This window comes from Protomyctophum parallelum (assembly GCF_964188405.1).
Source record: "Protomyctophum parallelum genome assembly, chromosome: 23".
Taxonomy (NCBI): Eukaryota; Metazoa; Chordata; class Actinopteri; order Myctophiformes; family Myctophidae; genus Protomyctophum; species Protomyctophum parallelum.
This window is the reverse complement of record NC_139715.1, coordinates 13916636-13988724: the sequence shown is the minus strand read 5'-3', so window position 1 is coordinate 13988724 and position 72089 is coordinate 13916636. Positions and strand designations below refer to the sequence as shown.

The following is a 72089-nucleotide window of genomic DNA, read 5'->3' as shown; positions in this document are numbered from 1 at the left end:
CCCTTAAAAAATATATTATTCTCACTTGGGTATTTATCAAAACAATAACACAGGCTATGATTACACAACATAGCGCTGTTATCTTTACTTTGTATTTATTTAGATGGGACATTGCATATAAATATAAATTACATATGAATTCAACCTAAATACAGAGGCTTTAGCAAAGACGCTGCATCAATATTGTTTAGCAGCATTTGTATAGGGCAATACAGATTTGTAACTAAAGTAACTTTGCATAAAGTGCAGTATTGTTTTCAAGTAATACAGGATACTTGAAAGCAACACTGCCCTTCATGCACAAGTTACTTTAGTATCCTGGTCAAGCTGAGATACAGGTGCTTGCCATCCACTGCCACAACATGTATTGTGGTTCAGTATTTGTAATGCTTTGGATATAGAAAAAGGCAAATGCTGTGCATAGCAGAACACATGATATGTACTGCATGTATATGTATACTGTCAGCCAACAGCTCCTGGCAACACAACAGCATTTTTTTTCTTCTCACATAAATGCACTTACACTGCAGAGCACCACGACATTGGCCCGTGTCCAATGGTTGTAAATGGCTGAATGTAAAGCTATGAATGTATTTATTATTCTGTGGGATGATGATACTTGGATGTCCACACACACCTTGTCCTTTGAACGCACTGTGCCAATAGCACTGTGGTAGTGCTAGTGTAGCTGGTGTGATATAGCCTGTCGTACGGTTATGGCCCAGCAGGCCTAGTGTAGCTGGTGTGATATATATAGCCACACACCTCCCTCTGAGGAGATGGCAGTTCTACATATGTATACAGCAGTTCTACAAGCTCGTAGCGCGGCACCGAGTGCCGCGCTACGAGCTTGTAGATCTGCTATTTTTGAAGAAAAAAAGAAACGTGCGCAAATCTATTGAATTAAAAAAAAGTATTTAACTCAAATCTTTGCTTCTGGGGGGGTCCCTGGAACAATTTTTTTTCAGATGGCGGTCGGTGGCCAATTACATATATTTTGGGGAGTCCTTGACGTGAAAATGTTTGAGAACGACTGACATTGGATTTGTAGAATCGTCCTCAGGTCTAAATGGGGTAAACACTTTTTCAACACATCATGTTGTTTGATTATGCTACACAAAATGTGTCACTTTCTTCAGTATTCAAAATAGCTGAGTAATCAATTCATGCATCTCTTTAATACAATCGAACATGGCCAAGTCAGATGAAACTCACAAAGCATTATTATTTACAACACAGTATTTCATCTCACAAAAGCTAAGATTCAGTTCATTCAAATGCTCTCGTGTACTTAAATCTTATTTTGTGTACGTTGTTTCTTGCATACAGCCCTACCAGCACATAGTGATGCATGCAGCAGGGGAGAAAAGTACCATATAGAGGGTATGCGCATGCATAAAGTGAATGGCAGATCGAGTGGCAAAGTGAGTGGCAAAGTGAATTTAATGTTGTTTAAATTTAATGCAATCAAATAGGACTTTTCTGTTTGGATGTACTGTAGGGGCTGTCAAGGCCAGAAAGTAGTTTGCGTTCCCGCATAACTTCCGGGTATGAGGATGATGTCACGCGCATATCACTGTCTCCACCTTGGTGCCAGTGTTTTTTCGTCTACTAAAACTAAGACGAAAAAGTTCATCGACTACCTTTTTTCACAGAGTAAAACTAAATTGAAACTACATGAAAACTAAGCTAGGATGACTAAAACTAAATAATATATTGACAATTTCGTCAGGGACTAGTGCACAAGAGATCCAGTAATAAATGAAATGAAATCAGTACCAGAGCAACAACTCGAGGAGACTGCGAAGTGCCACACCGGCAAACAACATTCGGCCAAAATGTCCTCCCAGTACAGGGCTGTGTAAAATGGAATGGATTTCCTCTGCATATAAGGGAATGTGCTACATTTACCTCTTTTAAATACAATCTGAAAAAATGGTTGCTTGAAAACCAAAGCTGCAACCATTCATGATTATTTTAGGTGTATTTCTTTTGTATGCTGTGTTAGAGTGATTATTAGAGTAAACCTACCCTAATAATAGTTTTATCTAATAGTTTAATCTTTTCTTATTTCTTATTCTTACTAGTCTTATTACGTTTGAAATGTACTAGGTATTTGTATGCTACTGTATGTCCTGTATGTCAGTCCTGTTTGTATTGTTTGATGTTTGATGTCTGGGGACTGCAGATGGAAATTAGCAAGTCTTGCTAAATCTGGTATATTTACACTGCATTTTTATACAATTTGGTTGCCTAAATCAACTGTAGATTTAGTCGACTAAAACCTCACGATATTTAGTCGACTAAACCTAGACTAAACACTAAAACATTCCAGGTGACTAAAATGTGACTAAAACTAAATGAAAACTATGAAACACTGCTTGTGCTTGGTGCTCCTGCGTTTACATTCCTACTAACGACTACATCACATGTGTAAGGCAATAGTGCCGTTAGCAGGTTCGCAAATGGCCGTAAACTGACATCTGTCGTTGTTCTACACAGACTTTGGGGTTCCTGTTGAGCACAACATCAGGACAAAAAAAGAGGCACAGATGGCAACATCACACTTTGATAAAGTAAAACCATATCAAAGTGTGGAATAATGACTGGAAAATGTATAGCATTTTTGTATTTTATCTTTTGTATTTATTCTCCGTTTTTATGCCCTTGGGCACATAATTTGTCAGGCTCCCCAGTTTGTTGCTTGGGTTGGGGGGATGAGACTGTTAGGCTTGGCCAAAGTCCCAGGTGATCCATTGTGGCTTCGTCAGCATCCCCAGTACAGCAATCCAATCACTCAGCCTGAGTCCTAGACCCAGGAGGTGTTCAGCAATGATTGCCTGGTTTCATCCCTAGGGCTTAGCTTTTTTCTGTTTATCCCCTTGTTTTTATTGTTATTCTTATTGTTGTTGTTGTTGTTTCATACATATGGAATGTATTTATATCGCCTTCAACTGTAAAATGTTTAGCCTATAGCCTATGCTGTACTTTATACCTCATACTTGTATGAGGTATAAAGTACGGCAGCCTTGTGTTCATAGATACAACAGAAAGATTGGGTATTGGGTAAGACTGATGTTATGTATCTTTCAGGACCTTTCACTGCTTCGTCTCAACCATTACTCTATGGCTCTGGTCTCAGCGACTGCGGTGTATTCTTTGACATTCCGTTTCTCTCCAAAGTTGAATGTCGCCACCACTGTTAGAGCAGCCATAAAGAGCACCCATAAACTATGCCCAGAACATCCAGATGTTCTGGACATCTTTGTAAAGTTAGTGTTAGTAAATAGCAGGTAAAAGAGAGGAAATACGTTGAATTTGTCTATAGAGGCAATAGCATGCATAAAGTGAGTGGCAAATCAAGTGACAAAGCGAGTTTAACGTAATTGAACGTCGTTTAGTGCAATCAGATAGGACTTTTCTGTTTGGATGTATGGGCTGTCAAGGCCAGGAAGTATAGTTTTATGACACTCAGTAGGCATGCCTGCATAACGTCTGGGTATGATGATGTCATGCGCACCCTCTATTAGGTCTCACACTGGTGGATTATATACATTAGCTTAGGTAATCATTGTCTTTTGTAGCAAACCAAACTAGAAAGAAATCGTAATAAATACAAATAAGTTATAACATAATAATAATTTTGTGTTAATGCTATTGGGCTCACAGCCCTGCAGGCACTTTTTCAATATGTGAAAGACTAGCCTGTGTGTTCTGGAGTTGCTCATCCATCTTCTGTTTGGATCAACTTTAGCCTGCATGCCAAGATCTCTTAAAGTATTGACTTGGCATTACCTATACTGAACCCGATTTCACCACCACCAGCCCGGGCACTTTTATTTACCATCTGGACAGTCCAGCAGTGAGTAAAGCAGCGGTCCGATTTTATTTTTTAACGTATATGTATGTTAACCACGCGTGACATGCAGACTACAGCAAATACTCAAAAGAATTGATAAGATTTAAAGTTGTAATTGACCCAGATCCAGTGGCAAACCTGCTCAATGTGCCTGTGTGAGCCTGTGTGAGTGGGCCTTTTAATAAAGATGAGTGAATGTCCTACGGAGTGTTTCCTCCAGCTCCAAGAAATCCTCCATTCCCAGCCACCACATACCGATTAGCTCATTGTTTTTATTTAGCCGCCACATGCGTTATGTGGCGTTATGTGGCTCTAGTCTAAATGATCTGATTACATTGGTGAATTGGGAACTTTAACCATGGTACAAAATCGCGGAAATGTAAGATTTTTTGATGGTGGGAGGTATATCTGTCTAAGCTGAGCACTGCATACATGCCTTACACAGATATGTACATGCATTCAGACATGCACAATATACAGTATCATAATGCACAAACCCACACTCAACGCACACATGCTGGGCTATGAGATATTTTTATTTCCCAAAGCCGTGTTGGCCTGAGTCCAATGAAGCCTGCCTCCATCACTTTTTACAATTAAGTAGCTGGTCACAGAGAGCAGCTCAAAACTGGGCCAAGGGTACTTTGGCCTATTGATGGAGCGCAGCAAGAACATTTTCTTTGCAATTTCTTTCTTCTAATTTTGACTAAAAGCTCAAATAAACGAGGTTTTCCCATTGTTCACATAGCAGTACATAACTTTGCATTTAATTGTTTTGCCTTTCAATGATATACAAGGCAAACATGACCTCATATCAATATTCACTGCTTATAAGTTGACAGTTTTAACCTCTGTAGGGACTTAAGATGTTACACTACTCTGTTGCTCAGTGTACTTTGTTTCCAGCCTCTTTCGGACGAGGCTTGCTTAACGAGAAAGCAATAACAAGCAATATAGGCTACAGCTGGAAAGAGGAGAGGTCAACTCTGTAATCCAGCGGTGCGGGGTGGATCATTGAGGCTATACACATGATCACAACGTGTTGTAGCCTAGTTGGAAGCTGCTTGCTACATTAAGGACCCATTTTTCTCTCTCCTGTCACTGTCTGTCATGCACAATGCGTCTCCTCAACTAAATGCAGACTCAGAGAACTATAGCTCCCCCTTGCCAGTGTAGATGCGGTGTCAGCCGTTTAGTGCAAGCCACACCAGTTGTACTAAACCCTAAACCCCAATACTTTGAAGCCAAAATAGTGCCACGGTGCTGCTTGGGGAAAATGAAATGCTCCTGTCTTTAGAAGATGGATTCTGATGGGTCTTTTAGTATCGGTTTCACCCAGCATAAAAGGTCAATCATTGGGTCAATATTGGTGTAAATAATTTACATAAATGCTGACCAAAAATGTCTACAGTAGGTAACTTTCACTCCATGTGAGACATTGAGAGTGACTGTATAATTCTCTAAACAATGTCAGATGCTGGGAACCACTATGGAAACCTGCATTTCCTGTTTGTTTGTTTGTTTGTTGCGTCACCCATGCCTCCATATATGGTCACACCTTGTGACATGATGCCTCGTGACATCACGACACGCCTCCATATATGCTCATCCATATCATGCTTCCATATAGTCAGCCTCGTGACATCACGGCCCCATATATGGTCATGCCGCGTGACATCACGTGACATCATGGAGCCCTTAGATCTCCATATATGGTTGTCAGTCCAACCAGTGTGGTTGCCGCGACGCGACTCAAACTTGCAAATTAATCAAGTTGGTACAACCCATGGATCTCCGTATGTGGAGCTGACTATCATCACCTGGATCTCCATATATGAAGATCACAACACTGACCTCATCAAACCCTGGATTGCGATATACATGGTTTGACATAGCCTACTAGATCTGAATATATGGAGCCGGCCAGCAACTCTACATCTGACCTCACGGACACCAGATTAATAGTTTGAATCCTGCTTCTCAACTGTGCCGTATTAAGAAGCTCTGTTCTTTCAGCATGACGTCGCCCCTTTATAGGATGAGGTCGCTTCTCACCTTCAGGGCGTCTTACTGGAATTATGTGATACAGGCTATTTGTGTCTGCTGTGTGACCTATAGTGACATTTAGCAAGTGGAAAATAAATTGCATTATGATTATGATCTGAAATGTTCCTGGGCACAGTCAACAAACGCTGCAGCAAAGTTACCCATGACCTGATAGCCCACGCACATACAGTATAGATGCAAAGATGTTGGTGCACACATACATGCATACGTACTGTACTGCATAAACATAAATGCGCACACATACTGTACACACTATAATAGGCTATCACAGTCTCTTTTATGTTCTCTCTCCATGACTCGCACGCACGCACGAACACACAGTATGTATAATGCAGGCATGGAACGGCAAGCGGATTGCAGGGTTATATCTGCTGCCTTTGTTCTTTTACCAGTAAGATCATATAATAGCAGGAGCCTTGGGGCAGGCATTGATCTCATTGCATATTCATTATAGTGATGTTTTTTATTTTTGTTTCATTATTTTAGTTAATGTGCAAATATCCATTGAATCCGTGCATACAGTATATAGCCTGATCACAGGCATATTATGGACTAGGGATGACAGACAGACAGACAGACAGACTGTCTGCAGACAGACAGACAGACAGACAGACAGACAGACACATTTTGGCCGCAAGCACCGTTTTCCCCTGAGTGCAGATTGCAGACATACCATAGGAACTCCGTACACACTGTCTGGCATTGACGAGTACCTTCCTTTTGTGCTGTGTAGAGAGAGAGAGAGAGTGAGAGAGAGAGAGAGAGAGAGAGAGAGAGAGAGAGGGTGGCAATCTATAAACTGTCACTGTCTCTCCCTTGATGGCTGAATGATGGATGACTGCATCTTCTCTAACAATACCTAAACACTCCCTATGTGGGAGGCCTCACACATAGGGGCACCGCAAGACTGTGCGGGCCCTATATAGTGTGTGTGTGAGTGCGTGCGTGCAGTGTGTGGTGTCCAAGTTAGCCTAGCTGCTTAACTTAGTTGACTGTTGTGCTCTTACACATGCTATTATGACACTAGGGTAATAAGTGTCTCTTATTGTGTGTTGTTTTGCTGTTTTGCCTGTACCTACCTTTCCCCTCAGGTGTGATTGATTGAGTACCAGCTGGTGTAAGTGGCGACTGATTGTGTGGGTGTGTGAGTAGGTGGAACCAGGCTGGTGATTGTGGTTATGGACTGGACTTCTGATGATATTCAGACCGCGGCCATCTTGTCAATGAGGTACTAACTAGGTGCAACTTCCCATTGACAGCCCATTCATGCAAACAGAAAAGTCCTATCTGATTGTATTAAACAGCGTCAAACTCACCAACATTGCAGCTGTGCAAAAAGCTTGAATTATCCTCTTTCAATAGTTTTGTATGTTCGTTTTATAAAAATCCACTGAGGCATGTTATGAGCTACTTCCTGTCAAGAAAATCCTTGCGGGTGATTTTTTTCCTAAGTAGTGGAGTTTGGAAGCACTTGTTTTTAGTAAAGCAACCTCCTGCTTCCTCCTGCATTATGTGCAAATTCAAAACAGGTGGGACGCAGGGCTGTTGAGTGATATCCAACGAGCACTCCCAAACTCTGAAAAAAATAACCTGCATCTTGACAGGAAGTAGCTCATAACATTGGATTTTTTATGAAACAAAAATTCCACAGATTGAAAGAGGATAATTCAAGCTTTCCGTACAGCTGCAATGTCAGTGAGTTTGACGTTGTTTAATACAATCTGTAATGGGAAAATGACATTTCAGTCTATGTAAGATAACTGCTGACAGAGGTAGTAGGGTAAATACTCTTTCACCTTCTTCTCGCAGTAAGAAGGTGTGAATTAGTGTGAATTCTAGCAGACTGGAACAACAGCCATATATAATGTGTTAGCCAGATAAGGCCATGTGTTAAAGGAGTGTCTTGTTGTTTCTCACCATGTGTGTCTTTACTTTGGGAACTCTCGACTTGTATCTGTTTGGACGAATGGGCTGTCAAAGGGAAGTTACACCTAGTTAGCACTTAGCACCTTGCTGGCAAGATGGCCGCGGTCTGATGAATATCGTCAATAAAGCTGCCTGCAAGACCCTGCAGAAGATCAGATGTCTTTGTCTTCCACCTGCCCAGCCTCCAAATGCTATCACTGTGTTCTGTTAGAATGACCATGGGTTCAATTTCTAGATAATGAAATGCCTTAATTGTGAGTGTTGGGTAGGTGACCTCTCTTTTTTTGATACTGCCACTCTAACATGAGACAACTCAAGCGATGCACATTGCTAATCTTACCCCCATGAGAAGAACGTACTGTAGGTTACACATAATGTATAGTACAGTATGTGCAAATCCTGGACGAGGCCCATTTACAGTATGTTGCATCTGGCTCAAAAGCTGCAACAAAGGGAGAGATATGGTTATCTAATAGGCAAAATAATACATTTAACAAAAAATGCCAAAAAGGATATGATAATGGAACAAATGAAAAGTTGTCTGTCAAGGAGTTGAGAATGCACCTGGTGTGCAGATTGAGGAAGGCAGCCCACATCATCAGGTGAACTCAGTCATCCGTGAACCTAGAACACAAAAGAAGATTGTTCTTTGTGAAATGTGTTTTGTTTTCAAAATAGAGAATTGTGCAAGTTCTGCATGAAGATGTTTAACTTAGCAATAGTGATTCAAGTGGTTAAAGCATATACTCCGTATAGGGCAGGGGTCGGCAACCCAAGATGTTGAAAGAGCCATTTTCGACCAAAAATAAATTCAAAATCTATCTGGAGCCGCAAAGAAAATTACGCATTATAATGCAGCTTGCCAAGCTTTATTATCTCCCGGGTTGCAACGAAACTAGCAGAATTTAGCATGCTTTCCCTGGAAATGTCTTTCAACGTTACTTTTTTTGTTGTTTGATAGCTTCTCACTGCAGATTAAACATACAGGCAGTCAATCTGCAGTGGCTGTGAAGGCAAAAGCCTATGTCCACGAACTGTTAAATCCTCTGTTTTTCGTCGGCTATCTTTATTTCTCTCCGTGTAGAAGCCATAGCGTAGCAGGCAGCAGCCTCACACACCCAGCGGTTTGTTCATAATAGACACCTGGCTGGCACGGCACTGAGTGTGTCGCATGCTATGACGCAAATTTTAGTTTGGTTAAGTTTTCCAATTTTGTAAAAATGTGTAGAATAAATATTAAGAATGCTTGTCACGTTTGGCCTCCTACAGAAACCATGAATGAAAAATAATTTATTGCTACTTTTAATGCTACAGGGAGCCACTAGGGGTGTGCTCTAGAGCCGCATGCGGCTCTAGAGCCGCCTGTTGCAGACCCCTGGTATAGGGTAAACTATAAAAGCATGCCTGCCTGGGGAAAAAAAGACATAAAGACATGCAGACAGTGAATTCCGATGTATTTCAGGGTACTGAGGTTGTCACAATAATTATGCATATCATAATCTGAGCAAATAAACAAATGTTTATTACTTAATGTACACTTACAGTAGTCAAACGTCATTGTTTTCATGAGCACACATTTGCAGTTGCTCGTAAGAGATAAAGACATCGCTCTCTGACCCCTGCAGCTGTTGAATCCAGTGTAGGCTTTCTTTCTCTCTCTCTCTCTCTGCAGTACGATTGTGGGAGCCACTGGTTTATCAACAGAGGGATATGGAAGTGGATTTGGCAAGAGGAGAGGGGAAATTGTTTCCATTAGATGATCATAACCTCACTCAATTCATCCTAGCCTGTGCCCATGTATTGATCGACTTTAAAGAAAAAATCGATTTAGTCTCTTCTCTTACCTCCTGGCCTATTTTCATTCTTACACAATATAGGTACTAGGTAGAGTGAAAAAGACAGAGTGAGTGAGAACGACCGATATAGAGTTGAGAGGCCAGTAGCCGGAGTCGCATGCGCACGCACGTGCGCACACACACACACACACACACACACACACACACACACACACACACACACACACACACACACACACACACACACACACACACACACACACACACACACACACACACACACACACACACACACACACACACACACACACACACACACACACACACACACACACACACTTAACTGAAAGTTATGCAGCAGCTTTTGGCGAAACATGGAGCTGAAGCAATCAACGGGGACTTAACAGAGTGACTTAATGAACCCTCTTTTCTGCTATGGCTTTGATAGAGCAAAGTCCATCACGCCATGCTGCAGTATACAGCCAGCCAGCTTTTATATAAAAGGGTGGGCGTGCACGCTTTGTATATGTTTTAAACACTTTGCAGATAGAAAGAGGATAATAATTAAAGCTTTTCGTACAGGTGCAATGTTGGTGAGTTTGACATAATTTAATACAATTAGATAGGACTGTTTGGATGTACGGTCATTGGCAAATTGTGGCTAGTTTCCACCGTGCCATTATGGTCTATTGAGTATTCAAACATAAGTATTCTGAACATTTTGAGCATCTCAGAACATCTGTAGCTCCAACAGTTTAGAAGATAGATGCATGATTTAAGTGGTGGTTATTTTTGGGTATTTCATCCCGGATAATTTATTTTTCACAGTTCCTAAGTTGTTCGCAGCGGTCATAATAGCCAAGAACAGTTGAGATATTCTCCGCTAAATGAAGTGCATACATATCTTAGCCTGCAGGTCCTGGAGTATTGCTCAAGGGAACTTTCAGCAGTATTGTTGACCAATCACTCAACCGGCAACTTTCCGGCAACCTTTCGGGTAACAAGGGCGATCCTCTGATTAGGCCACCTCTGCCCATATGCACGGGGACACGTGTACATATGGAATAAGTAACCACCCCATCAAGAGCAGCAGTTTGACAAGCAGCGTTACATTTATCTGCTGCAAGTTGTTCCCAACTTGTCAATCCACCATTTTTGTTGACTAAAACTAAGACTAAAGACTAAGTCGACAAAGGTTTTTCAGAAGACTAAATAGAACAGCAAGACTAAATGGTGTGCTATTCAAAAGGACTAAATCAAAATATTGTGAAGAAATTAACACTAACCAATAGCTGGTATTTATAGCTCTCTCTCTCTCTCTCTCTCTCTCTCTCTCTCTCTCTCTCTCTCTCTCTCTCTCTCTCTCTCTCTCTCTCTCTCTCTCTCTCTCTCTCTCTCTCTCTCTCTCTCCTCTCTCTCTCTCTCTCTCTCTCTCTCTCCTCTCTCTCTCTCCTCTCTCTCTCTCTCTCTCTCTCTCTCTCTCTCTCTCTCTCTCTCTCTCCTCCTTAGTGAAAGGCTGTGGGACCCCAATGATTTCCATCGCTCATCTTCTCTCTTTTGTCCCCTGGCCTTCGCAGCCCCTGCCTGCCGCCTCCTCACCCCCACAGCATCCCCATTCAATCCCTTTTTATTTCCTCCTCAGTTCACTTTACAGACGCTTTCATTTCAGCGCAATCTCTCTATCTTTCCTCACCACCACCCCCACCACCCCCCCTCTCCATAGCCATTCACTTCTATCCTCTTTCACTATAGTGTATACCTGCCCATTCCATAATTAGCTTCCTCTCTCTCTCTCTCTCTCTCTCTCTCTCTCTCTCTCTCTAAAATATGAAATGATAACCAATACTACATTCAAAATGATGGTTGATTCAATTACAGTAAGAACAACTTCAAAAGGAAGTAAACAACTTACATGGCAAGATAAAGTTCAAATTGAATCACGCTCTGAGGAAAAAAAGCCACCAGTTACCAATATTTGAGAGGCAACAATTACTCTAGTTCTTCTATATAACTTGAAGGCACACGCACACACACACACACACACACACACACACACACACACACACACACACACACACACACACACACACACACACACACACACACACACACACACACACACACACACACACACACACACACACACACACACACACACACACACAGTTCATCATCATCTGAATTGGCATAATACATGGAGCACATAGCTCCAAATCATCTGAATTGATCTTTCAATTGCAAACGGGACATCAAACAATAATAATTCTGCCTGATAAATGATGAATATTTGGAGGGGCCTAGCAATGAGGCATATTTAATAATAGGCCGGAAATATGTTTAACATTCTCCAACATCTGTCAATGTTGTAATATGGTCACGTCTTTCCACTAAATAATAAAGAAGTTTTGGTATTGCTAAAGACACAGATTGTAAAGCAGTATCATTCAACAGACATATACACATGCTATGATCACAGTCCCCGTGTGTGTGAGTGGTTACATAGTCCATCGCATTCTGATAGAAGAGCAAACAAGGCTGAAGCTAATGACATTATTTAGTGACATTATCCACACACACACACACACACACACACACACACACACACACACACACACACACACACACACACACACACACACACACACACACACACACACACACACACACACACACACACACACACACACACACACACACACACACACACACAGAGTGATGATAGTGTGTACAGTATATACACATGCACACACGCACACGGCGCACACACACACACACACTCGGACGGATGTAGTGCAAAACATACTCTCCCCATGCAATCGGCTGGTGGAGACAAAGAGTGGCTGACGAATCATAGCTTTACAGTCTTGCGACTGCATTAGTGCACTCACCGATCTTCTTCTGTGACATTCGACAGAAGAGAACCCTTAATAAATCAGCACACCTTCAATCAAGAGCACTTCACACCAAGGAGTAGAAAACCTTAGTGTTATCTTTGACAGGACCTGAACATGGAGGCACATATCAGAAACACCACTAAAATGTCCTTCTACCATCTGAGAAACGTTGCCAAAGTCCGACCATTTCTGTCCCAAAATGATACTGAAAAACTCATTCACTGTTTTATCACCAGCAGGCTTGATTATTGTAATTCTCTCCTGTCTGGCATACTAAAAATTGGTCGGTTACAACTTCCAAAATGCAGCTGCCCGCATGCTGACAAAGATCAAACGTAGAGCACACATTACACCGATTTTAAAGTCCCTGCATTGGTTGCCTATACATTCTAGAATAGTTTTTTTTTTTGTTTTTGCTCTTTGTTATATTTTTGCTCTTTCTGTGAAGCACTTTGAACTGCACTCGTCTGAAATGTGCTATATAAATAAAGATTGATTGATTGATTATTAAATGTGGTTCCCCCAATCACTATCCCCGATTTAAGATCAGTACAGTGTGTACTGTACCAGTGGTGAGGAAGACAATGGTAAGAAAAAAAAGAAGGATGGAGACACAGAGGGAAGAAAGAGACAACTTAGAGCACATCATGTTTCCGAGACTGGAGCTCTCTCGCCCACTCCAGTGAGTGGAAGGAAAGACAGCACAGACTTGTTGGGATGGAGAGAGGAGGTTTTGTCACTGTGTGTCATTATGCGTTGCTGTGCGTATAGCTGTATGTAGCCGTTTGTCGCCGTGTCATGGCGGTTAGGGGGCGTGCAAGTTCCAGACCCACAGGTGCCGGCCCGATTCCGGCGAGCCGCCCCGTGTCCGAAACGGTTGAGAAATGACAGTTACCGTGTGGGGGTCCCTCTACTGTACTGTCACTGTACTATACTGGCACACCCGAAATCACCATATATACAGATAATATGTGTGTGTGTGTTAGGTTACGCACAGGTGGTGAAAAACAAACATGCTGTTTTCGTGCTCAGACGCACCCAGCCAATTCCCCGCCGATTCGACACTGGAGATGGACACAGCATCATCATCATCCCTTAAGTGCAGATGTAGTGCTTCCGTGTACAAACACATGCAAGATGTCGATGGACTGTGTGGTCGAGAGGGGCGATTCTATGGAAATTAGAATCGCGCACGCACGCACGCACGCACGCACGTCGCACACACACACACACACACACACACACACACACACACACACACACACACACACACACACACACACACACACACACACACACACACACACACAGTGATGATAGTGTGTACAGTATATACAGCTGCCAGACAACACATGAACACCATTAACTCAAGTGGAATTAACACACTGCAGGAGAGGTATTGGACACCATTACGCTCCACTGCCAAAAACAAGCCTTCCACCACATTACATCCACGTCCTTGTTATTTCCATCTCCACCAATAAGCATGTTGATTTTTACAATTTAAGGCAGTGCAGAGCATGATGCTGTGGGGCTGACACTCGCATGCTGACAGTGTTAATGAGCGCACACATGTTTTCCAGTGTAGGGTCCTTGTGGGGGTACGCTTCTATATCAATTACATTCCTATGTAAAATGTTCTGTTCTTCCTATACTAGTCTAGGAGTCCCTATTCTGAGGGCGAACATTCGGCTTCGAGTTTCAGTTCTGAAAATTGATACCAGAAGGAATGTGCAGAATGTAACAGATCTTAGATCTGCTTCAAGACGTGGTGGATCAGATGTCATAATAATTAATGCCCAAATGTATGTTTGTTTGCTTGCTTGCTTGTTTGTTATGTAGTCCAACACATGCTCTGAGGGTTTGATGGATTTTGTGGAATTGTGAGAGTGGTTGGTTGGTTCCTGTGGGTATAGACTGAGCTATAAATTGGCTGCAATGAAATTAATCCGATGGCTCTCCTCCTGTCCAAAACTCTGCCATCTGTTTCTGTTGTGTTAGAATGGCTATGGGTTAATTTTATGGATAATGGTAATAATAGGCTTAATAGGCGTAATAGAATAGGCTTGGGAGTGTAGGGGTGGGTGCCCTCTTTGTTTGAGAGGTCACCCACCCGAACAGTTTGTTCTGTTTTTGTTAGTTGATAATACAGTAGGTAAGATATTGGTTTCATTATGTGAAGTAAAAATAGGATTTTTGCTTCTTCCGACTCTGGGTCCGAATAGACTGGGATTTTGACCCTGCTCCGGAAAAAGCTGAATAGGTCCCTCATGGGCTGCTCCTGGAACCATAGCTGCTGGTTGAAATGCTTTTTTCAAGTTCAGCATGCTGATTAGGGAGCTGAGGTAATGAGGCGAGACACTGCAGGGTCAAATTCATCCACCTAACTAAAAGTTTCTGTTCTGCAGTGCCAAGTCCATTTTTGGCTTGAGTATACTGTCACAGTGCGACTCAAGACAAATAGGACCCAAAATGCTGAACAGACAGGCAGGAGCAGAGGAAGGTCAAATGCAATTATTTATTATACTGAAAACACTAGGTGAACAGAACGGGACCAGAACACCATAACAAAACAGGTCAAGCAGGGAACATAAGGAACTATACACAGGTGAACAAAACTAACAATTAACACAGGATTGGCTGACACTAAACGCAGATGTGACTTATATGCATTGGAATGTGTTCTGAGGGCAGCATTCAATTTCATTGGCCCTCGCGTGTGTCCAATCAACTTCAACTAATTGTAGTGAAGTAAAAGTACAACATTTGCTTCTGAGAGAAGTAAAAGCATAGAACATTGGAAACACTCCAGTAAAGCAAAAGTACCTCAAAATTGTACTTAACCCATTTAGACCTGAGGACGATTCTACAAATGCCTTCTAAAAAAAAAAACATGTTTCTATGTCTGTGGTTCTCAAACATTTTCATGTCAAGAACCCCCAAAAATGGCCGCCTACCCCCATCTGAAATTATGTTGTTCCAGGGATCCCCCTGGAAGCAAAGATTTGAGTTAAAAACTTAAACCCTGGAAGATTATATTCAAAGTTTTGCACCACATTTTCACGATTAAAAAAGAATAGCAGATCTACAAGCTCGGTGCCGCGCTACGAGCTTGTAGATCTTCAGCAGCTAAAGTATAACATAATGCTTAAATCACCAAAAGGGTTAAGTACAGTATACTTGAGTAAATGTACGTTTACTTAAAAACTATTTCACACAAAATACAACACCAAAAAGGATTCAATTCAATATTGAAAATAGTTGGAATTGCAAATGGACTTATTTCTGTGCATAGATATATGAACAACATGACTGGTGTAATAAATCAAAGGAAAGACGCCCGAAGGGGACACTGGAGGGAGCTGTTAAACCGAATAACTTATATTTATGTTTATATCTCTGTGCTACTTAATTGTATATTATAAGTGGAAGAGCTATATACAGTAGACTGATACTATATAAGAGTAAGAGAGAGCGAGAGAGCGATGATATGGAGACAAACACACGGTGGAGTGGGATTAGAACACACAGAGAGAGAGAGAGAGAGAGAGAGAGAGAGAGAGAGAGAGAGAGAGAGAGAGAGAGAGAGAGAGAGAGAGAGAGAGAGAGAGAGAGAGAGAGAGAGAGAGAGAGAATCAGAGTGCTCCCTCCCTGGGTTTAGAAGTTGTTTGCACCAACTAAAGGCTGTTAAACATGCATAGGAGCAGGTTTGGAGAGCAAAGACCCAAGTGATAATTGCAGCACATCCATTAAAACCCCGCCAGCTTGAATTGTGGCTGGAACGCGATGGCTCCTCTGTTTCTATTTGTTTTCATCATGCTGTCTTCACCACCACCGTATCCGTGAAGGAGGAGAGATTACTGAACCCTCAGATCGAGAGAGAGAGATTGTAAATTGTTCACAACATAGAAATGAAATAATTCTGGTTTTGACTTTTTCTCTCTCTCTCTCTCTCTCTCTCTGTCTCTCTCTCTGATATTAATCAAGTATGTCAACAGACAATATAAGGTGGGAGTGGGAGAGCGGGACATTATAGCCCCAATTCTTCAGAATGGGTGAATAAAGAGCTGTGGCAGTGTCAAGAGACTCAAGACTGTCACATTGTCCACTCTCATGGTCAGTGTCATGTCACTACCCTCGTGAGAATCATGCCAGTATCCTGGTCAGTGCTGTCATGTCAAACGCAACTATATGTTCAAATAGAGAATAGAGGAGAATAGTGCATAGCGACAAAGAAGTACAATAGGATAACTAAAGAAAAGGGTATGACTGGAAGAGGCTCCATCTTTTAGATGATCTAAAGATCTTAGATGATGATTTTAATTTATATTAGGATACATTTGCGGAGGAGGCTGTAACTTCCGTGCTCCAGGCTGTATGACGGAAGCATTTGGAAATTGTGAGAGGCAACAGTCTGGCCACGCGAGACTACCACAAACGTAGACAAAGCACAGCTCCGAAAATTAAAGCCTTCCTTGATTTGTGCCACCTCTCCTGACAAATCAACATCAACACAAGGTTTGTAATGCTTCCAACATTGGCTGGTGATGCCAGCCATTATGAAAAAGCTCAGACATTTTGTTCAGACAAATAGGGCAACTGTCCCCTCCGTGTGATTCAATTTACTTTGTCGTAAGCCCCAGATAAAAGAGAACACAATGATTGCAAATTACTTTTCTTTTCGAGTGGCATGAGATGACTGCCTCTCACCTTTAGAACTGCCTCGCCATTGTCCAAAAGGACAAGTTGGCTCACATACACGCAGTAGATACTGTACGTCATCACTTTAAACTGTAATGTGTGATAATGGTGGCCTGGATTTCTTCATGATTGAGTAGAGGTCGAGCAGAGCAGTATATTAGTAGGAAAAAAGAGCTTGGATCGTCTGACTCAGGGGTAGGGGGCTGAGGTGTGACAATGAGTTCAGCCGGCCTGCCAAGATAATAATCATAAGAAGAAGAAGAAGAAAGAAAGAAACATATAGCGGAGTTACAATACATGCTGTTATCCCTCGGTTACAACAATATAGAGCTTAGCAAAACAGTTTGTTTGGCACCGACTGCTGAATAATAATAATAGATTATAGTGCTTTTCTATGCACTACGTGCTTAGTCAAAGTGCTTTACAGTGAAGCTGCGAACAGTCAACACAGCATCCTCACTTCCCACATTCACACACCAATGGTGGCAAGGTGGGGTTCGGTGTCTTGCCCAAGGACACTTCGACATGTGGACAGGAGGAGCCGGGATTCGAACCGCCGACCCACAGAACATTGGACGGCCGGCTCTTTGCCGCAGCATTATCAACAGAGTTTACTGCTATAAAAGGGTGAGCAGCTAATATGGTGTAAAATGTTAATCGTGCCTTACGTTACTTAAACGCTCATTGCAAATTGTGCGGAGAAAAGGCCCAACACGCAGCGTGAATTTGACACCACACTGCTTTGATGTTCAGTGTTCACATGTGAGCTTTCTGTTGGGTAAAGACTCAAGAGGAGGTATAAGCTGTGAATGGAGTGTCTAAACATAGATTTCAAGTATGGGGTCCCGTAAACGCCAACGCTCAAATTAAGAAATGCTGCTAAAAACACTATTCTGCTGAAAATCTGGGCATAACGTACATTTCACCACTCTTCTTATCCTCAAATCACCCTTTGCATTATGTGTCATCCGCGACTGAAGGATGTTTTATTGCCAGTGACTTCACAACTGACTTGCACCTCAATCCATATTAATGATTGCAGTCTGCCGTGGCTATTATTACGAGACAAACGTGCACATTTTGTTAACCCCAGAGGCCCGTTTCACAAAATACACATCTATAATTTTAAGTATCATTAACAAGCCTACATGTTGGTCTTTTCCCACTCTGTATCAAGCTAAATGCTTGCTTGCTTTAATATTTAGTATTCTCACGTTTTCCTCCCACATTTGTACGATCACATGGAATATAGGATTGGTCCTGGTCAGTGGTTTGGGATTGGATTAATAATGGATTGTGATTTATAGTTATGCATGGTTTCTGCTAGTCCACTTATGTGGGTTTCTCTATCAGCATATTAATGCCCCTCCATGCATCATCTGTCTTTAGTTGTGCCATTGTTGGTGGCGCTATAACAGGCGCTATAACACACAGACGGGCCTATTATTGTTTCTCCTTCCTTAGTTTACATCATTAGGCCTACCAGCACGTCCGTGCTCAAAGACATCACTGTGATCCTGTTTCTTCCCTTTTGTAATCATGCGTTGTTTGTTTTTGCCATCGACTTAAGAGTTATATACTCTAAAATAGCTGGGCTGTGTTGAAAGCCTGAGATGGGGTATAGGACACAAGAGGAGACTTGCTGAATTGTGTGGCGAGAAAGTGCTACAATGCACAGGTTGATTGAGAAAGTGGTCCGTCAGAGAGAGTGCGTGTGTGTTGCGTGGCATATAGTTAGTGCTTGTATCCCCACACATCTTTTCACTTTTGTAGTTATTCCGTTCACAGCCCTCGAGGTTCTGCATTGCCTCGGGGCCTCATACTCCTCGGCTGAACATCAAACCCTGCATGTGCGCCGTGTGCAGTCAATATGTATGCTATTAAAGTCATCCTTTCAGAGTGTTTTGTGTGTGTGTGTGTGTGTGTGTGTGTGTGTGTGTGTGTGTGTGAGTGTGTGTGTAGCGGCTGTAGCCTACCACATGAGTGTTTTTGTAAATTGTGGGTGCCATGTGCCCGCACTCGGCCATGCACGCACATGCACTATATATCTCGACGAGTGCCTGTGTGAAGAAGATCAAAAATCCACACCAGCACAGTTGATCTCCACTTTGACTCTTCTACTCTGTTCTATATTCCGTTTCATGCTATCCGTCCTCCTCGTAAGATCTAAGCTGTTGGAATCGTGTGTCTGTGAAAGTGAGGGTGACACACATCCCCATGGGTGGCCCTGCTTATATACCCAGTGTGTGTGTTTCTAAGACATATAAACGTACAAGCAGAAAACTGAATTTACACCGCTTTGTCAGCTTGCCCAACCTTGCAGGGGTTACTTTGTATAGCAGAGCGGCTCATCAGAACTTCTGCTTGAAGACCAACAAAGCCTAATAGAGCACCGAAGTCCTGACGTCACTCGCTCATACCCTGGTTCTGCCCGCTTCACGGAAGTCATTTCTCTATGGCGAATAACATCTTATTCATTCATTCATCTTAAAATGGTCTCATATAAGCATTGTGGTCCAAAAATAAACAAGCTCATAATATATGATACAGTCCGTTTCTAGTGAAAATGTAACTAATTCAGTAGCAGTAACAATAGCGTTTTCTATTTGATTCTTCATATCCATATAAGTGAAAGGGCCGGGATGACATGTTTAGAACACAGTTCTTATATGAGGCGATCCAAAATCCCCCTATATGGGGATTACAATGCAAATAAAAAAGTACATGAACCCGTGGATTTTCGCCCTCTACCGATATTGACGTCAGACTTCAGTGTTCTATATCTCTGCTTTAGGATATTAGTGTTTGGCTTTAGTGTCCCTTCCCACACACTCCGTTAGATTAGCGAGTGTGTCAAAGGAGAAATCACACCCGTGTGAAGTGAGTGGCGCTCTATTATATCGCCATACATCATCTAATTCCTTCCGGCCAATCACAAGTTGCTTCCTCACTTTTGTCTACAATGTTTGTGTTACGCAATGTTTGTGATTACACGAACACTAAAAAATGTCCATTCATTTATTGTCAATGGCATTTAATGTTTGTGTTAGGACGGAGTTTGTGTTGGCACATAAACCAAAACATCACACTCAGTGCTCAGGCAATCAAATCATCACTACAGGTATGTGTTATACACACAAAGCAATTAAATTACAATTTAGGCATTTAGCAGATGCTCTTAATCCAGAACGACTTACATTAAGCAAGAACAAAAAGCATGGGAATACATCACATAAAAATCATAAAACATGCGTAAGCTAAGAACGTAACAGTGGAATATCTATATAATGAAACTATACATATAAACTATACATATATACTATACTATGCTATACATATGTACTATGACATGCTATGACTACATACAATGCACTTATAGTGCCGTCTACATAACATGCTATAAGTCTGTATCAAATGCTATCAAGCAATCACACAGATCCTCTTATAGATGGCCTGTCTGTCTGTCTGTCTGTCTGTGTCCAAATATGGAGATGAGTGATGTCATACTAATGGTGTCATCGCCTGTGAATAGCAGATGCACTGGTTTAGTGGTGAATTTAACAGCAGTTACTTCCTCACTGCATGTAGGGGTTTAGAGTTCAACTCTCACTGTCAACAAAGATGTTCTGTGTCTTTTTCATGCGTCTTCTTCATCTGCATATTATTCTCCTCAAAGTCAGCACCTTTTTCTTCATTTTTATCTCATAACCATCTTGTATGCTTGGTCCATATTAAAGTTCTCAACGGGCCCAAAAATTATGGCCCGGCCCGACCCTACCCTAACTGGGTGGGCCCGAGGCTCGGCCCTACCCTAAAAATTGCCATAATGTTAAGCCCGAAGCCCAACAAAAGCCCGAAAGAAAAAAAAGAGAGAAAAAAAAGCAGCACTAAATGGCAGCGCAGCGGCGCCGTGTTTCAGTGTGAAAGTGAGAACGGAGATCAGCGGATTTATCGAAATAAAGGATGTATGTAACTCACGTTAGAATAGGCTATTAATGTTCCATAACTTCCATTTCCAATCATTCTAATGGATTCCATACAGTGGTGGTGACTGGTGAGTAAACATGAATAGCTGCTGCAGCTCCCTCCCTTAGTTTCCTCTGAAGTGAAGTTGCTTTACGTGTAGCTATAAGTTATATATCACCATCATGGATCGTTTGGTGACGTTGATTAATAATTAGGTTTTATTCATCGCAGCCAGCTGGGTTAACGAGACTCTCAGTGCAACATGACGAAAACCTGACGCTTCTTCAGCTGTGATAATCCGATTGATTTGATAAAATATTTAAGCATATGGCAACTTGGCAAGTTAACTGGTGGTTAGTAGGCCTAGCTCGTTTGGTGCGCAAACCAGAGGGAAACCAGCGGTAGCAAGGCACGCAAGTCTCTCACCGTTCACTGTTCTCTAGTCTACTGCCTGCGCGCGGGGCAGGCTGCAATGCTGCTCTGGCCTCGTACACACATGCTGGACTGACATGATCTGTTCTGTCTGTGTTTCATGGCCGCCTTATTCTCAATGCTTTTCTAATGGAAGTCACGTGGTTTGACATGTGTGTACGAGGCCTCCGAGTCTGAAATGCCAGTGCGATGCGACCCCGTCTCCAGTCCTCCTCCTGTCACAAGTGAATCGCCTAGCGCAGCCCTCTTCATAATAAATGCATACACGTATACACAATCACATTACACAAATAACAGAATTGCTATTTTTATTATAATAACACTTAAAAAAAAAAAAAAAAAAAAAAGAACAAAATTGCGGAAAATCACAGAGCCCGAGGCTCGGCCCGGCCCGACTAATTAGCATATTATTTGGGCCCGGCCCGGCCCTAAAACGTCGGGTCGGGCTTGGTCGGGCCTGGTCGGGTTCGGGCAGAGTTTGAGAACTTTAGTCCATATTGCCACTTTCATTTGTGTGTTTACTTAATTGTGTTATTGATGGTTGAGGGGCGATAGTCCCTCCTATATGACTCCCATGATTTAATTGGCTGAGCAAAGTACATATTGAGGATAAAAGTGAGGTCAGAAAAGTGAGGACGCCAAGAGTGATTGGCCGGATGTGTGATGATTTGATTGGCTGAGCACGATGATGTAATTGTAAGGTGATAATAGCGCTCCTCACTTCACACAAGTGTGACGTTTATTTTAATGATTATTTTAATGATTGTAGTGGGCTCGCTGTGTGTGCGTCCGTGCGTGCTTGCGTGCGTGCGCACTATGCTATTTCTTTGCCGTTGGTAGTCATTTAGGGTTGGGACTCGTTAGGATTTTAACGGTTCCGGCGAAGACGAAAAATGTTTGTCGACTACCTTTTTTCACTGACAAAAACTAAATGGAAACTAAATGAAAACTAAGCTATGATGACTAAAACTAAATATACTGACAATTTTGTCAACAAATAAAAACTAGACTAAACTGAAAGGAACTAGTGTGGACAAGAGATCCAGTGTAAGTCATTTTACAATTAGTCGCATGCTGAAAATAGACTATCTACAAGCTCACAACGCGTTGCACTGGAAAGCATTTGATGAGATTTATAGCCTCTCAGACCCCAAACTAGTTGTCGTTGGACTGTTCTGAAGCTTTTTGAGTTGCTGCGACATGCTTGCAGTTAAGTTTAGGGGAGTGTATGAGGAGGCTTGTCGTTTTTAGTAGGCAGTAGACCAAAACGACAAGATTAAGGTTGGCGGACATGCGTTAATATTAGGACCGCGCTGCGACATGCTTGCGGTTATGTTTAGGGGAGGGTATGAGGAGGCTTGTCATTTTCAGTAGGCTCCCAGTATGTCCAATAGACCTGACTAGACCGATAAGATCGGTTAACGTGTCATCGACGCCAATCGCAGCCAGTAGGCTCCAGACGAGCCGATCAGCTAGATAAGATCGGCGTAATAAGTAACCTACTGGGAATTATCGGTTGATTTGCGGTCGAAACGGCTGACATCACAGTCCACAGGAAACTTAGAGCACTTGTTTGAGCCAGAAAACCCCAGACCACAGAAAATCTACTGAATGTTAAAAACAAAACTAAAAAGTAAAAGTCAGGAATTAAAAATGTACTTGAGTAAAACTATTGGTATCAAAATGTACTTAAAGTACCAAAAGTAGAAAGTAGGGGAGAGCCGGCAAGGATGTAACATTTTGCACGTTTCATTTTTTTACTCAGAGATCCGTTTATCTACACATATGTAATATTTTCAGGCAACGGACCTACACATGTCTGCTACCATAAACCACTTCAAGTTATTTTTTTTATAAAACAGGTCGGGAGTTATTAAACCGAACGTGGACGCTGTTCCAGTGTTACAATTGCTGCGCATGTCGGATTAATTGTAACGGCATGCATGATAAATGTAACAACGCTAAAAAACATCATTAAACATATCGTTTTCAGCTTAAAGCAATTATATTTCATTGAAGCAACTCCTTAGCATTGTTTTCATACCATGGATGTGATAAGAAAATGTATCAAAAATAAGGGAAATATTAAATAGTATCGGGTGTACCAGTTTGGGCTTTTTTTTTTTTTTGGTCAGTTCAGTGGGGAAATACATTGATTAAACAAACGTTTGATTTATTGAGTTGTACAATGTTATACAACCCTACAATAATTTTAGAATACACTACACAATACAATACAATTTTAGAACATATAATATTGGCCAATATGTCAACTGTGTAAATATGACCTATAATGGTATTGAATGGAGCCGTTGTGTGTTACAATTGATCCACTTGATCCAAGTTTTCTTTGCCGTTGCTTACAGACCAGAATGAACGTGCATTCCGTCTAAACACGATGCAAACTAATGAAGAACATAAGCATGAAGACATCCATGTGGATTTTTATTCACCAACATCAAAGAAAAAAATTGTAGCACACATATACTCCAGGTGTAAAATTTTTGCTTTTTGAGAAAAATCTGTTTTTCGCCAATAGCTCCCCGTGGGATGAAGGTAAACACTTCAAACTTCCTGGGCACTTAGAGTACGTTGCTGTACACATACTGACGCGATGGCGTCATGGTGGCGTTGACCAATCAAGAGATAACGTCCATGTTACAACCGTGAAGCGTTACAACCTTGGCGGCTATCCCCTACTCATTATGCAGAATGTCCCATTTCAAGTTAAAATAAATACTTTCTCTTATACTTGAATATCATTGTTGTTCTACAACAATAGAGCTTGCATGATGTCCTGTCCTGCAGATTGATGAATACTGAGTGCACACTGTCACACTTGCCTAGTGTGGGTAGTGTGAAAACCGGGGAAATGGGGGAAAATGTATTGAAATAACCTCCAGGCTGTCCTTCATGCAGAGAAGCTGTTCGTCTTTATTCACCAAAAACCAAAGTATGTACAGGGATACTGGACAGGTGGCCCTAGCTCCTTCCACCTCCACAGCCCTACTTCGACCGCCAGGCAGTGGGAGGCCTCCCTACATATAACGGCTAAGCCCCTCCCACTGGAACACACCACCCTGATTTGATTCCACAATTACACCAGTACTTCAATCAATTAACCATATCATCTAAACAATGAGAAAGCAGGGTATTCTAAACAAGCCCTCATACTGTTGGTATGTTCCCCACACCCCACAGCTGATAGTTGCTCCCTACCATGGAGACAACAATCAATTAACAATCAAGCATCAAGTTCAACCAATATACATACACAGCCCACAATAATATAATTCTCTGCAACATACACAATAAATAATAATTCAAACTTTAGCCATTCAGTCTCAGTGGCAGGCTGAACTGCCACACACACACACACACACAGTCACACACACACACACACACACACACACACACACACACACACACACACACACACACACACACACACACACACACACACACACACACACACGGTTCTCAACCCTAATAAGGATTTCTCAGGCATGTAGAGCCGTAGCACCGCCTCACTGCTCGGGAGGCAGGCTGCAGCTGAAGCGCTTCAAGTTTGTTTGGTTGTTGTGATGTGCGGCCGCACTCTCTGCAGTTGTGGGCCAATTAAAACACATGCGGCATGGGGGGTGGGCGCCCGGGGAGATGATTCGATTTGGAGACAGCGGGGGTGGGAGAGCATGACTTCATCAACACTTCAACACTGTTCCAAAGCACGGTCCGATAGGTTTAAGTTTTTGACCAGAAGCTGTGTATTACAGCAGTGGTTTTCAACCCTTTTCACACACCAAAAGCCCATCATTTGAGCCACGGAGTCGGACCATGCACCATTTGATGAGATTTAGCCTCTCGGACGCCCAAACTTAGATTATTTTGTTGTCGTTGGACAATTCCATGCTGTATTGATGTTGGTTGGTACGACAGGGGAGGCAAAGGTTGATCGAAATAATAATTCTTCTACGTTATCTAACTGTGTAGACTTATTTTAACTAAAAAGAAAGCAAATCATTTAATTAGATCTGATCAATAATAATTAGATATGAGATCTATATAAGGGTCCATTTGGTTACCAACTCTTCCATCATTTAGCTGGGGAGTGGTTCCAGGGGGACCACAGGTTGAAAACCACTGTATACTGGCTAAACTCGCTTTATATCCGAACCAGGATAATCAGTATCTCAAGTCGTCGTACCAGATTGCAGGATTATTGGGATGTCACAATGGGGGATCCGTAAAGCAAAGGCAAGTCTTGTTTTAATGAGCGCTGCATCGTTTTACAATTTTCTGTGAAGAGAGAGAGAGAGAGAGAGAGAGAGAGAGAGAGAGAGGGGGTAGAGGTACAGTAGAGTGAGAGCAGACGGAAGATATGGAAAACAGGCTAAATAGAACAACTAAAGCCAATACACAGATAGTGTATGTGAAGAAGATGAAAGCACACCTATTATGCATGATACATTAGGATGTTAGCATCATAATTATGCACGTGTACAACAGTTCTACATTTAAACATTAGCCTCATATAATGCCAGTGAAGAAACAAATAGCAGGCACAATGTTTTGTGCCGTTTCAAGGCCAGTTTGTGCATTATTCGACAGTGAACTAAACACAACGACGCACGCGCACAGGCAGATGGTAATCATGCCTTGTTCAACTGGTGGAACAGACTGTTCTGGAATGGCTGCAGCATCCAGTCCTATACAAAGCCTTTTCGGTTTATGCAGGGCAGGGCCATGGCCCACGTACAGTATACTGTATGGCTGGAACAGTGATTTCACCATGGGTGTTCTGTTCATTTTACATCCACCTCAGACATGTTTCTTTGACATCATTTGTCTTGGATATTTTGCTGTTTTTGGTGACAGACCCAGTTGACAAAATGTATCTCTCTGCATTAATTCTTAAGCCTTATGCTGGAAGACAAATGCACCTGGCTGCCTGGAGTACATTTTCATGTCACTTCTGAAGTCTATAGTAATTTGTGATTTATAATTATTTTCTGTATTAAGGGCCTTGGGTACTGTAGGTGAGTAGGTACGAATCCCATCAGCAGGAGGAGGATGTGGTGAATTTGGAGCATCGAGGGAGGATAAAGAATGTGCCAACATGCAGACACAAAGCTCAGAAGCTCAGAAAATGGCACTCTCCCAAGCTACTGTGCCATGGGAGAGCTACATAATGCATATGCAGTTCTCTCTTATGTTAATCATGACCATAATTAAATAAAAATAAATAACACGTTGGAGTATTAAGGTGGTGGGCGATTAACCACTTAGGCCCTATCCGCGTGGAATAGTAGGAGAGTGACGTTACTAGCGTTGACTCCCATTGTAAAAATGGAATGCGGAATTCTGCGCGTGTGCGTGTGTGCATGCACGTGTGTATAGTTCGAGAAATGTAGCGAATGGGGTACTGTGTGACTTGTTAATCCTTGAGATAATATCACCCACTTGTTTCGTGAACTTGCACAATGGAAAATTATGTGCGTGGTGGATGACTGACAACACAATATGCTGTGGTACAAAATGTGGCGTTCCTTGCTCTTTTAATCTCCATTAACCTCAGTGTGTCTTCTATAACTGGCGGAGGCTGCAGCATGAGACTTGGAAACACGAAGGGCAGAAGAAAGGATGCTCGGTGTTGCCTGGCAACTTCTCTCCAGAGCTGGAGGACAGGACTGTGTGCGTGTGTGTGTGTGTGTGTGTGTGTGTGTGTGTGTGTGTGTGTACTTGCCCATGCACACACTTGCCTCTTTGTCTTGTCTTGTTAATGGCAGAAGTGTGCAATATATCCATTTGTGTTTGCATGTGTGTTTGTGTTTGTGCATATAGCGGATGACAGAGCACAGGGCCACGCATGAGGTGTCATATAAAAACGTGATTGTGGTGTACCGGTAGTCTAAAGAATGTGCTCGGCATTTAATTACCTCGACCAACCTTGACATGACTATGCCAAGGATACTTTTGTGTATTTGCTACTATGACTGGTGGCCTTCTGTTGGCATCGTTTCTTTATTGTCAATGTACTGTGTGATCTGTATGTTTTCTGTATCCTGACAAAACAAAAAATCTATCTATTTGATTGGATGGCATGTACATTCATTCTGTATTTCACGACTTAATTGTTATTAAATTTGCGTGTAACTCTATCGCCATGTAAGTTATGGATGACTGGGAAAGTGAGCCGCAGACTTTCACACACAGTCTTGAGTCATTAAACAACCTGTCAAACTTCATGTAACTTTTGTGACTGACGGCCTAGCATTTGCGAATTGAAAGCTCCATGGCAGACTGTCACTCCCAGTGAAATGTATAGCTCAGGATTTCATTAGCTGGGGATACATGGACATGTGTATTCTTTTCATGGTTGAATGCTTAAAGATTAAAGGTTTTTATAGGCGGAGCTTGAACTTGACGCCTGGGGGTGCGACTGCTTGGCGAACGACACCCGCGAAAGCGCAAAGCGTGCACGCACGATTTTTTTGACCTTTATTTTATTATTACCCCCCCTAAAAATGAGTGATTTAGGTAGTACAGCAGCTCACATACACACATGCACTACAGCCGTACAGCGAGTCATCATATCATGATAAGAGAGATGATTACAAACTACAGTCAGGAGCCAGAAGTTAAGTTTAATTTTTATTTATTTTTTATTTTTTGCCAGGGGGTGCAGTGACCCCCCTGCACCTCCCCAAGCTCCGCCCTCCGGCCTGGTGTTTATATACACGCCAACATTTCTTTATTGTAACACTGTGACCCGATGTCTCTCAAATATCGCAATTTATGCATTCCATTTGTTGGGATGGAGGAAACCTCATAACTCCAAAATGTTCATTTTTCAGGAAATGAAAAATACATGTTTTCATGTTTTCAAAGTTGATGTTGTGACTTTAGATATTGTCAATTACTTGCATGAGAAGGAGTGAGGTGGTGGATTTAGCTGTTTTAGCAGACAGTTTGAGGGTCCAGTGAAGTTAAAAGGTTTTGTCCAATGTGTTTTTTACTACTTTCCATTGTTTCAATATTTTCGAAACAACACACAGACGTGTTCAATAGCACTGATTTATGGAATAAAATCCAAAACCTCAAAAATGGAGTTATGAGGTTTCCTCCTGACAGCAACGAATTATACTGTATACACAATCTGTTCTTGGCAGTATTTGGCTTTGTTATGTTGCTCTAGTCGCAGCTGCAGCATGATGCGACGGCCCCTGGGGCCTTTGCCATTCTGCATACTATTAACCGCTCTCTGATGCAGTGCTGACTGGAGGGTAGAGTTGGAAGTAATCATACTATTAACCGTTCTCTGTTGCAGTGCTGACTGGAGGGTGGAGTTGGAAGTAATCATACTATTAACCGCTCTCTGTTGCAGTGCTGACTGGAGGGTGGAGTTGGAAGTAATCATACTATTAACCGCTCTCTGTTGCAGTGCTGACTGGAGGGTGGAGTTGGAAGTAATCATACTATTAACCGCTCTCTGTTGCAGTGCTGACTGGAGGGTAGAGTTGGAAGTAATCATACTATTAACCGTTCTCTGTTGCAGTGCTGACTGGAGGGTGGAGTTGGAAGTAATCATACTATTAACCGCTCTCTGTTGCAGTGCTGACTGGAGGGTGGAGTTGGAAGTAATCATACTATTAACCGCTCTCTGTTGCAGTGCTGACTGGAGGGTGGAGTTGGAAGTAATCATACTATTAACCGCTCTCTGTTGCAGTGCTGACTGGAGGGTGGAGTTGGAAGTAATCACACAGTCAGGGAAGGAGGCTTGTGATTGGGTTTATGTACTGAGTTACACCAAGGCACAAAACACAAAATGGAGAAAGATTTTTTTTTAAACACAGTGTCATCATGGTGGTCAAAAGTGGTTGTTCTTGGGTTCCATCTTGGATGCTAAAGAATTAGCGTTGATGCTATAGCGAGCTAAAATGAGGCCAATTCTTGCTCTAGTAAACGCCAATGTTCCAATCACGATCACCGGATAATCACAAATGACCTCCGAACATCGGCGATTTGTTCGAAACCACGGATAGCGCCGTAGTTTCCGAGAAAAGAGCCGCCACGGCTAATACAGAAGCTAATGGCTATGGAGAAACAGAAGCAGTGCTATTGCGAGGCCTTGGCAAGCGTCCGTAGCAACAGGAGCTCTTCCAAAAATTAAACACAGCGAGGCTTTCCTATAGCGATATCAAACGCCTTAAGACGCCCCGCGTAATTAATTCATAGGACAAGTATAGCTGTCAATAGCAACACAATTGTGTTCATGTAACGGCTGTGTTATGATCCTTTCGCTATGCAGGGCGTTGTCATACAAATCCCATGTAATGACCAAGCCATCTGCTAAAAACATGCCGCCCGAGACTGCATTGGGTGGGTGTGCATGTGAAAGGTGCATGCGGACATTCAAGACTAAACGTGTCATGTGCATGAGCCATATACCGAATCCCACAATGAGCAGAGGGAACAGGGAACATTAATGGTCCTGGAAAAGCAGGGCACAGAGTGTATCTGCTTTTAGATGTTGGTGCGGAAAGATGTCCTCTCCCTGTGTGTGCGAGCGTGTGTGTGTGTGTGTGTGTGTGTGTGTGTGTGTGTGTGTGTGTGTGTGTGTGCGTGCATGCATGTGTGTGGGAAGAGGGGAGGGGGTGGGCGACAACCTCTAAACACAAGTATTCTTTCTTCCTTTGCTGCCCCCCCCAACACACACACACACACACGGTTATACAGTACTGTCAAACATACGCAGCCTTGCTAAAGCCATGCTGTTTGTAACACAGTTAGCTGTTCATTATTTATGTCCATCCCCAGGCTATTAGCTGTCAGCCATGCAGCCAGGAGCTCCTAATAGTGAGGCACAGTGTTGCCAAACACAGCTCTGTTTAGCATAAATGCAACCACAACCTCCATCTCTCTCTCACACATGTACGTGCAGGTGCATGCACGCACACACACACACACACACACACACACACACACACACACACACACACACACACACACACACACACACACACACACACACACACACACACACACACACACACACACACACACACACACACACACACACACACACACACACACACACACACACACACACACACACTCTGTTTTTGAGCATTGCCTCCGCTCCATTACGCAGCTATGCATGTACGCAGCTATGCATGTATGCATGCCTGCATGTATGCATGCCTGCATGTATGTATGTATGTATGTATGTATGTATGTATGTATGTATGTATGTATGTATGTATGTATGTATGTATGTGGAAGGAGTGGGGAGTTTCTTCATCTCTGCGCTGTGTCTCCACGTTCCCAAAAGAACAGTGCATGCACGCGTGCTCACACACACATGCATGCACACAGTTTTTGAGCGTTGCATCCGCTCCATTACGCAGAGTGTGTGAAAGAGAGAGAGACGTCTAGTCCCCGACACACATTACCCTCATTTTACGTCCTAACTATTACTCAAAGTATAATTTTAACATAGATGTTTGTGTTTATGAATTGAACACATTGATAAAGTTCCCTGCTGCGTTTCCAGTTGCTGCGGATGACAGCGCAGTGTGAAGGCAAATTAAATAAAAATTTTAACTTCTCCGCCCATTCGCATCGACTCTACCCAAGAATAGGTGTGAATGCGACCTTAGAGTCGACCAAAACTAGACTAAAAGTAAAACATTTCAGATGGCTAAAATGATGACTAAAACTAAACAGTATTTTATTCAAAAGAGTTTGACTAAAACTAAATAAAAAATTGCTGTCAAAACCATTATTATACTGTATACTGTTTGTCTTTCTGCTGGACTACAGGTGCAGAAAAAAGGGAGCATGTACAATCGTCAAAACAGTCAATGGTTTGTTGCTGACAGAGTAGTCAAAGTCAACATCCAAGAATCTGTATTCGTGAATGCGTTGGTGTTTGTTGGCATGAGTGGGGGTTGGCATCAATATTATTTATGGAAAGGTTCACACATGCACCATCTTTTATTATTGATCATTGACTCTATAGCTTGTTTTATCGTTTAGCATCATTTAGCCAAGCAGGTTAACGAGCGACAGATTGTCCTTCAAAGTGTTGGTCATGCAGGAAGAACACAAGGAGTGGGACTGGGATGGAGGAGAGGGGAAATAAGATGAACACCAAAAAAGAATATATATATCACCTAAAATAATGCCAGAGGGGGGGGGGGGGGTAGAGGTAGAGGTAGTGGTTGTATTTATGCTAAACAGAGCTGTGCTTGGTTACACTGCGTCTCACTATTAGGACTACAGCAATAGATACAGAGGGTGTGCGTACGCGTACGCATGCGTGCGTGCGTGGGTGGACTTGGCTGGCTGACAGCTAATACCCTGCGGTTGGACATGAATATCAAACAGTTAACGCAGAACTGCAGCTCGTCTCATATGCAGTGTTTGTGTGTTTGAGACAGACAGATAGACAGGCAGATATATTACTGTTTGTCTGTGCTATACTATGTCTAGGTTTAAAGATGGAGTGCCGTGATTGTTGTACTTTTTCTGTTTTGTATGTGTCTATGGAGTTAACATTACTCTAATAGACCCCCAGGTGTGGTTAGAATATTGAAATAAGTCTTCCCTGTGCATTTTTTTGTTCGTGAAAGCTGAAAGCATTTGAGTCAAAAAGGCCCAATCGAAATACACCACGTTAGTGACATCACATTATCATCCCGTCCTCGAGTCTAACCCCTCCGGCTTCAGTTCAGGTGGATCACCACCACCCACCTGAAAACCAGGCACACTTAATGAACTGGTGGTGTGGCCACATAAAAACATAATTTTAACACTTTCTGTACACTTTTTTGAAAACAATACTTCTCCTAGTATAATCATATATACCTGATGATCATGTTTTAGGGCGGAAAAAATCACGGCAGGTTTAACCACTTAAACCTAAGCATACATTTCTGTGAGAAAGCTTTGGAGAAAATAGCACATCTACGTACTCACAACTCACAACACGCCACGTTGCGAAATGTTGTGAGCTTGTTCTATTGTAGATTTTTTCAGTTTTCTGTTTCCAAGCGTACCAGGGTACGGAACAACTAGTGTTCTGCACTCCGGTACGGGTAGTGGGTACTCAGCGTTCAAACTAATCACAACACCTGGCAAATGGTCCTGAGTGCACTGCGGACCCAGGACCTGAATCCACCCTGAAAAGACCTGTCCTGTACTGTACCGTCTCTTCATTCCTCCCCAGACCACAGGAGTGACCCTCTTTCTGTTTGATTCCGTTTGATTTGTTAGCCTCATTGAGCAGCTTGTTTCCCTGCCTGTTTATGTTGGAAATTACCTTGCTTTACTTAAAATGTTCACTATGTTAGTAAAAGCACCTTTTTTTGCATACCCTCCGTGTGGTTTCCCCTTCAATAACTGTACACTGATATGCTTCCAGGCTGCAGCTATTGTCTTGTGTTTTCCAATCCAATTTTGAGCCCATAAATAATAGTATGTGTACCTGTTTTTTAACCCACTGGCCTCCTGCAGACGGCTCTACCCTGGGGGCACGCTGACTGACGAAACAAACAATCCCGTTTCATGAACCACAACAGCTAAATGACTTGTTTCACAAACCAGGTGCATTTTTGGTCCAACAGAAGGAGGTGGGGGTGGGAAAAGGAGTTTGTGGTCTCTAGGGGATTGTGTGCGTGCGCGCATGCATGCATGCTTTTGTGCATACATGCATGCATATACGGTATACAAGTGAATGTTTGTGTGCGTGTGTGTGGATTGAAGTACTGGTGGTGCTGTTGGAGAGGAGTGGAGGCTTGTTAAGTTTGTGACTTTCCAGTGGAGAGACAAGGAGAGACAGTAAAAAATAAATACAAAAAGCTGTGCTGTTGGGTATAGTAGATGCGAGAGATGGAATAAACATTTCTATTCCTCAATTAGACATTTCTATTCTGCCCCTCACATCTGGTTGATTCAGTAGCACATAATAGGACTATGATGATAACTATAATAGAACTATGCAAATAAAATAAACTTAACAGAAATGCATTTAAATGAACTATTATTAGACAAACAGGACAATAATAGACCAACCAACCAACCAATACAACTGGACAATTCACCAACCAACCAACCAATACAACTGGACCAACCAACCAACCAAGGGGCTTTGATTTGATTGTGAAGGCATGGCATGGCAGGAACCAATAAAGAAATGTTTACCTTATCAAAGTATCCTCCTCCTAACAAAACCAACTACTGCAAATTATTTTGAAATTATACAGGTAAAATAAATAAAAGATAAAATAAATTAAACCAGAAATATAAATCAAAATTGGTCAGCATTGGAGGCAACTCATAATAAATTAAACTGTAAACTCATTTCTCCACCATAGCAGCACAGCCAGGATATACAACTTTTAGGTGTTTTTAGGTGTTTATGTTGTCTGAAAGTCTCTCAGTTGTACTGTGGTAAAGACTAGTTATTTCAGCTGCTGTTACCTTTTCTTCTTGTTTTGGTTTTTAGTACAAACGTGTCCATGCTCCGTGAAGCCTCCTTTTGATCAACACGTTGCTTCACGTCGTTATTCACCTCCTCCGTGTGTCACTGAGAAACGACTCTAATTACAAATGTCACAGAAGACTCTTTCAATATGCCTTGCTCTGCATGGCTTCTTCACCCACGGATAAATAGTTTCCCTGTGCTTGTTGTAACTGCACTTCATTTTCTTCCCCTTTCTACTCCATGTTTTAGCTAAGATGCTAACTCGTTGTACTGTGTTTCGTGGGTTGTTTTGTTTTGGTGGGTGTTCACTAAACGAAACTATCCGCACCGCATTGATTTGATTTCCCCCTCTCTGCCCGGCTGTTTGATTGACAGCCAATCCTACCTACACACACACACACACACACACACACACACACACACACACACAGTCACGGCCCGCCCCCTGGCCCTGTCATGACAGCCTCTGCAGCTCCGCTGCTCTCCCACAGACCCACAGATAAAGCGCACATTTGAAAACTGGAGCCTGTCTATCATAATGTGGGACAACGTCTCAATTTGCGGGACGCATGAAAAGTCATTGAAATGCGGGACAATCACGCACAAATCGGGACATCTGGTCACCCTAGGCGCATTCTGTTGCACTTCTCATTCTATTCCCACATTCATTTTTTCCAGGGACCCGTTCCGACACTCCAGGTCCCCTGCACTCACTTATGACAAAAGAAATCCAAGCACACATTTTCCCCTTTCTGAAAATGGTCTCGCAAGTCCATTTGCGCTCACAGCTGTGTGTCAGATCCTTTTCGAAGCCATCATTGCCATCAGTATACTGCCCTGAGAGCTTTTCCTCGCTGGTCATGCACAGTGGTATGGTATGAGTGATGTGTGGACAGTCCTTCTGAACCAAGAAACTATCCAGACTGTTAATGTCCCTGGATCATGGAAGCACTGTAAGCATCATGGGTCAAGAAGGAACTGTATGCAGACAGTGTGATCAGATTTCACCGAGTAATCAAACTCATTTTCAGTGTAGTCGAGAATACAATATCATATAGAAAAAAAGCATCACAATACTGTACATCAGAAGACCAGGAAAAGAAAAACAAAAGATATGCATGTGAATTACATAGGTTTACAAATAAAAAGCTAAGACAAATTTCAAAACGATCTAATAACAGTTACATATTGTGGGGGTCTGTATATGCTCACCAAGGTTTTAAAACGACTCGAGGGTACCAATGTGGTCAGTTTCAATGTCGTTTGCAGGTCACATTCCATGTATTTGGGCCACAGAAGTCAAAAGCAGATCTACCAAGTTCAAAGATAACTTTTGGTATTTTGAATTTGGGGAAACCACTTGACCGGGTGTGGTAGGGCTCAGAATCCCACTTCAGAAAATATGAGATGTATTTAGGACAATCTCCAAGCATGGCTTTATAAAAGAACAGGTGCCAATGCAGTTTACAAAGAGACAAATGTTAGGAATGTCAGGTATTATGGTAAAGGCGGATACAGGTTAACAATAATGAATGACAGAATTAGAAAAATGTACAGTACGTGTACACATAATGAATACCTATTTAGCCTAGCTACTCTCATAAATAATCATGTTGTTACGTAAAGTGTAAAGGTATTATGTCTCACCCATGTGACACAATATAGGGTTAATCTTAACCATATGAACGCTAGCGTTCCTATTCTATAAAATTGATTGTCAGCTTGTAGATCGTCATATTTTTAGAATGCTTGACAATTACTACAGTAGTGTATGTGTGAATAACGATTGTGGCGAGCTTGTTAACCCATTCTGACCGGGCACCCATTTTGGTGTCAGCATCATGTTATGCTTTAGCTATTTAAAAATAGCAGATCTACAAGCTCATATCGCGCCACCGAGTGGCGCGATACGAGCTTGTAGGTCTGCTATTTTTGAAAAATCGAAGAGCGACTGACATTTTTAGAATCTGATCTCAGGTCAGAATGGGTTCATCAGACCAGTGTGTGTCCGGCGGAAACCTCGTATGAATCTGATCTCAGGTCAGAATGCACATTACATGACCGGTCCAAATATGCTAGTTCGAGTTTCCAAACTGAAATTGCCCTGCTCATTATGCATGTGGGATGACATTTGGACCAGTGTTGATTTTGACATCACATTTAGATTTTAGTTTTGGTCGTAGTCTCTTGAAAAGTTTTAATTATAATAGTTTCAGTCACATTTTTGTCACCTGGAATGTTTTAGTGTTAGTCTTTATTCTTTAGTCTAGTTTTAGTCGACTAAATATACGATTTTAGTCGACTAAATCTACAGTTGATTTAGTTCTAATGCCTAATGCCGTCGTAATGGCTGATTTTACACTTGCTGAAAATAGCCGATCTACAAGTTCACAACGCGTCGCAGCAGCTTGTAGATCGGCTATTTTCAGCATGCAACCAAGTGTAAAATGACTTATACTGGATCTGTTGTACACTAGTCCCTTCCTAACATTTTAGTCTAGTTTTTATTTGTTTGTCAAAATTGTCAGTATATTTAGTCTTAGGTTTAGTCATCATAGCTTAGTTTTCATTTAGTTTTCGTCAGTGAAAAAAAGGTAGTCGACCTTTTTTTCGTCTTCATTTTAGTCGACGAAATCAACACTGATTTGGACTCGGTGGGACATGATGTATGAATAACTGAGATCTGAATAATGTTCCACCTGAGAGGTCCACAGTAGCCGCATCAAGGCTAGAGGCATATCACAAGCTGATGGAATCATTTGTTCCCATTTAAACAGCTAGAAATGTGCGACAATAATCATTCTAATTTGGATCGAGACTTTTCATGTTTAAGGATCTCAATTTAAAGAGGGCATTATTATTATTCGCCATTAGATTCCCATAGCACACAACCGCTCTCTCTTCTCCCTCCATCTCCCTCTCTCCATCTCCCTCTCTCATCTCTCTCCCTCCATCTCCCTCTCTCATCTCCCTCTCTTCATCTCCCTCCCTCCATCTCCCTCTCTCTCATCATCTCACTCTCCATCTCTCCCTCTCCCTCTCCCTCTCGCTCTCCCCCCCCCCCCCCCCTCCCCCCGGGTGGTGACAGTCTACACTCTACACATCATTTGACCAAATAGCAGATAAAAAAAAAAGACATCACCAATAACAAAAATGCAGTATTTTTGTACATCGAATGTGAAACAGAGTGATCAGCTGAATCAACACAGGCCAACATTCTCTGCAGTCGAAGTCCGTGCCAATGTTGATTGGCTTCAGTCTGTTTCGTACTAAGCAGAACCCTTCTAGCCGTTTCTACCTAGTGTCCCCCTCCCTGGTGGGTGAGGGTATAGCCTCCACTACCACGCTGGAGTCTGTAATTAATCCATCAGAGATGGGCACGTTTTCATTGTTCTTTGCCCATTTTAACTGTCCGATGGCAGAGGTTTGTTGAGATCTGGCCAATCAGACCAGACCCCAAAGCCCTTGTGAGTCCAGTTTCCCAGTCTTTCCTCCTGAAACCTAGAAGGTTATTCTGGTCTGCGGCGGTCAGGGGGCCCTTCCTCCTGCACAAGTCCAGTAGGGTAGATGCCCTATGGCCATTTCTCTGACCGTGCCATCATCAATATTGAGCATGTGTAGTAGGTGGGTTAGCCTTGTTGCTGCATAAACTAATTTAATTGCATTTTATAGCGCTTTTCCAAGTGCTCAAAGCACTTTACAATGTTTCATTCATTCATACATTGGGAGGTGAAGCGGCGAACAGTCGACGCCTGCGTCCTCACTTCCCACATTCACACACAAATGGTGGCAAGCTCACACAGACCATGGCGACCAACTCATTGGAGTCAATGTAGGTTTCAGTGTCTTGCCCAAGGACACTTGGGACAGGAGGAGCCGGGATTCTAATCGCCGACCCAGGGATCATTGGACGACCTGCTCTACAAATCCATTCTACATGTGGGACCCTCTGCCGTGTGTGTGTGTGTGTGTGTGTGTGTGTGTGTGTGTGTGTGTATGCACATGTGTAAAGTGCCTGCTACCCACGTCCATGTGCCTTGGATGCTGTAATGATAATGGGAGAAATGTCCAATACTCAACTATGCTAGTGAATCTGAGATGGACAGAATAATAAAATAGGAAAAAAATAGGAAATAAAAATAAATGGTGCATTTGTATAGCGCCTTTATCCAAGGCGCTTTACATAGATTGTGCATCTGTGCATCAATTCACCCATTCAGGTTCAGAGTTCAAGGACACTTCAACACAAACTCCGGGGGAGCCCGGGTTTGAACAGGCAACCTTGCGGCTGCCATCCAGCCACTCTACCCCTGAGCCACCGCCGCCCCCAACAACATGGTGAAACAAATGTTGTGTTTTACATTATTTCTGAAAAATAAGACCTATCAATCAATAAGAACTATCAATTATTTAGCCTGGTTTTGGCTCCACTACTGCACATAAACACTCCTCTCTTGTACTCGCTAAAGTTTGTTCGATCAAGTACTCAAACACATTGTTATTCTGAGAGCAACACACACAAACGCACGCAAGCATTGCACACCCATCTCCCCCAAATATCAACAAAAACAACACATTTACATTAATTTAGCCATAACCCGATGCCAGATTGATGTGTGTTCACAGTACAGCATCTGGCATTTTCTACATTCCCATTACTAATTAGCTGGTGGTGCTGACATAATTATCGTGGATTACAGATGGGCCAAAGTTGCCCGTCTGTCACTATTTCACTCTCACGGCTTCCTGCACTTGTCGCACTTCCTGGTCCTGACAGTTTGCCACCACCAAATAGCTTTTTTAGTTAATACTTAACTTCACCCAGCAAATAAAAAATGTTGTGTACATCAACATTACTGTAATTAGTCAATTTTGGGGCCTTTTTTCCTTTTTTTGTACATATAGTTAAGTTAGTTCCCAGAACTCAGGCTTTAGTTTAGACATACTGTACTATTGGTCCGACTGTCATTAGACCGACAACCTACCTCAAACCTAACCAAACCTTCCATGTTCTCCCCGTGTCCCCTAGTGTAGGTAACATCACAAAAACATGCAGTAATCCTTGTCTCTATACTACCTTCCCCTGGCCAGCCGGGGCACCTGATGGAGGGGAAAGGAACTGGTCGGAGTAACTTGCTGTTGCTTCCACGCGCTGCGTCTGGCCAGGGAAACTCTCCCTTGTCAGGTGAAAAGAAGCAGCTTGGACTCCTCATGCATAGAAGGAAGTATGAGGTCAGTCCGCTGCCCCCCCCCCCCGGTTGGCAGAGGATTACATTAGATAATCGGGTGAAAAAATGGGTTCCAAAATAGTGGGATAAAAAAAAAATATATATATATAAACAAAAACTAACCGTGAGCACGGAGGCAGCACATGTTCGAGTGCATGTCCGACTGTTGTTTCCGCATGTCGGTCCGTTGGTGTGTTTAATCTGCGTATGCGTCCCGTAAAGACACGTAACAAATATTATGTTCTCCCTAAGACAAGTGCTGTGGACCTGTCCCCGAATTTGTTGCTAGTTGAAATTGAGGAAAAGGATCCTGTGTGTGTGTGTGTATGTGTATGTGTATGTGTGTGTGTGTGTGTGTGTGTGTGTGTGTGTGTGTGTGTGTGTGTGTGTCCAGCAGTCTCCAGTCTACCAGCGGCACTGTACAATCTGTAGCTATGGATCAATCTGTAAAACACACTGTTGTGTGAACAGAACACTGAATAAGTCACATTACATTTTGTAGTACCATAGTTGCCATTTAACGTTCAGTTTTGACCATAATCTTAATAACAAACCAGAGTTAATCAATGCCACGGGATGCCTTTCCGTTCACCCAAAGTATAATATAAGTACAATAAGCCGCGATGCATATTATAAAATGGCTTCTGTGGTAGCCTAGCGGCCTAATCCTAAATCCTTCTCTAACTTTAACAAGATGAGTGGCCTCATTCTAGACTCATTCTAGACTAATCCTCTGATACAAATGGATTCACATATAGGACACATTTACATACTCCCCCCCCCCCCCCCTCTCATAAATTGGACGGGTTACGACCACCACTGTAGGGCTTTTCTAATGTCACCCTCCACTGCACACAAAATTAAGTGGAAACTGAGCTACATTTCCTAACCATCTGCCCACTGTATAGTACCAAGACATCAGAGACACATACTTCCCACAGATTACAATCACCCACAGAGATTTTTTTTAAACATGACTAATGACAATAAAACTCCCATCTGCTGGGAAAAGTACAACGATGTGCAAATGACACAGCGGCAAGATTTGTGAGCTGCTGTGATAGGAGAAGGATATCAAAAGGAACACAACCACCCTAAAGACTATCATTGTTTGTATTCCTGCACTATCTGCATCAAGTGATCTTGGTACATATAAATTGATTCTTTCAATTGTACATATACATGTTGTTTTGATTGTATTGTTCCACTTTTTGCTTTGGCAATTTGTAAATGTATGTTTTCTCATGCCGATAAAGTTGAGTGTGTGTGTGTGTGTGTGTGTGTGTGTGTGTGTGTGTGTGTGTGCAAACACATCTATATGTAAATCTATGTATTTATGAGTATTTGCATGAGCGTGCACATGCCCATTTTCCCAGCGTTTGGGCCTGGAGTTATAAATTAGTTGGTGCAGTGAAGGTACTTTTGGTTTCGTCCTTGACCGCGGTCGACTTGCCACAGCTCATCGTCAAATGAAGGTCTTGAATGTTTATGCACTTGCCCAGCCCACGCACAGTCTGGACCCCTAGCCATGCAAATGTCCTGTCCTGCTGGTAATTGTTTATAATTTGCTTGTTTGTGAAGATTACAGCTTAATCCACACAAATAAACATGTGTTTGTGTGATGGGGCACGGTGATAATAGTCAGATGTCTCATGCGTGCTGCATATAAACAATTGTTTTTCGGAAACCATTCAAAGTAAACAATTGTTTACCATACATGAGCTATTCAAAATAAACACTTTTTGTGTACCATAAATGAGAGATGTGATCAATTTTGCCATTTGTCTGTTGCCACTGTACTTGACTGGACATCCCTTTCAATCTAAATGGTAAATCCAAGGCGCTTTACATAAGATTGTGCATTACATTCACCCATTCACACACACATTCATACACCGATGGCAGCGGAAACCATGCAAGGCACCAACCAGCACATCAGGAGCAATAAGGGGTTCAGTGTCTTGCTCAAGGACACTTTGACACTAACTCTGGGGGAGCCCGGGTTTGAACTGGCAACCTTGCGGTTAGCATCCAGCCACTCTACCCCTGAGTCACCGCCGCCCAATGTGTAGGATGTAAAACCATTCCCATAGTAGCCTATATGGCCACAGGGGTGAGGGGCTGCCAATTGATTTTTTTTCCCTTCCTGACTTGACTTGAACTGAACTGACTGGGCCAAGGTCCAAGTGGCCAATGGACTGATTCTGTTTACAATTTAGGTTAGCAGATGCTCTTACATCTTACCCAGACTCTAGACTCTTTGCATGATTTTGACCTCTTTATTGATAATAAAACATTATGTAAAATAATTATCAAAAGGATAGCCACAAAATAATACAAGAACACTATAAATACCTGTGCACAGTAAACTAGCATCTATCAAAAGGTGAAATGACGGTGAGCCCCTAGGGGGTGAGATGGAGTCTGAAGAGGCTACACACGTTCAGACTACAGGGGGCATACACATGTTTACTACATTTACTGTATTTTGCCAAATGAAGTCACGGCGGGGTTTCTAAAAATGCCTTCTAAATCCTGACACCTCCTAAATCCTAAGTTCTGAAAAACTTCAAATACTGTATGTATTCCAAAATTACAAAAATGTTATGTTGCAATATACTGTACATAGCAAGACAAGAACCCAAAAACGGGTTCCCGTCTTGAAGTGTTTGAAGTTGTAAATGGGTTAATACGTCGGCATCAGGCATGTACATTGTGTTCAATTTTTTGAGGGGCGATAGCCCCTCCCATGTCCAGCTTTTAGTGTGTGTGTAAACACAAGCATTTAGATGCCATTGACAACTAGAAATGCACTCTGTCGAGGTGCCAACTTGCGCCTTGCACACAAGTACGCCACACATGGCTTACTTGTGCGCAGGCAGAGCACGCAGGTACTGCTACTAACTAATGTCTATCACAACTGCTGTTCTATATGCTTTAGACATGTTATTGACATTATACCAACCTTGAAACATACCTTAGTTACATCACCATCAACAGCCAATAAGGGACCACCATTCTTACCCCGACATACATACATACATACATAGCCAGCCGATCACCAAACGTAGTTAGTTAGTTAGTTACATCATCAAGAATGGTGGTCCCTCATTGGCCGGTGGACAACACCGACATACGGTGGACAACACCGGCATACCCAGCCGATCGCAGTACTCACGCGCTCTGCTTGCGCAAGTAATGAATGGACAATTTTAAACACAAACATTGCATAACGCAAAGATCGAAGACAAAGGTGAGGACGCAAATTCTGATTGGCCGGAATGAGATGATGTATGATGATGGACGATGTATGATACACTTCTGACAGGTGTGTACAGAAGGACTACTCCGTCCAATACCCCACACAACTCTGACCCCAAATGCCATGACATTTCCTAATTAAGTTTGTTTTGTGTGCGTGTGTGTGTGTGTGTTTATTTAATTTGTCCAGAAAGAAGCCAATTATCCAGGAGAGTGGAAAGGTAGCGCTCGATTTCTTCATCCTGATAATTCCAGGAGAGCTGAAGGATGTCCTTTGTGTTGGCATCTTCAGCTGAAGAACACACTTTGATGACGAGAGACTTCACCTTGACCGCGTTGTCAGGGATGTACTGGATCGTGTAACCACTTAACACACTCTCCAGGTGTGTGTGAATTCTGCGGAGCATGTCGGGGTTACCGTGGGGATTCTGAAGCTGCACGCGGCGGGTGAATCGCAACTGATGTTCTTTGAGGCCTAGTTCTGTCATGGCCTGCTCTGGCGCAACCAGCTTCCGACTGTTTTCCGTCATGATCAGCATTCCGTGGATGGTCCTCGGTTTCTTTGTGTCCGGTTGGGGCCCTCCGAGACCCATTCCCCTCTTTAGCAGGTTGAGTGAGATGTCCACTGGTACACTAGGGCTGGTGGTCACGGTCACCGTCTCACCGTTCGCTGGCATGTAGCAGTTTATACTGAACTCCTCTTCGATCCTGCCCTTGATGAACTTCATCTTCGAAGACTCCCCGTGAACCAGCAGCACGTTCCGAGGCTCCGCCATTCGGATGAGCTGCATGATGCCCTTGGCGTCGGTGTGGGGACTGAAGGACATGACCTCCACCTGTAGCTTCACGTCCAACGTTGTTCTGTCTTCCATCTGAAGTGTCCGCTGGCCGTTCATGATCTTGTGTTCGATTGTCCCTGAAGAGCAATATCCCGACAAGATTACCATGTTTTTGTCATTGCCGGCCCACTTCTTGAAAATGTGCAAAGAATGACCACTGCACAGCATATTTGGTGTGGATAATAGCACCATAGGCCCAGGCTTTTCAGCATAGGAGTGCTCGAAGGCCTCGATATGTTTGAAGTCAAACATGTTTCTCTTTGCAAAGTTCTTGCGAATATTCTGGTTGGTCCATGTTATGAAGTACTTGTAGTAGTGATTGGCCTTCTCTGTCATACCAGTGCAGAAGTAGATTGGAACGTCCTTGAGATTCATTCTCTCCCAAAATGTTTCTAATAGGATGCACAGTTCCTGTGCTTTCCCCAGGGCTTTAACTGGAATCAGAACCTTACCTCCTCGTCCTATCGCCTCGTGCACTTTCTTCAGGAAGTCTCTCTCCCGACATATCTTGGAATCACGGATGGTGGTGGCATACGTGGACTCTGTAATGAGGAGGTCTGGACGACACCTATGGATCCATGCAGCTCCTAAATGCCTGTCGGGAACCATGTTGTAATCTCCAGTGTAGACCACAGACTCGGGTCCTACCTTGACGAGCACCATGATTGCTCCCAGAACATGACCTGCATAGTAAGCCGTGATCTCCAGCTCATCGTCCACCTGCACAGTCTGATGCAGATTTAACGTAATCACTTTCTTCATGCAATCCTTGATCATTTGCGCGGTGAAAAAGTTTCGATCTCCCTTTTTGGCGGCGGTGATCTTCCGGGCGTCTTCCAGCATAATGGAACAAATGGCCTTGGTAGGGTGGGTCATGTAGATGGGTCCGTCGTAGCCTACCACCTCGCTCATATAAGGCAGAGCGCCGCAATGGTCCAAGTGGAAATGGCTGACGATCACGCAGTCCACGTTCAGACGTCCGTTCTGGGTTATGGTGGTGAAGTCGGGGAAACGCCTATCGTCGTTGTGTACCATGTGTATTCCACAGTCCAACATGACATTCTTGCCTCCGATCGACACCATGATGCAGCTCCGACCCACATCCTGCCCAGCACCCAATGGTGTTACTGTGATTTCAGGCATAGCAATTTCTTTGTCCAATTAATGGAAATGAATAGATTGATATTGTGCCAAAGCTATATGATTTGGCCAACCGACTTGTTTGCACGGAATAATACCAATGAACAGTTGTAAACAGTTGTGTACAATCTTCAATGATTCATGATACTCCTGTGCCAGAGGCAGAATAAATTCCACAACATCCAATCACAAGTGCAGTATGCAGTGAGTATACAAGTTGTTTTTATATATATATGCACAAACTGGTGTGTCACAGCTGCACACTGATTGGACAGATTGTGTTGATGACATCATGGTTGCTATGACACTCCCTCACAGACATAGACACAGAGTAACTAGAACTGCACTCTGTCGAGTGCATACTTGCTTGTTGCACACTAGTAGGCCATAAATGGCCAACTAGTGCGCAAGCAGAGCGCGCAAGTCCTTTTGACCGCTGTAAACTGTCAAATCTCAGTATCTCTGTGAAGGATACTGTCCCGCCATTTGATGTTTATGCAAGAAAACAGCAAATCTGTGCCTGGTTTGCTGGGACCAAATGACCACAAATGACCATATTTCTTACGTCATCATTAAGAGCTAGTCATACATATACACGTACTCTGGTCCCAGCAGATCAGGCACAATTTGCTATTTTATTTTTACTGATTATGTATATAGTATACGTATGACTAGCTCTAAATGATGACGTAAGAAATATATATAGTATATATATAGTATATAGGCATATACTATATATGTATACATATATACTCTATACTCTATACTGTATAAAGTGTGTAGTTGTAAGTTGATTAGCGGTATACTGTGGTTACTTTGTGCCAAAAACCGTGACAGCTGTTCCGCCATTTGATGTTTATGCAAGAAAACAGCAAATCTGTGCCTGGTTTGCTGGGACCAAATGACCACAAATGACCATCTTTCTTACGTCATCATTACGAGCTAGTCATACACATACACACCACGTACTATGGTCCCAGCAGATCAGGCACAATTTGCTATTTTATTTTTACTGATTATGTATATAGTATATGTATGACTAGCTCTAAATGATGACGTAAGAGATATGGTCATTTGTGGTCATTTGGTCCCAGCAAAACAGGCACAGATTTGATGTTTTTCTGCATAAACATCGAATGGCGGAACAGCTGTCACGACGGAGGAGACCGGGCGAAAACATTACTTGCGCGCTCTGCTTGCGCAAGTAACTAGAACTGCACTCTGTCGAGTGCATACTTGCTTGTTCCACACTAGCAGGCAGAGCATGCAAGTACTTTCGACCGCTACAAACTGTCAAATCTCAGTTTCTCTGTGAAGGAACGTTTGAAATGTTGAATTATTAGGTTTAACTATTTGCTACCCACCTACTTTATGCATGTAAAAAATTACTTTGCGCCACTTTTCATGTGTATGCACCGTCCCAGCATATTCGATGTGTATGCACCGTCCCAGCAAATCACGTAATGACTACTTGTGCCTGATACGGCAGTGGTGCCAGATTACATACATGTACTGTATACATAGGAGCATTACCTTTAATCCTCCCAACACTAAAACATATCGTCATTACGTCACCATCGAAAACCAATTACACTCTGGCATTGGGTCCTTTAATCCACATCTTTATTACGTCATCATTGAGAGCTAGTTATACCAGCTAGTTATATTATATACATATATGTAATTTGTAAATTGATTGCGCGGTATACTGTGGTTACTTTGCGCCGTATGCACCGTCCCAGCATTTTTGATGCGTATGCACCGTCCCAGCAAATGACGTAATGACTAGTTTTGCCCGATAAAACCAATGGTTTTCGATGGTGGTGACGTAATGACGATATGTTTTAGTTCGGGAGGATTAAAGGTAATGCTCCTATGTATACTGTACATGTATGTAATCTGGCACCATTGCCGTATCAGGCACAAGTAGTCATTACGTCATTTGCTGGGACGGTGCATACGCATCAAAAGTGCTGGGACGGTGCAGAAGCACACAGCTAAGATAACGAAGGATTGGTTTTAGGACAACTCTGTGAAAGTCCTTGAGTGGCCCAGCCAGAGCCCATAATTGAACCCCATTGAGCATCTCTGGAAGGACCTGAAAATAGCTGTGCAGCGACGCTCCCCGTCTAACCTGACTTAGCTTGAGAGGATCTGCAGAGAAGAAGGGGGGAAATACCCCAAATTCAAGTGTGCCAAGATTGTGGGATCATTCCCAAAAAGGCTTAACACTAGGAAGTCTGAGCAGCAGAGAAAGAAAGGGGGAGAGCGGTCGATTGGGCCGGAATAGTCAGACTGAGTAGTAGTGAAATTCTTTCAGACTTCCTAGTGTTAAGGCTGTAATTGCTGCCAAAGGTGGCTCAACTTAGTACTAAGTCAAGAGTGTGAATACTTATGTACATGTGTTTTTCCAGTTTATGTTTTAATAAATAAACAAAATATTTGAAAAAACCTTTTTCACTTCATCATTATGGGGTATTGTGTGTAGATTGATGAGGAATAAAATGAATTTAATCCATTTTGAAATGAGGCTGTAACAAAACAAAATGTGGTAAAAGTGAAGGGGTGTGAATACTTTCCGGATGCACTGTATACTGATAAATGGGCATAAAAGGACACAGGCAGACCGTCACGGTGCCGACCCGGAAAGTATGTGTAAGCAATGTGCAGAGAGCGGACATCAGAAGTATAGCTTAACTTCAGAAAACATGTAACACAGGTTTTTCCTCACAGGACAGGTACTCAACTTAAATATGCGGGTGGTAACCCCAGATAGAACATAAAGCAGCAGTCCCGGAAAACAGAGGCAACACAACGCTTATAATCCGACACAGAGTCAAACAAATAGTCATTAATTAGGCCAACTGCCCACAGCCGGCCGCACTCCCAGGTGGATCCATGTCAAGACAGCGACCCAGGCATGGCACGCTCTGGGCACAGAGCGTGACAGACAGACGGATACAAAGTTCTCCATATATGGGCACAAAAAGGACAGACAGATGGGTGCAGCGGGTATCATGACAACATGTACAAGGTACATACAGTACAGTCGCCATTTTGTATTGCTCTTGATCAGCTTGAAATGTCAATATGCTTAAACCTGAGAACCCACATTTTGAGGGGGACTGTGCATTAATCAGTCCAACATCCTGTTAGTCTGACTCCGTGTCCGGTTAAGGTTCCCCCCATGACCACTAGACTAGAGGTTTGGGCTAGATACTTATGTGACTGATTACATACAAAGCATTATAGGTTTTATAGTAGTTAATATTAAAACATTTGGTTCCCAAACTTTTCAGGTCGAGACCCAAAAGAAAAGAGACATTAACCTTTTGGCCGGGACCCAAACTAGTGCAAATGGCAGATCTACGAAGTGCACAATGCATCTTGTAATGTTTTGTATGTCCTCTTAATTTTGCAAGGGGGCATACAAAGTATGAATGTGGTCAAATGTAGGTCAACTTTGAACCTCTGTAAAGGATATTTAACTTTCAGAGCCTCCCAGAGGGTGAAATGGAAATAGTTTATTCTCTTATTATGTTGGCAGTAGGTGGCACAATTGCAACATCTTAAAGCAACACTACAGTATAGTTTGTAAACTTTTTAATTAATACAATGTAATTTTGTCCAACCTGTGTGGTATGTTAATGCAATATACAGTAGGTGGTGTATGATGGTATATGCTGTCAAAATAGAACATTTATTTGACATTCCGTCTCATGATGATATGTATTCATTCATACATTTTATTTTGTGCAATTTATAACATATATTATGACAGGGGTTGACTCACACAGGCAGCACAGGCAGTTTATTAATGTCTATTCCCCTTCTCTATTGACACACGACTTGAACTGCATGCATGCCTCCTGAAAGCTGACAGAAAGTTGTCATGTTCTCGACAATATATTTTAAAATATCTTCAAAATAATGAGTTTAATCTTCATTTCTGCTAAGCAGTGAGCTACATTATGCTTTGATTAATTAGATTTTAATTTGGACAAAGGTTTGTGCGACTGCAAAGACAAAACAGCGTGAGTTAAAGAGACTACTACATTACGCTATTATGTCTTATGATATATATTTATTAGGCTGCGTTCGAGCATTGTGTTACATTGTGCTACGTTACTTTGATTTGCATTATGTTGTGCTATAAGCACCATGCACATTGTATTGTTATACGTTACGTAGGCTACTGTTACAGTATGTTCCTCGGCATTGTGTTCTCTCTCACCCCCTCTCCGTGTTCAAAGGCATCTCTTACCATGGGTTGTTTTGACTCAGGCACCATATGCAAATCAAGCAGCCAAGAATAGCATCACCTGTCACATGTGCGTGCGTGCGCATTAACAGTGTGCACCGCCTCCACTTTGCTCCACACAACCCTTGTTCTAAATGTGCTCCCATACTTCACAAAATTACTCTTCTTTTAAGAAAGAGTGGATTGGGGCAAATTGAGACTGTCAATAGTCAGCCGCCATCGACCCTGGCCCTTTGCCATGTCACAAGAACCACCTCCATCTCCGCCTGTCTCTTCATTTTTGCATCCGTCTCTTTTCACAGGAAACGCATCCTACAGTCATTCTGACGGTAGGATTTCCAATGCAAATGCCACTCCTTTCCATGCCAAGCATTCAGGAGAATTGCTTTTTGTCTCCAAAGTCTCCTGAACTTGAACACATCGAACAAATATGTTTAGAAATCCATGTCGTACACACCGCATCTCCACTATAGCTAAAGAGTTGAGCTGGGTTGCGCTCCGAAAATAGCTGATCTACAAGCACACAACGCGTCGCTGTGATTTTTGTCCACAAGTGCCCTCTTGTGGGATTTCAGCCCCTGCCTCTCCAACACTCTGCACGTCCCTGAGCAGGCCTATTGACCATATGCACACAGTGGCCATCTTGCCATTAAAGTTAATGGCAGTGTGGTAACTGCAGTAGTTGCAATTTCCCATTGACAGCCCATACATCCAAACAGAAAAGTCTGATTGTATTTATTTTTCTTTTATATATATATATTTTATCCCACGATTTTGTAACCCATTTTTCATCCCTGTGTCAATCATCTAATGTGATCCTGGGCTCTACACACCCTCCACCAACCTAGTCCCCATATATGGGGGACAAGGGGAGAGCAACGGACTTGAACTCATGCTTCCTTCATGCCTGAGTGTCCAAGTTGCTCCTTTACACCTGACAGGGGGGAGTTTCCCTGGTTGGACGTAGCGCGTGGAAGGAACACGTTATTCCAACCAGTTCCTTTCCCCTCCATCAGGCACCCCGGCTGGCCAGGGGGAGGCAGTTTAATGACCAGGATTACAGCATGTTTTTTGTGAGGGTACCTACCCTAGGGGACACGGGGAGAACATGCAAACTCCACACAGAAAAGCCCTTTCGCCAACCCCGCCTTCGGGTATGGGCACTGATGACGCGGAGGAGGAAACACGCCGCCAGCGCCCACAGCGTCCCGAGCGGGAATCGAACGCAGGACCTTCTAGCTGTGAGGCGACAGCACTACCAACTGTGCCACCGTGCCCCATACAAAAGTCTGATTGTATTAAACAACATCAAACTTGCACCAACATTGCAGCTGTACGAAAATATTTAATTATCTGTAAAGTGTTTGTTTCATAATAATTCACTGCAGACATGTTATGAGCTACTTTCTGTGTTGGAGTTCGGAAGTGCTCGTTTGATCTCACTCAACGGTCCTGTAAAATGCAAACATCGATTTTTGGATTCCCCATGTTCTGAACATTAAAAACATGTATTGTCTTGCTAATCTCCACAATTTTTGAACGAAATTATATTAGGTGACATAGTGAACCTGACTAGTACCACCTTTTTTAAAATTTGCACATAATCCAGGAGGCAGAAGGGCGTTGCTTTTCTGAAAGCGAGCACATCCAAACTCTGAAGGCTGTGGTGTGCTTATGGTCAATATAGAACTCATTGCCCTGAAACTTTGTTTGTTTTTAGAGGGGCGCCAGGGACGCCAGTCTTGCCCAAAACTAGTAAAAATCAGTCTGATTCTCATTATCCCATGAAGAAGCAAGGCTATGGCTCAAAACGAGAGAAAACAAGTCTGCGGCCTAGCATGTGGTGCTGGTGATGTCGGGGAAAGGAGGGGTGGGCAAGAGTACCCTGGCCGCAGAACTTGGTATCCCGGATGTTGACCTGTGTGGGCCCAGCATCCCTCACATGCTGAGCGTCGGTTGGCTCGATGTGCATCAGTGTGAGTGTGACGCAGGATGGGTGCCGATCTACACTGGCTTCCTATACTGGCTAAGTTCACAAGGCGCCCGTTCCTAGGTTCTGTGACTTTGGATCCCCTGCTCAGTACCAGTATTTATTAGGCTGACTTTATTCTCTCATAGTGACCACAAACACGGGTGACAATATGGAACCCCATAATGCAGAAGCCCAAAATGTCCCTCCGTTAAAAGTTTTGACACATAATTAAATCCAAAAAGTATTATGGAGAATTAAAGGCCATATGAATAAGTCACATTAGCATTTAGAAGTTGTGTGTTGCACTCACGGACAATTAGACATTCCTAATACAAAGCTGATTGCATTTTCTGTTTCATTATAGTGGCTTGATCGCTCTCTCTCTCTGAAAGCAAATTAAATCAAGAAAAGGATTCATGTTGATGCAGCATCTTTGGAGAGATTGTGCACGCACGCGGTACAACCTGTGCACTGTGAACTGTACAAGGTTGGATTTGAAGCGAGAAGATGTTTCCCAAAGCATGGCCCAATTGACTGTGACAGGGCACTGAGGAGAACATAACGCAGTGTGCCGCTACACAGCTCAGAGGATTTAAGGCCCGTTTGTGCCACATCACCCAACGTGATTGATGTCATGTACTGTGTAGGCTCTGAGGAGGCATTTGACACGTCGATTTCTAGGAGTGAATTCTCTCTCCCATCCCCTCTCCTTGGTCCCTCCCTCTCTCTCTTATGTTACGTTTTTGTATTTATTTATTTCCTCCTAGAATCTTATAGTATTCTGAAAAACCAGTGTGTATTGGCTCACACGAGACAAAACTGTGGAAAATTGGACCCTCAATAATCCATTTACTACACATTAGATGGACTAGACCTGTACGTGCCCGTTGGCCACTGGCCTACTTGAGAGCGATGCAACATAGCAACCTAATATTACCCGTTGTCAACTTGTCATAGCACCCATTTTAACTATATGTCTGTGTCCCACATGGAGATCTCTTTATTTGTCTGTCTGCCTGTGTGTGAAGAGTGCAAACTGACTGTGGAAAGTGGAGTGGTTAAGTAATCAATTTGCAGTTGTGGGGTTGCCATGGCAATCAATTGGCTGAGGCAGAGGCTAGAGATTGCACAGGTGAGGGGATTTAGGCTGATTATAGGCCCACTGTTAGAGCTTGACCAGAGCCTTTTGTGGTGGTTCTGGAGAACCGTGGGTTCGACCGACTCGAGTCCGGGCACTGCACTGCGGGGGTGTGGAACGTGTGTGTCGAATATGAAGTCGGTGGGGCAAACGGTTCTCGAATTACGTGCATTACAACTGTACGCACGCACGCAGGCACACACACAGAGACGTGGCACATTTACAGTAGGACTAGACCTGTACATGCCTGTTGGCTAACAGCCTACTTGAGAACAATGCAACTTGGGAACCTAATAATACCCGTCAACTTGTCACAGCACCCATTTTAACTGTGTCTGTTTCCCACATGGAGATCTCTGTGTCTGCCTGTGAGTGAAGAGGGCAAACTGCTTGACTGTGATTAAGTAGGCTAATCAAGGTGTGGGGTTGCCATGGCAATCAATTGGCTGATTGCACAGGTGAGGGGATTTAGGCTGATTAGGCCTACTGGCAGAGCCTGACCATAGCCTTTTGTGGTGGTTCTGGAGAACCGTGGGTCCGACTGACTCGATACTGGGCAATGCAGTTCCTACGGGGGTGTGGAACGTGTGTGTCGAATGTGAAGTCGGTGTGGCAAACGGTTCTCGAGTTCCTTGCATTACAACCATACACACACACACACACACACACACACACGCGCACACGCGCACACGCGCAGAGACGTGGCGCATTTATAGTAGGATAAAAGATGGCATTGGACACAGTATCTGCAAAAGCAGAGGGCGCTATTATCTATACTGGACATGTGTCACTGTCGAACACTGGCCAAATACCAACTCCCATTTTACACAGTCTGACTAATTAACGTCAGTTAAACGAGGTCTGCCATATTCTTTGAAAGGTAATTATATCGTTTTATGATTCACTGACCATTTGTCAGCTCTGAATATAAATTAGTCCTCGTCTCCGTAATTGTGCCCGAGCATATTGGAGAAAATGTGGGCAGATGAACAAATTTTGATCACTATTTGAATAACTATTTCACTTTTTGTTTTGTTTCATTGGAGGGTGTCTCTGAAATAAACTGCACCTCAACAGTCGCTATTGAAAGAGTACAATTCAAACCCTCTCTCACAATACGAGGTTGGATTATGGTTTTGTTCTCAACAGCAAACCATCATGGAAGCCATCAAAAGTGTTCTGCGACTCAAAATGCAGGGCATTCTTTAATGCACTGTGGGGAAATATGACATTTCACAATGTCAGGCAGCAACATTGGTCTAAGTGTTACTATGCATGTAACATGTTACTGTAATACAGCTATGTTTTGCTGTAACAAGTGTAACTAGTTACTGAAAATGTATCTGGGCTTGCTAGTCGTTACTTTATGTGAAAAGGACAGAGATGTATTCACCATAGACTGTAAAAATTATGGACAAAGCGTTCCCCGGGTCTAACATGAACGTAAAATGAAGCCTGTCGTCCTTGTATTGTAAATCGCCATCTTTCTAGATCCGTTTGGGCCCAGCTGGCCCATTGGCTGGCCCAGACAACGAGGCGGGACTTCCCCCCTTCTTCTTAGTTGGTTTTTATTTTGACTCGAGTGGGTGGGGAATCCCGATCATAGACTGTAACGGTAGCCACGCCCCTCAGAACATACGCGACTTTATGGTCATTCTTTTAATAAATGGGACCGCATCATTTTCCAAAAAGAATATTAGAAATTAGACTTTAAACTAGTGACTGGAAGCAGCATTCATGACCATGTTTATTAAGGTAATACAGTCTAGGTGAAGTTGGGCACAAATACATGGACTTCTATGGGGCTATGGGTTTTTTTGGGCCCAATGACAGCGCCACAACAGGCCATTATATGAACTTTCAGGAAATCCAGATTTCCTTGGTGGCTTCACAAAATATCTGTCTGACTGCCCCCCTGGTATTCACACAGGTCGAGAGGTCAACATTAGAAAGAAAATTGTTGTATCTCATGATCACCGCATACATACATGTTATTATTTTTTTCCCCGCTGGCCATGTAGAAAAGAACTATGCAAAAAAACCCTAGTTTGACACGTCACATGCTAGTGAAAGCAGAATGAATTTGAGGTAAATTTGCCTTATTGTGCCTTTTTGATGATGGCCATATGGATTTGGGGCTCTCATGAATTTTCCCCACATTTTTGCGATTTACATGGGGGCTCAATTTGTTTATTAACCCTCCTAGATGACAAATCCATTGAGAAACTGGGGAGGCATACTATGGTCCGACAGAGCATTGGTTCGAAGGAGTATTGGTCCGAGGTGCGTTGGGGGTCGGGAGAGGGTTTGCGTTAGGTTTAGGTGTGCTGCCCCGGGGGAGGTTAGGGTTAGGGTGAGAGGTAGGTTGTCGTTCGGACCAAACACATGAACCCGAGAAACGGACCTTTGCTCTCCGCGGTCATGGAACTGCCGTAAACGACCCAACTAATGAGCCAGCAATACCTGTGCCAGTGAGCCATCACAGCCTTAATTTCAGCTGTCCAAATGTCAGAACTCTCTTAAGAGAGCCCCCCACAGGAGTACTTTTTTCTTTTTACCTTTTGTTACGCAGCTTCTTTTTCCCATTCAACTAGTCTCACTTGCTGCCAAGGGCTGACGGTTTCAAGATAGAACGTCTCTGTGAGTCCCTGACAGTCTGTCGACAGGCGGCGTTCACAGTGCCCACACTGCCTGAAATACCTTTCACCAAAACGTAATGGAAATCCAGGGAACTTTTAAGTAAGTAGTTCCACGGGCAGAGAGAGCATAAACAACATGTGCTGCCACAAACAAGGATTAAGTAATAAATAACAGTATACTTGATCTGATATTTGATATACATTCTTTACACCACTTTTTCTGCCATGGCTTTCTGTGGCCTGTGGTCAGGTACCTCAGTGAAATCTTTTGCTGTGTGTTGTCGAGCCTGCTCACTTTAAACTGAACGAAACCCTGGCAGAGAGGCTTAATTACCATTTGATGAGCCTGAGAACAAAGCTACTATGTTACAAGTTTAAAATTGGTTATCGGCTTTCCCGTGCTGTTGCTATAATTTGGTCCGGGCTGTGTTCAATGTTTCAGTCCAAATTGTTCTGTCACTAGAGGTTATGGTACAGTGTGAGGCCCTTGACATAGACTGAGCATCCCTAATTATCCCATGCCTTTCTGCTGGTGGAATTCACTAGACAAGACATAGTGGCTCGGGCATGGGAAGGCAGGATATTCTATCAGCACAGCAGACAAAACACAGAATGGAACTAGAGTTGCTGCTTGTGTGACACGTAGGCCTACAGCCTTTAACTCGGAGCGATCATTATGATACACAGGGCAAGTCACCTGATTGCTTACACTAGAGAAACATGGCCGCAGGGAGGCATTACCAAATGACATTGGATGCTGTATACTGTGTCAGTACATATCTGGTGGCAACAACAATGCTGACTTCCTCCATTATACAGACTGCTGTTGTTTGCAATGTTGGAAGTATGCTATGCAGAAACATTCCACAATGTGGAAGGGAGAGGGAGGGGCTTTCTGGTTATTTCCCAGCACCATGCAGTCCTCTGTGTCAGATAAGTAAGAACTCTGAACTGAGCATCACGGCAGATATAAAAAGGAAAGTAAGATTAAGACACAATGGAGGCTTAACACAAGCGGTTTATCTAAATGACATTTGTACTGATTTCGCAGTCCGTTCAGAAAAACCCACAGTCTTTACAAGGTACAACTTTCTCTCTCTTTGTATTTCACGTGGTCAGGTGACAGTAGTAGTGTCCTCTATAGTGACAGAAAATGATCTAGAATTGATTGCACAGTAGAGAGAGAGAAATGTTCCAGTGGTCAGGCCCAAACCCAGCCTGCAGTGTCGTCGCTACACACACAATACGCACTGCGAGTAGGGCAACACGCCGAGGGGGGCAACAAAATGTGCCAAAAAATGCCAAGTCGACCCTCATAATAAAAAACATCACCTGTGTGTGCGCCCTCACAAACGGCGGTGTCTTAGGGAACGTCTAATTTATTGCGACCTCCTTAATGAAGACCGGTCTTATCCAGGGAGAAGGAGATACAGTGGAAGGGACGTCTGAAACGAGGGCATATTGATGTGAGTTATGGATATCTATAAACTCTTGACCTTGACAGTATGTGAAGGGACAAGGGGTGCATCTGAGATTTTAGGACGAGCAGAGTAGAAATGGAATCAGTTTGTGTTTTGCAACTCATGGATAAATATTTGCTCTGTGTGCACACACTGAGAGGAATGGCTCTGTAAATTGTTCAGTCATCGGAATTTGTTACATCAATTTATGTACCGTGTACAACAAATGTCTCTGTGATATTTTATTTGTCACGATACACAGAGCCTGACAGTGGGATTGTGTAGCAGCCTTTTAAGGCTATGGATTTGAACGTCAAACTATGCATGTTGGATGAGCAATAAGAGATCAATTGATACTGTACTGTCCGTAGATACTTTGCAACTCTCTTAATTATGATGGGTTTTCCGTTTTAAGATTAAACTTGATTAACAAGGACAAAATGCCTTTAGAATAACCAGTGTCGGGCGATACAGAGTATGATACACAGCCTATATTTATGACATCAAGATGTTGCAAGCCTAGCATTATCCACTTCATCCATCTTGAAGGGCTTTTCTGCAAGCCTGTGCTTTGCAATGTATTCTCAAGCACCTCTTCATTCACTCAACATGCCTCCCAACTCATCAGCTGACTCCTGCATGTATGGCACAAGGGGGCGGGCGTGTATCAGATTGAACTATTGCAGTGGTTATGCAGGAAGTTATGCAGGAAGGCCTACTGAGTGACAAAAAATACTTTCTGGCCTTGACAGCCCATACATACAAACAGAAGATCTGATTGCATTAAACAATGTCAAACTCACTTTGCCACTCGATTTGCCATTCACTTTATGCATGCGCATACCCTCTATTCCATGCTGTATTGATGTGATACCATTGGAGAGACAACAGGCGTTGATGAAATTACAATTATGCTACATTATGTAGCATAAATGTGAAGAGACTTGTGTGTATAGACTTCTTGTAAATTGATGTAAATCGTGATAGAGATGTTTAACAATAGTTTAACTCTTGAGAGTGTAAAATGAAAACCATTATACGGGTCCATTTGGTTTAATTTTACGCTCTCAAGAGTTAAAGTTCTAACAGTTTGTTTACCAACTCTCCATCATTTAGCTGGCGACCGCCTGGAACTCACTGGTTGAAAACCACTGATCTATTATTGTAGTAATGGTTTTGAGAAGATTCGGAGAGCAGTTATGACTGAAAAAATTGCAGAGCTCCAATTAAGCTAAAGCATTATAATACAATGTGTAGGCTAATTATAATTATAGTGCTGGCATTCTCTCTGGGGTCTGTGTGTGTGTGTGTGTGTGTGTGTGTGTGTGTGTGTGTGTGTGTGTGTGTGTGTGTGTGTGTGTGTGTGCGCGCGTGTGCGTGTGTGTGTGTGCGTCCGTCCATAATGGTTCTTCTGAGAGGTATACTCCTGCACCCTCTGTTGTAGACTGTACATAATTGTTGCGGGCCACATATTGCAGTAATTAGATGGGTTATTGTGAGCTAATATTCTGTCAAGTACCGTAATCATACACCAGTCCATACCGGTCCGGGGATATGAGCAGCCAACGTATGTGCAGAGTTTCAGTTATGTGCTGTGCACAGTATATATGTATATTTCAGTTATGTGCTGTGCACAGTATATATGTATTATATTTCAGTTATGTGCTGTATAGCTGGGATGGAAAGTTCATTTGTACTTGGTACCTAGTACGCACGCACGCACGCACGCACACGCACACGCACACACACACACACACACACACACACACACACACACACACACACACACACACACACACACACACACACACACACACACACGAAGATTTAATCACCCGCATCCTGCTCCAAAAAATGCAGACACTGTAAACTAAATATTGTACACGTTTGCAGCATTCTCTAATATAACAGTGCCTGCAGCGTGCAGTGTCCAAGGCCACATTTAGACTGCAGTCACATCCAGTCGGTTCCGGGTCAAAATCGGATTTATTTTTCAAATCTGATCTCTTGGCCCGTTCACAGTCACACTGCATTTGCAAGTGACCAGATGGGATCTGTCACAGATCTGTGTGTTCAGACTGGCATCCAAATCCAGCCTGAATCAGATCTGTGCCACATCCAGATTGGAATCAGATTTGTTTGAATAAGTCACGTAGAATCCGATTTAGATCAGGTTAATGCATTCAGACTGAGACGGATCTCCTTACATCAGATTTGAATCGGGTTTGAAACCACCTCTGAATAGCTCAAGTCACAATTGTAAAAAACGGGTTCCATGTGACTTACAATTTAGGCATTTAGCAGACGCTCTTAATCCAGAGCGATTTGCATTAAGAAAGAACAAAAAGCATGGCAATACAAAGCATACATTGTTGACTTGACTTGTTTGTGTTAGACTCATTTAAACAAATCATATTCCAATCTGGATGTGGCACAGATCAGATTCAGGCTGGATTCGGCAGCCAGTGTAAATGGGGCCCAACAGTGCCTGTGCAGATTGATTTATTCCCATAGCTTGAGGGGGTAACCATGGCGACGATAGCTCCCATAGCCCGGATTCCATTAATAATAATAAACCACAACAACGATAATAACTTCAGCCCCAGGACTCTAATTGTAGCAAAACAATAGTGCCAAGAGCAGACAGTTTACGTGCACAATTTAGAGAGGGGGAAATATCCTCATTTAGATAAGAGGTGTTTTCTGCACATTTGAATTGCAAATACTTTGAAAACACGAGAACAATGTATCTGCCATCGTCATTAAATTTGCTTCACGCAGAGCAAGAACAACACAGTTAAACGGCGTCCTTGGTATGGCTGCCCTCTTGTTTCAACATTTAAACGCTAGCTGGCTCAGCTGAATTGTCCTCACGAGATTATCTGGTTGCTTGTGTGTGTGCGCACGCTCACGTGCGTGCGCCAAAGCTCATAATGAAAGGGGGGGGCTGCACCACTGACAGAGACAGTAGGCCTATACACAATTACCCAAGGCAATTTATTCCAAATGGCAAAGATTAAGCAGGGGACACATTGTACAATATTGTATTGCCAATATTGTCAAAGTGTTATCAACCTTGGGATGAAGAAAAAATAAAAAAGCCCCTTGGCATATTGAGTTCCTCCTGATATACAAAATATTGTAAACAGACAAATTAAAAATATATAATTATAGAAATAGCTGTATGAAACACAGTATGACTTGGGTTTATGGCAAAATATATATAAAAAAACTAATTTCTCTGCAACCCCCACTCCATGTTATTTATCCATCCCCGTTTATCTCCCCTTGCTAGCTGTTCACTTTCGATATCAAATGACACTGATCATCCTCTGTATCGCTTATAACCTCATGCCATCTGGACAAAGATACAAAACCTTGCCATGGAAAAAGGTCCGTTTTAGCGTTTTGTTCCTTCAGCCGTCGCGGCATTAAACAAACTGCCCCACCAATAGGATGGTTCAGTATACTGTGGGGACCTCATGTTTTTGTATTGTCTTAGTGTTATCATGTGCTCTGTGTTGTTTGTGATGTTGTGGGTGTTTGAACAGATTGTGAAGACAAATATCCTTCGGGACAATAAAGATTATTATTATTGTATCAGCTGGTTACTGTACTTACTTATGTTGTGCTCCTGTAAATTAAACTATCTCATGGCTAAAGGGAATAGGGTTACTAAGGAATATGCGTTATGCCAATGTTGGTATAGCGCTATTTAATTCCCTGGCGAGGTGGCATGACTTGCATGACAATGAATTGTTACTTCTACTGTAAATATCACTCACATTATGGGCGTGTTTCTAGTTTCTAAACCATGCAGGCCATATTGCAGATACAAATGTCCTTGACGTCTTGTTTGCAGTTTTCTATACAGTCAACCTCATGGAGGACATATTCCATGCAATACCCCATTGGCCATGCTTGCATAGTTGACTCTGGCGTGCGCACACACAAGCATGCTCGCACGCGCGCGCATGCGCACACACACACACACACGCACACACGCACGCACGCACGCACGCACGCACGCACGCACGCACGCACGCACGCACGCACGCACGCACGCACACGCAGTTAACACCTTGCAGTTAACTGAAGCTACATGAGCCATCAACATGAATGTTATTGTTAATAGCCATATAACAGAACTCATTATGTACAAATATAACTCAGAATCAGATGGACAGATTACATTTGTTAATGATGCCTCTTTTTGTCATTATGGTAAAGCCAGAGCCCTTTAATGTGCCTTCAAGTGCACTGAAATAATGGAAACTGGGGCTTTCAGCCTTTTCCCAATTATGAGTTAACCAGGAAAGTGGGTTTGTGGCTGTGCATAATTTGTCAGAGTACTGCATTACACATCAATTAAGTGATGATTCATTCCAATGTGGAGGAGGTTGCATTGTGTGCAACCTCACAAGACAAGAGTTTCTCTTGTGGTTGGCCCAGATTCTTGTCTACTGCTACTCAAGTGTGCCGGAAGGGTGCAGTTTTTGTTCCATCATAGTTACTGTACCACTAGAATAATTCATGTTCTCTGGCAGTAGCAGTGGGGATCTTCTCAAAAGGTGTATATACTAATGAAAGGATTCTATTTTTGTTCTTTGCAGGGTTCTCAAGTTGAGTAATTTGTGCTTGAATACCAAAACAAACCAGTGTCATTTCCTTTTCTTTTTCTCATCAATCACATCATGTTCTACTTTAAAGCTGCTATAAGCAATAATATGTCAACATTTTAATGACTTTTTACAGCCAGCAATGGGTAGAACACTCCCAAAAAAGATTTGGGGCTCTATTTTCTTTCGATCTTTCTAAATACACTGTTTTGGGATTTAGCAGTGGGGAAGGGTTGTCCCCCCCCCTAAAGTTGGTATTTTGGTTACCTGTCTAAATCCCTAAAACACCTCCGTTACCCGTCATATTATGCATAGGTGTGGTTTGGGCGTTACAATAATTGAACCAATCACGAGTCCACGTGCCATTGCCTTTAAGAGATCCCATATCCGTTGCCCGTTGTCCAGTTCTATATTGCTTCATAGCCTTACGGTCTATAGCCCATGGATGAGTGATGTGCTGCTGCCTTGAAGTCTCACTTGTGATGCACCCTGCTTATAACAGCTTTAAGCTTGTATAACATTTGATATACGATCATCTGGCCATATTGCGATAAGAGCTTCTATGACTTCGTTAGACCACGTCTGTCCACGGGACATCCCTCCATCTTTATGCTGCGTAATAATGTCTTCTCCTTCCTCGTATGCCAAATACCCACAATGGCACATTAGTTGGTTCAGCCCCTATATTGAATGTGATTGCATTCACACCTGCGGAAATCTGTCCTCTGGTGCGCTTGGAAGCAAAGCCAGACCCAGATGTTTTGGTGAATTAAAATGCGTTTGTTTGATCTGCACCAGAATTTTAATGAGCCTTCACACCTGCCCAAACAAAACACTGACATTACACAGCAGGACTGTGTCTGAGAGGGTTGGAGGCACTTGTGCCTCGACACCACGCCTCAGTATTCTAAAATACAACGTAACCCTCACACCTCTAGTGGCTTAAAGGTGCAGTGAAATGAAAAATAAGTTTTTCACACTTTTAGACCATATCCGTGGTCATTATATGGGCATACCTAACAATGGATGCCAAAAAAATGTGAAAATTCTCATTTCTGTGTGTTTTTATTTTAAAGGTCCATAAAAACGATTGCATTATTTATTTATTAAAACGAAAACGTGCTGCGTGATGACGTGTAGAGATACACATCGATAAAAGCCAATAAAAATGAAGCTCACCCGTTTAATTTCCCATATTTGTGCGTCCGTCCATCACAGCTGCTATTGATTACAGAATACTCTTTTATTACTTTTATTTCCATTCCAGATAACATCCAGACAGTGTATTACTCGCTTTCAACTTAATCATCACGCTAGAATATGTATCTGAAAACATTATATGGAAGAAATAAGCCACATAACAGTAAACTGGTTGTGCTGGCCGACCATATAATTTATAAACAAACAACACCACGCTGTTGCGCCTAGCATAGCTACCGTCCCTAGCTACCGTCCCATCGCCTGAAGGGATGCGACGCTCTGATTGGTTCAGAAACTTCAGACCGGTGTTTCATGTTGAAACACCATTTTCATGTTGTTCACCATTTCCGTTTCACTGCGCCTTTAATTGCTTTAATATCCTAAGGCTGTTGATGAGTGTGTTTTGAGTGTGTTGGAGAGATTGTGTACACCATGTTGTGTTCAAAGTTCAAACCACTTGTAGAGTGCTTGTGTTAATGCAATCTGTCGGTGAGCACTTATAACAACAATAATGAGACAGACACAATTCCTCCACACAAGTCACAGGTCAAATGTCAGTGGGAACAGAAAACAGCTTCTCATGGCTTAACAGCTTCTCATGGCTTGGTTTATGACGTCCTTAAATATACAACTCAGGTATCCCACATTTCCTTGACATTTGCAGAGTGGGTCATTGATGGCTCTTTGTGGAACATCCTGCTGACTCAGCAGGAGGAGACCATATATCATTAGATTGTGCTATAACCTTTACCTCGCTCTGAATGTTTTCAAGAAAGTTCACTGTGCGCGCCCGTGCGTGCGTGCAGGCGAATATACACAGACACATTTTGTGTTCACTAGACAGCCACTTTTTAATCACGTACCCGACAGATGTTAAACCAGTGCCAAGCCACGCCTGGAGACATACTGTGGACACTGAATCTGTTGCACTGAGGTCGTTTTCCCGTGGGACAAAATGTGCAGGGGAAAGATTGTCATTATGCACAAAACGTGAGGCACATAAAATATTCACCCTTGTTAGTCGTGTTCTTCGGTACAAATCAATGCAAGGCCGCTTGTTGTGCTGTGCACGCTGTGAGCTCTAAGAAAGCAATCAAAATGTCTGCACATAATACTACAGTATGTGCATTGAAGTTTCAGAGTCCCTGCACCTTCAAAGCAGTCCCGATTAGGAGGTTGCTTGAAAACGGTATGTGAAGTTAGGGTTTCAGTGTCTTGCTCAAGGAAACTTTGACACTTTGCTACTTTGAACCTGTGTGCACCTCCACATGCCTTTGATTTGGCATTTGCCATTTTGGAGTCCAGTGTTGTTTGATGTATAACGGGGCTGAAAAGCATATCTAGACTAAATTAACCCATTAACAAAAACCAGGAAAGCACTTTACACTTTGGCTATTTAAAAATAGATATAGGCTACAAGCTCATAGCGCATCACTTTGTGCAAAAAGAAAAGAAGGTTTCAATGGGTAAATATGTCACACAGAGACAGCATTTACCACTTATAGTGAGTGCCAGAACCTTATGCTCACACATTAGCACAATGCGAAGGGTTGCTGACATGCAGGGCACAAGACAAAGAGTGCAAGACTATAGGCCAACCACTCTAAACGCAGCATTCCGTTTAGCCACACAAAGCAAGTTGCAAGGTGTCAAAACATGTGCCAACAGTGGATATTATTACAAGTGCGTTGCAGGCCAACTAACAGATGTTGAAGCTGAATGACAAAAAAAAATGTGGTGGAAAAAGTACTCAATTGTTTTTACTTTAGTAAAAGTACCAATTTAGAACTACTTCGTTACAAGTAAAAGTACGGAATTGAAAAAGTTCAAAAGTATCTGCATCAAAATGTACTTAAATACTAAAGGACTCATTGTGCAGAATGTGCCATTTCACAAGTTCAAAATGTGTACAAAATCTATTGAAAATAGCAGATCTACAAGCTCACAATGCATCGCAATGCCACGCATTGTGAGCTTGTAGATCGGCTATTTTCAAATGGCCGAAATGTATAGGGTTTAAGTGGTAAATGTATGTTTTCTAATAACTAAAGTTTTCAAATAATTGTAGTGGAGTAAAAGTAATAATTTTGGCTCCGAGATGTAGTGGAATGGAAATTGGAAATACTCAAGTAAAGTACAAATATCTCAAAATTGTACTTTAGTACAGTACTTAAGAAAAAATAAAGAAAAAGAAAAAAAGAAAAAGAAAAAAAGAAAAAATCAACCCACGTCATGCCAATCTAGCTTAGCCACCTCTATCGCAGGTTTACTTTGAGTCAAAAGCTGTTCATAGTGCATCTGCCCTATGTTCAAACACATCGTTGATCAATGTATTACATATAATAACAAGGCCTGGCAATTCAGTTCAAAGATATGTACCGGCTATATTCAGCGCACTCATGCAGTGAAATTATGTTATGGAGGCTGCCGTTTATTGTGTATTCCAATCGAGAAAGCCATTCTCTCTCTGAACACTTCTCCAACGATTACATTACGTCCTGCTCAAAGTATTCTTTTCTCAGAATGTCATAATCTTCTGCCACCACGCACACACACATGCATAGACAACCACAAACACAAACATCACCTCCTTCCAAGGAGACATCATTAACTATTAAATGGGGGGGAAACAATAAAACTACACTATGAATTTGTTTCTGTAGCTACAGTATAAATCCCGTAAGATATCTTTGTTCCTTTTCTTCCTTCCATTTCTTTCTTAACCCTCTTCTTTCCACAAATCTCTCTCTCTAGGTCGTCCTCGGACGAGCCCTCCCACCGTCACTTCCAGTCATCCCGGTTCTCCATACATCTGGCCAGCTCGTTGGTGCTTTGCGCTCCTGCGTCGTTCTTGAGCACATCCACATAACGTCCACGTGATCGGTGCCCGTGTGTTGGTTCCCACAGCACTACTTCTGCTGCCTTCTTCGTGTCCTGCTAGTCTCATTCTCCTGCCTGCGATTTTCTGGCTCACCCTTTGGCATTCCATCATACAGGTTCTCGTTGCGACATGTATTGTGTACTCTTGCTGATGTTAAGTACTGTGCACACAGCCTCCTGGTGTAGCACCCATCTAGAGACTTCTGCAGGGTTGGCTTCAGGGTCCAGCATTCACTGCCGTATAGGAGAACAGACGTTGCATAGAAGAAGCCGAGTTTGGTTTGGCGGTTTGGTTTGACAAATGGGTTCCCAAATTGCTGCTGCATTAATTTAAAAGCTTAGCGAAGACAACATGACTGGAAGTGCAAATACGTTGCGAGCTTCGCCTGAACCCACCCCCTCAAGTACAGGCTTTTACAGTTATCCACAGAACCATCATTCAGGAGTGACAAGCAGCATATCTTTTGTGATAGGAAATTCTTCATTTATATTCAACTGAAGGCAAAAAGCTATTGCTCCACAATTTATGTTTTTTTTGTGTGTGGTTTTTCCCTTTCAGCAGCAGGGATTGAGAGTCGATTTGTTTGATGGATTCTCCTTTTGTGATGTTTCTTTTGTTTTTCCACCATCATCCACCGACTAAATGGCCAAATGGCTGCTTTCATGATGTGTTGTTCAAATGCTACCTCTCAGAGTGCCATTCACTGCCATTCACAACCTTTCTGTCTTGTAAAAGCTTTTGGTCATGTATTTATTTCTATTTGCGTCTGTCCGGCCATCTATATCCACCTATTGCGTCTGACATATCTGTCACAATCCAAGCATCTTGCCAGTCTGCTACTGCTACGTTCACCGTTTCAATGATTCTGTTTCATCAGGGCAACAAAGTGCACATTATGGATTAGGGGGGTGGGCTACTTTGACAATGAAGAGGGCCACTATATTTCCACACTCACTCCAAAGGGCCACATTGCGTATTTCTGTCGTAGCAAAAATAGCCGATCTACAAGCTCAAAGTGCGCCGAGTTTTGAGCTTGTAGATCGGCTATTTTTGTTATATTTGAATTCAAATCCTGATTTTTTTTCTTCCTATTTTTTAATTGGGATACTGGGATACTGAAAAGTAAGCTTTTAATTTAATTTAAAATACATTTAGTTATAGTTAGTTATATGTTAGTTTAACATTTTAATACCAGTCATTCACCCTTTTTTTGCTAGACCTACATATAGACTCAAAGCTTTATTAAAGCGGGTCATGTTTGCAACTTAATATCAGTATTCTGATATTAACCTGTGGGCCGCCTTAACCCATTTTGGGCTGGAACCCCTTTTGGTGTTTTAAGCATTACATTATACTTTAGCTATTGAAAAATAGCAGATCTACAAGCTCATAGTGCTCATGAACTTGTAGGTCTGCTATTTTTGAAAAATAGTGAAAATGTGGCGCAAATCTTTGAATATATTATTTCAGAGCGACCGTTTTTAACTCAAATCTTTGCTTCTGGGGGGGGACAGAAAAAAAAGCCTTAACCGGATCAAGCAAACCCAAGCCGCTGTTCCTTTTTGGATATTACAACAGCTTAGTGTGCTTTTATTGGCACCACTAGTGCACCACAAAGCTTTTATAACCTCGTTTTCCCAGCACTGCCCTGCTTCACATTCACACACTGATACATACACACATGGGAAGGCGCTGCTCGATCAGTACAAGTGAATCTTTACCATAACAGAGACAACAACAGAGCAACAACAACGGAGCAGCTGTGGGGGTCAAGTGCCTCGCTCTGTGGGGTTAAGTGATGTGTTTAACGTAAGTGCTTCGTGTAACGCAATCCCAGAGTTCTCTCCTGAAAGGCCCGTTGTTGAGGCTGCTGCACCTGTTGTTCACTGGTCAAATCGATTTGCTTTTGGTGTCCGTGTGTGTGTGTGCGCATGTGTGCGTGCGTGCGCTGGTGTGTGTGTATGCATCGCTAAGCTTCATCATCTGAATTCCGAAGTTAGTGCTTTATGAGAACAATAAGTTGTGTATGAAAGAGTACAATGATGTGAATTAAGCTAATAAACAGATGTGTGGTTTACCCAAAAACAAACTGTTTGCGTTTTACAATAGCATAAAATTCAGAACCTATACAGGACCTATAGTCTCATTCCTCTAAAAGGCCTTTCTTCACACACAGTCCTTCTATGAGGCCATCTAAGATCCCCCCCAATCTAAGATATCCCCCTAGCAAAATTAGAAAAGTACAGAGACTGATCTACAGAGACAAGCATGAAACTAATTCTCAGAAGGACAACGGTATTTCAGAGACACGGCCTATATACTGTATCCCCAAGTCACAGCGAAATAGAGCTGGGTTCCTGGGTGTGCTGTACTGCACTAGAGTACAAATGAGCCCAGCGCTGCCTCTCAAAAGGGCTCTTAGTAAAGGAAATTCCTTTTCCTTGGCAGGCGCTGTTATCAACTTCCACTTCCCCTTAAACTGCAGAACACGCCGTTCTGATATTGTTCCCTTTTCCGTTAATGGACTTTTAACGTTATGCCACTGGTTTATGCCCTTTTATAAACTATCTGAGAAACTTGATTGAATTCCCTCTGTGCCTCAACGATGTTCCTTCAGATAAATCACCTTGTGTGGATGTTAAAAGCCGCAGTGTGACTTTTACATCGATAAAGGAGAGAGGAAACCTGCTGAGCACTTGAAATGGTGTTTTGTAGGGGCCAGTTCAGCATTGGTTTAAACTAAAGGATAAATTACAATTTAAAGAGTGCCACAATTTTTGTATTTTTCCAGTTTTTCATGTGTCTATGAGGTGACAGTACTTCATTAGACACCCTGGAGTCGTTTTTATGTGCATTCTTATGTGCGTCTTTTAATAAATACTTTTTGAAATGTCTATGGGGAAAATGCATTGGGAATTATTTCCTGGGCCTGGCGTCGTCATGACTGCGACGCTCTATAAGGTCTAGTGCAAACCCTTCTGTTCTGTCTGTCCCTTCCTGGAATCGATGACATGGTCATGTCATTTTGACTTCGACATGGATCGTGTCCCAATAGTCAACTATTCCGCAGAACCTATACTGATCGTTCCCACTCGGCTTCATGGCAGTTAATCCTCCATCCATTATTGATCTTCATCTTGGCCACCGCCGTCACTAAGTGGCGAGGCCACAGCCAATTGGTTAGTGACCCCTCCTAGGAGTCCGGAGGTCCCAGGCAGTGTTTTCGTCGACTACATTTTTCCACTGATGAAAACTAAATGGAAACTAAATGAAAACTAATCCATGAGGACTAAAACTAAGACTAAATATACTGACAATTTCGTCAACAAAATAAAAACTAGGCGAAAATGTTAGGAAAGGATCCAGTATAAGAAATTTTACAATTAGTTGCATGCTGAAAATAGCAGATCTACAAGCTCACAACTCGTTGTGGGCTTGTAGATCAGCTATTTTCAGCAAGTGAAAATGACGGCGTACGACGGCATCAACGCCCGCCAAAATACATTTTGTTCGACTACATCAACTGTATATTTAGTCGACTAAAATCTTATGTTTAGCCGACTAGAACTAGACTAACACTAAGACATTCCAGGTGACTAAAATGTGACTAAAACTAAATGAAAACTATTCAAGAGACTATGACTAACCTGACCTGAACAAGACACTTGACCCCTAACTGCTCCCTGCCTCCACACTCCCATGTGGGGCAGCACTCAGCTGGGTTCAGCTGAAAAACTAAAGTTCCTCCACGGGCAGTGGTGAAAAGTACACTAAGTACAGTTAATGTTGAGGTATTTGTATTTTTACTTTAGCATTTCAAATACTTTTACTTCTACTCCACTACATTTTCGGATGCAAATATTGTACTTTTACTCCACTACACTTATTTGAAAACTTTCAGTTACTATAGTGTCTTTGTAGATTTGGATTATCATTACAAAACATACATTAACCACTTCAGCCCTATAAATATTTATCATTAATCATTATTATTATCATTACAAAACATACATTAACCCCTTCAGCCCTATAAATATTTCAGCCATATGAAAATCGCTGATCTACAAGCTCACGTCATCGCGACACATTTGTGAGTTTTTTTAGATCTACTTTTTTCAAAAGGTTATACATTTGAAAACTTGAAATGAGTACTTTTTCTATACGTTTTGGTACTTTAAGTACATTTTGATACCGATACTTTTGTACTTTTACTCTGATAGAGTACTTTTTCCACCACTGCAGCTGTCCACGGGATGTGATAGGTATGAAAACATAAATAATAATAAACATTGACCCAAATTGGATCATATCTTCGATCAGGGCAGCCTGGTGATCATACAGGTACCCACAGAACGCTATGTTCTCAGCACAAAGAATCACACAAAAACCGCGTCCTGTACCCAGAGATGTGCTTGGTCGTTTTGGAGACATTTAAAAAAAGAGACCCTGGAAAAGAGCTGGTGGTGTGATCAAATCCTCCTCACTTCTTTCTGCAGAGGCTCTCATCTTTCATCGTGCTTGATTAATTGCTGTGCTGAGTTTGTGATTTTTATCAATGGCCCGCGGTACTGTGATCAGCGCTCACAAATTAAATATCCCATTCTAACTGGTGCTGTATCATTAAGCTCTTTTGTAATGCATACAGTTAGTTATCTGAATCTATGATTGCCCTTTCACCCAGAGAACAAACAGGCTGCCCTATACAACCGTGCCAAAAGGATCAATTCCCAGATATCTGGGGCTGTGGTCAGAGGCCACGGTCAAAAGCTAATGGAAAGAATGTTTCAATTCTCAATAATTGACCAAGGCCTGTACAACGCTGTGTGAGGCTATATTGCTAATGAGCCCAGTTAATAGAAAGGTACTGTACTGTATATCTGATATCGTTGCTGTTGGGCGGAAATCTCATAACTACATTTTTGAGGGTTTTTTTTACGTCTGTGTGTTGTTTCGAAAATATTGAACCAATGGAAAGTAGTAAAAGGTGCTTTGGACAAAACCTCTTAACTCCATTGGACTCTCAAAATGTAAATGGTAAATGGTGCATTTATATAGCGCCTTTATCCAAGGCGCTTTACAGAGATTGTGCATTACATTCACCCATTCACACACACATTCATACACCGATGGCAGCGGAAACCATGTAAGGCACCAACTAGCACATCGGGAGCAATTAGGGGTTCAGTGTCTTGCTCAAGGACACTTCGACAGTAACTCTGGGGGAGCCCGGGTTCGAACTGGCAACCTTACGGTTACCATCCAGGCACTCTACCCCTGAGCCACCACCGCCCGATGTCTGCTAAAGCAACTAACTCCACCACCTCTCCCCCTCTCATGGAAGTAATTGACAATAATATAAACTTACAACACCAACTTTGATTAGGCTGTATTGCTTTGTTTAAAAAATATATATAAGGTTTTCTTTATTTCCTGTAAAATGTATATTTTTCATTTCCTGAAAAATGAACATTTTGGATTTATGAGGTTTCCTCCTGACAGCAGAGATATGGAGAACGGTTGAAAGAAGCACTGCCCTGACAGTAATGTGACAGCTACAGTATCAGTTGGGACGGTGCACATACACAGATCTGCAAATGTGGTGACGGAACGTTGCATAATTATTATGGCTGGTGAATTCCACATTTGACAGGCCAAATAGAAAGTCGCCCACGGCGACCGGCCACAGAAATGCCAAGTTGGAACCCTGATTGACAAGTCTGTTATTGTCTCCACCAGGCCGAAGGCATGGGGGGAGAGTATGTTTTGCACTCCGTCCGTCCGTGTGTCCGTCCGTGTGTGTGTCCGTGAGCAGCTAATCTCGGCCACCGTTAACCCGGTCGATGCCAAATTTTGCACACACACTCCCTGGATGCCAACGATGAACCTCTGCCCCAAACTTTCCAGAACGGCCTGTTATAGCGCCACCAGGAGGCCGCTTTGTGCAAAACAAGTTTTGCACAGTACACCTACAGATTTTGTCCAAACATTGCGCAAATTGGTACACAGTCTCTCTAGAGCCATTCAACGAAACCGGTCTTTCAGATTTCTCAGACTCCATCCTGATTGGTTAAGATTGGCTTCCAAAGAGTGCTCAGTTTCAAACAAAATGCTGCAAATCATGAACACATCGCGTGATTTCCGTGAAATTGTGCACGCACATTCCCACTAGGCCGAGGACGAAATGCCACATGAACAATTTCAACTCAGCCTCAAGGTGGCGCTATAACTGGCCGAAAAGTGTTTTTACCTCTAACTGCACGGATCTGTGGATAATTTACTTTTGTTGCCCTTTTATCCAACCACCAGATGAAGGCAAGCTGCAATGTCCTACATTCCTATCCTGGTGGAGACCTGTGCCCAGAAGGGCCTGGCTAATAAGCCAGACCGAATCAGCCGTTGGCAAAAAAATAATTGCCTGCCGGACACGACAGTGTGATTTGAGTCTGGCTTATTAGCCAGGCTAATATATTTGTTTTACATCATGTAATACAAGCCAATTAAGCCAAGGTAGTTATTATTAGTGCGATATGGCTTCAATTTGTCGACTCACAGATGAATGGATAGATATAAAAAATGAGGCAGATCACATGATCATCTATGGGTGCCATTGAGCCTCTAGAGAATTCCGACAACACATTACATGAATACTGCACAATGTGCCAATAGTCAGGCTAAATGTGGTCACAGACATCAAGGCATAGACAGAGTACGTTCATTCATTCTGCTCCTCCTGCACTGAGCTGGGAGAGGATCTGGGATCGATACCAGTGAGAGCTGCATCAGGCTAAACTAATTGTGGAGGTGGAGGTTACACGAAGCATCCATTCTTTAACTTGTGAAATGCATTATCTGCACACACAGCACACACACACACACACACACACACCCTCTTTATGGAACAACTCAGAGTAGATGATGCTCAGAAAAAAGGTTGCAAGATGGATTGACATCAAAACGTGATGGCGTGTATGTTATTGTCAAAGTGCTGCATGTACTCTCATTGATTTAATCACAGTAAACACTAGTAGTAGTAGGTCTTACCTCTTAAGGATAGGTCAATATGTGTACATATAATGCATGACATATGGGGCATCTGTCAAGTGTGAAGCGTTTCACAACTCTGTCATAATATAGGCCATTGCATTCTCAATACATTCTTCTCAGCCCAAGCTGTGAAACGGATTTGACCACAGGCCAAACGCTTGCCGCGTTGGGAGTACCAGCGATGTCGCATGCTGACACAGAGCTTCAGGCACAATACGTGAGCCATTTAACAAGCAGGTTGCCGTGCCGATGGCATGCCTCCGGTGTTGTAACATTCTT

At 42.6% G+C, this 72089-nt stretch overlaps 1 protein-coding gene across 1 annotated transcript; it reads right to left on the bottom strand.

The window, feature by feature from the left end:
* Nucleotides 1-42790: 42790 nt before the first annotated feature.
* LOC310853906 (integrator complex subunit 11-like) lies at nucleotides 42791-44599 on the bottom strand (the record flags this gene model as incomplete). Its single annotated transcript, XM_083758378.1, has 1 exon — nucleotides 42791-44599. The coding sequence occupies one exon, from the start codon at nucleotides 44597-44599 to the stop codon at nucleotides 42791-42793; it is 1809 nt and encodes a 602-aa protein (XP_083614504.1).
* Nucleotides 44600-72089: the final 27490 nt, after the last annotated feature.